The 62,347-nt window shown below is 44.9% G+C and overlaps 2 protein-coding genes and 1 pseudogene across 5 annotated transcripts; 2 read left to right on the forward strand and 1 right to left on the reverse strand.

Moving 5' to 3' along the window:
- Positions 1 to 8,521: 8,521 nt before the first annotated feature.
- On the reverse strand, positions 8,522 to 34,546 carry NSDHL (NAD(P) dependent 3-beta-hydroxysteroid dehydrogenase NSDHL). 2 transcript variants are annotated; one of them, XM_086385964.1, is made up of 8 exons: positions 34,444 to 34,546; positions 27,348 to 27,427; positions 23,580 to 23,738; positions 18,173 to 18,319; positions 13,772 to 13,900; positions 11,915 to 12,057; positions 10,607 to 10,709; positions 8,522 to 9,840 (listed from the first exon to the last, which is right to left on the reverse strand). In XM_086385964.1, the coding sequence occupies exons 2-8, from the start codon at positions 27,402 to 27,404 to the stop codon at positions 9,508 to 9,510; spliced, it is 1,071 nt and encodes a 356-aa protein (XP_086242090.1). In that variant the 5' UTR covers positions 27,405 to 27,427; positions 34,444 to 34,546; the 3' UTR covers positions 8,522 to 9,507. The 2 variants fall into 2 exon arrangements, with proteins under 2 accessions (XP_086242090.1, XP_086242089.1); XM_086385963.1 differs by having other exon boundaries at positions 27,348 to 27,447.
- LOC147341138 (small ribosomal subunit protein eS1 pseudogene) lies at positions 14,337 to 15,838 on the forward strand (annotated as a pseudogene).
- A 142-nt stretch (positions 34,547 to 34,688) lies between the features above and the next one.
- Positions 34,689 to 38,951, forward strand: CETN2 (centrin 2). 3 transcript variants are annotated; one of them, XM_086385965.1, is made up of 5 exons: positions 34,689 to 34,845; positions 35,766 to 35,924; positions 36,184 to 36,312; positions 37,771 to 37,908; positions 38,327 to 38,951. In XM_086385965.1, the coding sequence occupies exons 1-5, from the start codon at positions 34,747 to 34,749 to the stop codon at positions 38,414 to 38,416; spliced, it is 615 nt and encodes a 204-aa protein (XP_086242091.1). In that variant the 5' UTR covers positions 34,689 to 34,746; the 3' UTR covers positions 38,417 to 38,951. The 3 variants fall into 3 exon arrangements, with proteins under 3 accessions (XP_086242091.1, XP_086242094.1, XP_086242092.1); XM_086385968.1 differs by having other exon boundaries at positions 34,790 to 34,969; XM_086385966.1 differs by having other exon boundaries at positions 34,790 to 34,964.
- The last annotated feature ends 23,396 nt before the right edge of the window (positions 38,952 to 62,347 follow it).

The following is a 62,347-nucleotide window of genomic DNA, read 5'->3' on the forward strand; positions in this document are numbered from 1 at the left end:
ACCAGATTGGATCTTCAGCTTCAGCATCAGTCCTTCCTATGAATATTCAGGACTGATTTCCTTTAGGATTGATTGGTTGGATCTCCTAGATCTCATAGTTTTAAGTTGTGTTTCCTGAGAACTAATGAGACTGACCACCACACGAAACAACGGTGTGTCCTGATGAACAGAAGTTCTTCATTTGCATGTAGTTTTATCTTTAAAATTTTACAGAGTGTGAATGCAGTATTTGGTGAGAGGATCTTTACAGAAATAATTAAGGAAAAATGAGGTAGTTACAGAGGGTCCTAGTCCAATATGTCTTCTTAAAAGAAGAGGAGATGAGGACCAGACACACACAGAAGGAAGATCATGTGAGGACACAAGGAGAAGAGTGAGAGAAGCCAGACATGTAAGAGCACATACTGTGTGGTTTCATTTATGTCAAACATAAAAATGGGAAAACCTAATGTCTGCTACTAGATAGCAAGAGAGGGGTTCCCCTCAGGGAGGTAGTGACTAGGAGGGGACCTGGCAGACAGGCTTCTGGGGTGCTGGCCAGATTCTGTTTCTTGACCTGGGTGCTTTTGCGCAGATAATGTTCTCTATGTGAGCTGACATCAAGCTGCATATTTACGTATGATCTACACATTCATTTTAGGGTCTATTTCACTTCTATACAAAGTAAGAAAAACACAAGGGCACCAAACTTGGAGTTTTGGGTTTTCTTATTTTTTTTTTAAATAATCTGTAGGATTGGAAGATAATTAAGCAGGAATGGCCTTCCTTTCTTTGTTATTGGACAGCATCAGCTTTTTATTTTTTTTACACTGATGGTGTCACAGGGCACCCATTGGGATACACACGTGAGGGACTGGCAAGAGCAGACCCACCTGGTGCACAGAGCCCCTGGTTGTTGGGTGGGGAATGAAAGGGAGTCTGCATAGAGTCAAGGAGACCTGGTTAATCCATGGTAGAGTCCAAATTAGGACTCCAACCCTATCCTGGACTCCATGTATCATAGTATGCCCACCGTCTAGTCCTCGGGGCCCCCAGTGCAGTGGGGACAGTGCCAGCCCTACCACTCCTTGTGTCCAGTGGGCCTTGGTCTGAGTTTCTCCCCACTGTGACTTGGGATAGGCTCCTGACTCGCAGCCTCACAAGCAGCTACTTGCCCAGCTCAAGTACTGCTTGCCGCTGAGGTTGTGAATATAAAGGTCAGGGGAATTCTCTTTGGGCTCTAGAAGTCAGGAGGTGCATAGGCCCTGAGGGTCACAGAGGCCCACAGGGCCATCCTGTGGGATACTTGAAGGTACATGTGAGTGTCTGCAGAATGTAAGACAATTTCAGGGCTGTGTGGTTCTCTCTCTCTCTCCCTCACAGACACAGACACAGACACAGACACACACAGACACACACACACACACACACACACACACACACGCTTAATCACAGAAACCATTAAGGTCATCTGTGCTTGATTGGTTAAGCGTGCTCACGGCTGGCCATTTTCTGAAGCCCGTGGAGCTGAGTGGGGAATGGGGCCTCCCAGACTGCTGCTCTGGGGATGGTTGTGAAAGGCACAACATGTTACCACAAGATGAAGCTCATAGCTCAGCAGTCACCAGACTTCACTTGTGGCTAGATCTGGGCACACAATGGAGATGATGTCACTAGAGCTTCACGTTATTTCATCCAATTATCCGAGAGTTAATTAGTATGTCCGGAGTGCTTTGAAGCTGAAGAGCACTGTTTATTCACGACTGGGATGGAAGCAGTGAGCTGAGAGGCAGCACCAGGAGCATGGACACTGGAATGGGAAGATGGGCCAGGTTTCTGCCCCTGACTGGCTGTGAGGCTACTAGGATACAGGTGTCAAAGTGTTTGTATGAGTGTTCTGAAGCTGCCACAATAAAGTGCCACCATGGTGGGAGTAAGAGGGGAGCTTAAAACAACAGACATTTATCTTCTCAAAGTTCTGGAGGCTAGAAATCTGACATTAAGGTATGTGCTGGGCCATGCTCCTTCAGAAACCTCTTGGAGAGAATCCTTCCCACGTCTTCCAGCTTCTGGTGGCCCCAGGCTTTCCTTGACTTGTGGCTGCATCCCTCCCACCCTCTGCCTCCATATCCACATGGCAGTCTGTGTCTCTCCTCTCCTCATTAGGGCCTCATCTTATTGCATTAGGGTCCCCCTGAATGCCCTCATCTCAACCTGCTCTACCGAGACCCTATTGCCATGTCAGGTCATGTTCAGAGGTACTGGAGGTTAGGGAGGAACACAGTGGCCCTTGAGTGCTCCATTCTTGTGACTTTCCCTCCCTTGCTACTTCCCTCAGCACAGGCTTCTACAAGGAGCTGGACAGAAGACTCTACGAGGGGATTATCATTGTAATAGGTATTCTTTCATGAATAGGCTTTTCTTCTTAGACCAATCTCAGCCATCCCTGAGTGTTGGCCCCTTATCTGAGCAATGAAGGGGCTGACCTAGGTGCCCTCACTCAGTTACAGACCCTGGAGGAGAAACCTTGGCCAACTGGATGCTGGAGTTTGGCTCTGGCCCCAGAAGACTGCTACACAGAGCCTGGCTCTTCCCAGGCAGTCCTAGGCCAACTAGGATTCATGGAACATGGTCCTGGAGAATTCCCTCAGCCCTGGATCATGCCTGTTTTCTCATTACTGTGTTGCTCAGTTTTCATGCCAGTGGCCTCCTACAGCAGAGGCCTCCTCTGCCTGATACCCCAGGAAGTTTCTGCCTCCCCTTCAGTTCCATTTAGCTCAGCTCTATGGAGCACTCATGCTGAGGTGGGGAAAGGTAGGCTCCATGGGGCTGGCACGGCAGGGGTCACAGGGAGCTTCTGAGCAGGCCCTGACTTGGAGGACTCTTTAGTCTAGGGGGACACAGAGAGAAGAGCCAGGAATCTTGGGCTAGAGCCATTGGTGGAGGAAGCAGGCACAGGGCGAGCTTCAATTGGCCAGGCTGCTGGCCCAAAGAGACGTGTAGGAGTTTGCCAGCAAAGGGGACAGGAGGCATTCCAGGGAGAGTCCCTCTAATGATACCTGGCTGTAGATGTCAGAAGTTCTCTTGGGACCCCCACACTGAAAACAACCACTCAACATCCAGCGGTCTGAGCCAGAACTGGATTTGGAAAAGGGAGTAATCTGACAGTTGTGTTAACAGGACAGGGACCTCTGGAGCCCTTGAGCTGCAGTGGCACAGTGTGCCATCTCCCATCTCAGAGCCATAGGACCTTGGGGCTCGTCCCTGCCTCTCTTGCAGGGCCAAGTCTCTACAGGCTTGGTCTCGGTACCACCGGGGCTCATATTGGGAGCCCCTTCAGTTCACTGTGGCTAGATGGCCTTTGGCTGCATGGCCTTAGCTCAGCCTCTGAGCTTCTCTCTCCTGAATACTAATCCCAGCCCCCAAAAGGGCACAGAGAACATGTCCAAATCCCAGCCCCTCCCCTACTGGGACATGAGGCACAGCCCCAGGATCAGAGGCCTAGTCCTGGGCCTGGAGGCAGTGCTGAACAAAGACTTGTTCACCTGGGACATTGGATTCTCAGGCCTTTCTGAACCCACCCTACAGATCCACCCACATTTCCCAGCACCTTCTAAGCCGGTGCCATCATACTAGTGACCTCTGTACAGGTTTGACAACCATCACTTGGTGCAAAACCAGCCCAGTGAATGATCTGAATAGTATTTGGCATACAGGGCTCCAGGGATCTAGCAGTCTACTCAAAGCCCTTGGCCCATCAGAGGCAGGTTAGAGCATTAGGTAGGCAGCCCTTTGGCACTTTACCCAGGGCCTCGCCTCTCCAAGCTCTGTGGGAGCTGCCCCACCCTGGATTCATGGCTGCTGAGCCTGTCAGGACTTGTCTGCCCTTTGGCCCCCTCTTCCAGATGGAGGCCTGCCACATACCAGGGCCTGCCTCAGTGGCCTGCTCAGCACCCTCTGTGTGCATCTACCCACAGGGCTTCAACTCCCCCTGGCCACTGCTTAAGTGAGTTGTCTCACTGTCTTGTCCTTGCATTCAGATAGAACTTCACGCTTGACTGGTTTTGGCAAACCTTAGAGGACCAGGACACTCCTGCCCCAGTGACCATCAGGCCACAGTAATCCTTTTCAGAATCCCATGTACCTCATTAGCTACTGTGATATGTTGATTGATGGCTCCCAAAGATGTCTACATGTTGGGGAGAAAGAGATCGGCAATGGAAGCAGAGACCTCCACTTTGAAGATGGAGGAACCAGCTACAAGTCAAGGCTTACAGGCAGCCACTGGAAGCTGAAACAGGCAAGAGAATAGATTTTCCCCCTAGAGCCTCCAAAAGCAACCATCCTGTTGGCACTTCGACTTTGCTTCAGTGTAACTGATGTGGAACTTCTGACTTCTAGTCCCTAAGAGAATAAGTTTGCATTGTTTCAAGCCACAATATGTAAATGAATGAACGTAGCTGTGTACCAAGAAAACTGTATTGACCAAAGCAGACAACAAGCAAGACTTGACCCTGACTTCACAGTTTGCAGACCTCTGCTCTTGAGGAAAGGAGCATTTGAGTTCTTACTTTGTCTGTGGGACTCTGACTAAGGGCTGTCTTGGTCAATTGTGTATCCCTTTGGACTTAGCAGGGAGTCTGTTAATAGTTTCTGAATTGATGGTCCCCAACCCCTGCCACCCCACCCCCACCCCATGGAGAAGAAAGCCAATGGCTTTTGCATCTCCTAGTACCTGCTAGACAAGGTATCTTGCAAGAGTTGGGAGATATGCTGCAGTATAAGACAAAAGGAGGGACACTCTTCTCTCCTTTTCTCCCCTACTTAGGTCCCGCTAGAAAGTTCTCTGGGCTGAAGGAGCTAATGTGAAAACAACTCCTGGGGCTGAGTGAGAGTCAGGCCCAACAAAGGGAAGTCTAATTTGGAGTCTTCTGAGACCATCAACTAGGCAATGCTTGTGAAAAGAGGTGGATGCTGGTGATGGAAGGTTGTAGTGTCTCCATTCCTAAACATCTATTTATGTTCATTGGGCCCTTCACTTTGGAAAGCCTGAGATGAGAACCTCTGTCCCTTGATCTACGGTGTAACGTTGGGTGCGCTGGCCTGGCGAACTAGGAGCAGTGCTCAGTGCACTTGCCTGAGGCTCCCCCAGGTGGTCAATGTGGCTATTACCTAGCCTTTCTCCTCTCAATGCCCATGAGTCTAGTGACAATTACTGATCACATTCTCAGCTATGCTTCCCTCATAGCTCAGTTGGTAAAGAATCTGCCTGCAGTCAGGAGACCCCGGTTTGATTCCTGGGTCGGGAAGATTCCCTGGAGAAGGGACAGGCTACCCACTCCAGTATTCTGGCCTGGAGTATTCCACGGACTATACAAAGAGTCGGACTCGACTGAGTGACTTTCACTTTTCTCAGGAGTAAGCACTACCCAGGACTTCAGGGACAGAGAAATGCATCAAAAGCCCCTGGCCCCTGGCTCAGAAGAGAATGGGCAGCTAAGCCCATGAGTACTGTATGATTGAGGAAGGGCTTAGATGGCATGTAGGGCAGGCTCTGTGGGAAGCCAGAAGAGAGACATCTTCATGGGGGAGAAAACGATGTTGGAGGTGAGGGTTGAAAGCAGAGGCTGCAGGCCCAGTTCTGCAGGGGAGAGTGGTGATCAGGAGCACAAGGAGCTGCAAGCCTAACTTGCTGGAGTTGGTGGAGGGATGGAAGGTGAGGGAGGTCACAGAGAGAGGCATTTCAGTTCAGTAGAAGGGAGAGCTTCTAACACCAGGCTGTCTCACCCAGCAAGCAGAGAGGAGGCCGAGAGCTCCTGTCAGTGGGTAGAAATGCACACCATAGTTTGGAGGGTTGTGGTCAAAGGCCTGAACCATTGCTGCACTGTCTGCTGAGCCAGCCTCTGCCTTGGTTCCAGTCCTTCCCTGGTTTGGAGTCAGGGACCCCACAGACGGAGGAGCTGGCCATAGGCAGCCCCCATCCCAGGCACACACTCTGGCCTCTGCCCCCTTGGCTTGTCCCCTTTGGACCCTCCGTCCAAATCAGGCTTCTCTGCAGCTGCTGGCCCCCATCCCCACTGGCTTGAATTCTGTGTTGGGCCACAGTCATGCTTGAAAAGCTGATGATGGCTATGTGCCTCACCTGCCAAAAGACACACACTCACAGATGCCCCAAAGCCTGCTTCCAATTTATGGGGTTCACAAGACATGCCGAATCCACACAAGAATGCCAGGCCTGGAACCTCTGCTCCAACTAGGCCCACTGGCTGCCCTGTTCTCCATTCCTTGGGCTGCTTCCTTTGCTTGCAGCTGTTATTCTAGGATGCCAGGCCAGGCAGGTGGTGACCTGTCTCCTGAGCTCCGCTCTCCACTGTGGGGACAACTGGTTGGCTCTGCCTGCAAGGAGCTCCTGGCCTGGGTGGGGAGACCAGAGGAAAGACAATTTCCAGTCAGGAGAATCAGGGTAGCATGCATGACAGGGGCAGAGAAGGTTGGCTGGAGCATGGCAGGTGTCAACCAGGGGGAAAAGCTGGCAAGATGGGCTGGGCACAGGCTGTTATGGATAGGCCGCAGAATGGATTCAGGAGAAAACTGCTGCTGCTGCTAAGTCGCTTCAGTCGTGTCCGACTCTGTGCAACCCCGTAGACAGCAGCCCACCAGGCTCTCCCGTCCCTGGGATTCTCCAGGCAAGAATACTGGAGTGGGTTGCCATTTCCTCCTCCAATGCATGAAAGTGGAAAGTGAAAGTGAAATCGCTCAGTCGTGCCCGACTCTTAGCGACGCCATGGACTGCAGCCCACCAGGCTCCTCCATCCGTGGGATTTTCCAGGCAAGAGTACTGGAGTGGGGTGCCATTGCCTTCTCTGAAGGAGAAAACTGGGCCCCACTAAAGTGTTTTTGGCAGAAGAGAGGCAGAGTGTAGATCTGTTTTAGGGGAGGACACCTGGATGGGTGTAGAGTCTGGACCAAAGCAGGCAGACAGATCAGCTCAGCCGTCCCAGTATCTGACCCAGGTGTGGATGGGCCAGGGGCAGAACTAGGTCAGCCCAGCTGGGGAGGAGAGAAGGCCTGAAATGAGAGAGCTCCCCAATGGACATGCAGCACTGTGTCTGTAGCTGTTCCCAAGGTTGGAAACAAGGGCCTTCCCTCAGGCCTGATTCTGCAGACAGAGGTGCCAAGGGGGAGAGGCACAGACTGGGTCAGTTACTCAGGGGTCATTTTAGGGATGTGCGCTCCAAGGCTATGATGGCAGGAAACAAAACAGGATGGTGAGGTGGGCATGTTCAGCCTTACAGGGGCTGAGGTGAGGTTCTAGCTGGACTCACTGACCTGCTGGGAGACCACTTCAGTGGTTCAGAACCAAAGGCGGGGCTTGTGAAACAGAATCAGTTTTTTGGTGGACCCCCACTTTCTGACAAGTCCCCAGGGGTGTGCAGAGCCCATGGTTCCCTGGTGGTCACACTTTCCCCAAACAGGTGGGGGCCCAGAGCATTTTGGTCCTCGGTGCTCCTCAATGAGGTCCACCACCTTCAGTCTTCGCGGCCTGAGACCTTCCTTCCAGTGGCTCCAAAAGTGGAGTCTTCCATTCTGTGCGCTGGCCTTCTCCTCCCTCTCACCCAGCAGAGGAATCCTACAGCAAGCTGACTCCTTTTCAGGGCCTTCCACCAAGACTCCATTTCTAGTTCCATGGATGGCTGCATCACTGCTTGAAGTGTTACTTCCTATCTGGGCTCCCAGGCTCTTTTTAGGGTGGTTAGAATGTTGGTGGCTTTTTGCCCCATTGCTTGAACTGTCAATGATTTCCCAGGCTGATAAGATAAAGTTCACCCAACCTCTTTAGCTTGACCAAACTTCTACTAGGGCTTCCCTGATGGCTCAGTTGGTAAAGATCTGCCTACAATGCAGGGGACACCATTTTGATTCCTGAGTCAGGAAGATCCGCTGGAGAAAGGATAGTCTACCCATTCCAGTATTCTTGGGCTTCCCTGGTGGCTCAGCTGGTAAAGAATCTTTCTGCAATGCAGGAGACCTGGGTTCAATCCCTGGGTTGGGAAGATCCCCTGGAGAATACTACCCACTTCAGTATTCTGGTCTGGAGAATTCCATGGACTGTATAGTCCATGGAGTTGCAAAGAGTCAGACATGACTGAGCAACTTTCACTTTCAAACTCCTACTGCTCCATGTTCCTCCAAGTCACAGGACGCTTCCATACTTCAGAGACACAACACACTGCTAATGAAACTATGACAAATCAATACCCGTGAACCTGACCTTTTACCTTGAAACACCATCTAGGGGCCTGTACCCAGTGACTCTTCAACCTACACGGTCTTGGCTGGAAGCCATGTATCCCTCCTCAGAACTTACACCACCTGATCTTATTTCCTGCTTTGTATTACAGGGCCTTCTGAATGTATCTTAACTCCTCTATTCTAAGTGCCTTAGGCCAAAGATCTGTCTTATTTCTGTCTGTGTTCCCTCACCCTAGCAGTTCAGTTTCCCCCTAGGTTGAGATGAAGTTTGTATCACACACACTGCATGGCATGTACAATACCTTCAGTTTATTCCAATCTTCCCAGGTGCCTCCCCACCCTTGGACAGAGGTAGAGGAAAAAAAAAAAAAATAGACGTCTTTAAGATTACATTTAAATAAGACTAAGAAGAAACCAGGTTCTGTAAGAACAACAGAAAATAAAGAACACTGATTCACTATATGTGCTGATTTTTGGGAACTGCCCTAAAGGGTTCTGTGAGCATGAGCTGTGAGGAAATAGCCCTTTCTGTATCATCTCCAAGCAGATAAAGGAGAGGCTCTTCTCTCTGACCTTTCCCATGGCTTCCTGTCCACTGGACAAGTGTCCCACCTTGCCATTAAAAGGACAAGAGGGCTCTGTGGATGATAAGAAAGGTGTACACGAAAGAATGCTTTATGAAAAATAATGCAGGCAGGCACAGCAGCTGTACCTGAGAGAGAACTCGGGAGCGTGCAAGGAGGTGAACAACCAGCAGTCTTTTCCCCGTGGGGATTGGGGGTTTATAGTTGTTCAAGCTTTCTAAGCTTTTTCTCTCAACTCTGTGTCTATTTGAAATGTACATTTGATGCCTCACATAACTTCTGCTTTTCTCTAGAGTATTTGTCATCTGTGGCTCCTTGAACAGTCTGCATGGAAATAAATCTAGGACCCCCTCCTCAATCAGCAAATGGCTGTTTCTTCCCTACAGCTTCTTCGGTTGTGCACAGGGGACACTGGAATGATTAAGGAACCCAGGAGTGGAGAGAACACAAAACACTTAGAATAGGAAGCTGCTGCCCTGTTTTAAGAAATCAACATCCAGTCCCACGAAGAAGACGTGTCTGCTAATTTAACTGTCCTCTTGGTCATGGAAGGGTGGATGTGCTGTCATCAAACTGGCCGGGGGAGACCTAAGCTAAGAAGATGATCACTGGAAGGAGGTTAGTTTATTGGTCTCCAGGGGAGAGAGTTATCAGCTAGGGAATGCATCGAAGGGCCAGGGCTGGGGGCACCTCACATGACCTTGCGCAGGTGCTGAAAGCTCCTCACGGTCTTGTCCACAGCATCATCCATGGTGACCAGCGGCCGGTAGCCCATGAGTTTTTTGGCTTTCTCGCAGCTGTAGTAGTGGAAAGTGCCGGCCAGTGCGACCCGCATGGGCGTGAAAGTGGGCTGAAGCTGGATGACAGGACTGATCACCATCACCAGGAGGGACACAAGGAGGGCTAGATAGTAGGCCAGCCAGTAGGGGATGTGGTACTTGGGGGCTTCATAATTGAGGCCTGTCAGGATTCGGGACAGGAAAGTCCAGAAGGGGATGGGCTCGTCGTTGGTGATGTGAAAAGCCTGCAGAGAGAACCAGAAACTAGGAACCGCTTCCCAGCAGCATGGGGAGCGGGCCATGCTTGGAGCTCAGCTGCAGCCTGCTGGCTCAGCCAAGACCATTATTTTGAGAAGCCAGGGGCCGCTCCCTACCTGCCCACCCCAGTTCCTTCGCAGGGCAGCTCAAAAATAAGGTGGAGATTAAGCCCACACAGAGTGCAGCATTTCTCGTGGTCCTCAAGTCTGCAAATGTCAGCCAGTGAGTGACAGGCCTTTTGGGTTTGCAGCTACAGGCAACTTTCCAGTGTAGTGGGGAAGGTGATGAAAGTTTAGCTGTGGGCCAGGGTTTCAAGTGAAGCTTAGACTGTACTTGGGAAGGTACGTTGGTTGTTTTAATAACTGTGTTAATCATGGTAAAGGATCTTATCTTCAGATGCTATGAATGGGTCGTATGACCTTTCTCAAATGTGCTCCCTCCCCCCTCCACATTGAGAGTTCTGGGTCAGAAAAGGGCTGAAATCCAGGAAAGAAAAATGAGACCCCAATGGGGAGGGGATTCCAAAATTGGGAGTGAGAAACAAGGAAGGGGGACCTAGGAGTGTGGTCTCCCATCTCTGTGTAAGAGCTGACCGTCCCTTGTCAGAGGGCTTGACCATGGCCCAGTGGGATCCTAAGGTAGGTCTGCCAGGAAGCAGGGTCAGAGAAGCAGTGTGCCAGCAGATGGCATCATAGGGACACACAGGGGCAGGAGGCCCAGCCACTGTTGAGCAGGTGGAAGCAGGTGCCTTACCTTCCCACCCAAGGCGGTGTCCTGGGAGAGGTGCTCTGCAGCCAGGATGTGTCCGTGGACCACGTTCTCCACAAAGGTAAAGTCTACCAAGTTCTTTCCGTTCCTGCAGGTGCACAAGGAATGAGTCCCCTGTGCCTGGAGTACTCAGCTGCACACCTGGCAGAGTCCCTAGGCGTGGACCCAGGGCTGCGACCCACCTTGGCAATGCCAGCCCAGGTACACCTGGGCATCCATGAAGATGTGCTGGAGGCCAGGGCTCCTGGGCCTTCAGGGCCAGAGGGATATTTAGGGGCCGACCCATGAATCTGAAAGCCCCTAGCCCTGCCTGCCCCATCCTGGCATAGCCTATGCTAGTGGTGTCTTCTCTGGGCTCCAGTTTGGACAGCAGCTCTCAACTCCCTCCAGGGCACTGTGGGCTAATCCATTGCTCTGGCCTCAAGAGTTCTCTACTATCTCTTTCTAGTCCTGTGGCAGGGAGGCTGAGCGAGAGGCAGGGAGGCAAGGTGGCAAAGCACAAGAATAAGGGGGGAAAGAAAGGAAGAAAAGAGAATGAAGGAAGGATGGATGGATGGATGAATAGAAGGAAGGAGGGAAGGAAAGCTGTACTGGGGACACAGAACCACTCTCATCACCTGCAGAGGCCCAGAGGAGGAATGTTAACACCTCCCCTTGCCTTCCTAGATGCAAGGAAAGTGGAGGGCCTAGCCCTTGACCCTGGGACAATTGTTTCCCCTCTGAGTCAGTTTCCTGAATTTCCAAACATGGACACAAATATTTTTCCAGCCTGCCTGAGAGGGTTCATGGGGCAGAAATCCACGTCTCCCTGGAACCTGTGACAATGACCTTATCTGGAGATGAGGTCTTTGAATACATAATTAGTTAAGACGAGGTTGTGCTAGAGTAGGGTGGGCCTTAAACCTAATGACTGGTGTCCTTATAAGAGGAGGGATCTTTTGGAAAAGACACACAGAGAAAAGCATGTCATGTGAAGATTAGGCTGAGATTGAAGTGACATGTCTACAAGCCAAGGGTTGCTGACAGCCATGTGAGGCTGGGAGCAAGGCCTGGAACAGACCCCCTCAGAGCCTCCACAGGGAGCCAACCCCACCAACACCTGGATTTTGGAGTCCTGGACTCCAGCACAGAGAGTGAATCCATTTTTATTATTCTCCGCCTCATTTCTTGTGGCAGCCACAGGAAACAGACCACAGGCAGAAGACAAGGCCACAGGAGAAAAGGGCCAATGGTGACTGACCCTTGTTTCAGGGGCTGGGGGGCATGGAGGGGGGCAGTCAGGGGCCAACTTACCCAATCATGAACTTCATCTTGCCTTTCTTGGCTGCCTCAATGAGAATGGGGACTAACTGGGGGTCCCTTGGGCCAAAAATGCCATGAGGGCGGATGGCTGTGGTCAGGAAATTCTTCTCGGGATCATGGGCACCCAGGACTGCCTTTAGGAGAGCAAAGGGAGTGTATGGGTTGCAGACACTGAAGAATTCTAGACTACTTTTCTGTCCCTTTCTCCACCCCAACACCCACATCTGAAGACACAGGACAGAGAGCTGTGTCAAAGCCGGTAAGATCCAATAGAAAGGACTGGCCTTAAAGTACAGAGAAACAGGGTTTGTCTCAAAAGGAACAAAACTTCCCAAAGATCTGCTAGGTTGTTGCTAAAAATGGAGATCGTGATAAACGAGATGGCCCATGTCAACTCATTCTACCACCTCACTGAGGGTTTCTACTCTACTGTGGCAAAATCCTTGCTCATGTTTTAGTCCGAGCGAGTTCAAGTTACCTGCCGACTGTTCAAAATGATCGGAGTTACCCAAAGGGGTCTCACTTGTGTTGACTTGTTGGATACTCTGCTGGAAATAAGGTAAGCCTGTAAACGCCTCTGGGAGGCTCTCTGTGCTCCAAGGAGCAAGGGGACAGACCCAGGATTGGAGCTTGCAAATGGCGAGGCCTCCACCCCTGCACTGAAAAGCCCTTGGGTTTCCCAGCAGATGAGCTCTTCTGGGACATTCCAAATTGGAGTAATAGCAAACAGACGGGGGGCAGCTGGTGCTCAGACCATGCAGGGAGACTCAGGCCAATTCAGTGTTAAGCTTTGCTTCCATATGTACTGGCTATGAAAGGAAACCTCAGTGGGTGCAGTCCACTACTAACACCTGGGAGGGTCACTCACAGCTGCCCAGCTAAGGTAAGCTGCCTGTGGCTGATGAACACCCATGGTCCGCGGTATAGGGTGTCCACCTGGTAATATTCTCCTGGACATTAGTCCTGGAGCTGGCAACTGTCAGAGTCCCCGTTATGTGGCCCAGACCACTGCTAAAATCAGGAGCTCCCTAGTGAAGCTGAGTTGCCAAGTGAAAAACCACTTTCCCTTAAAATAAAGCAAGATCCTTCCATTGTTTGCTTTTTTTTTAAAGAGTAGGGGGTGCAAGAGTACTAGGAAGGCGTATTCAAATGAAAACACACTTGAGTGTTTAGCTGAATTTTGCCTGCCACTTTGGATTATCATCAATTGTCTGATTTCTGAAGCAGAGGTTGAGTGCAGGCTCCAGAGCTGCATGGCCTCAGGAAGCTTAGAACCTCTATGTATCAGCTGTCCTCAACTGTCTTCTGTAACCTGGTGAAGATCATAGTACCTGCCTTAAGGGGTCACCATGAAGCTTGCCTGGAAAATCCCATGGACGGAGAAGCCTGGTAGGCTGCAGTCCATGGGGTTGCTAAGAGTCAGACATGACTGAGCGACTTCACTTTCACTTTTCACTTTCATGCACTGGAGAAGGAAATGGCAACCCACTCCAGTGTTCTTGCCTGGAGAATCCCAGGGACGGGGGAGCCTGGTGGGCTGCCGTCTCTGGGGTCGCACAGAGTTGGACACGAATGAAGGGACTTGGCAGCAGCATGAAGCTTAAATGAAGCAATCCCCCGTAAAACACACAGGGTAGCATCTGGCCACATTAGGATATTCTGTTACTATTTTTTCTGTTATCATCTTTAGAACTGAATTTCATCCACAAATTTTAGTTCACAAGTTATGTAGTTAGGCTTCAGAATACTAACATTCTATGTTCATAAACATTCTTCTTAAGAATCTAAATCCTGCAGATGTTCATGGAACTCGTTTGTCACTGACTCAACCAGTTGTCAGGTACGTACTCTCTCTTGTAAGATCTTTGTCTCCGTGTAGTAGTCAATGGGTTTCGTGGCATAAGGGAGGTCTTCAGTTCCATTCTTGATGTCAACACCCTCAAAGATGACACTGGCACTGCTGGTTAAAATGAGTTTCTGGCAGAGGAGAAAATTAGATGTAAAAAAATGAGTCGGGAATGATCACTATATAAACACCATGAAGGTCACACAGGAAAGGAAATCAAACGGCACGTGTTCACTTTCTTTACTACGATGCCTTCCCTTTTCAGGCCTTCTTAAAACAATGCAAAGATCACTATCTTTTGCAGGTATGAGGATTTGAGACACATTATGGTATAACATTCTAAAAGAGTAGATTTTACATTTTCCCTCGTCTTATCACAACTGAGGGACAGAAGACACTTCTGCTCCCAACCTTGGCACATCAGTATACACACACAGGCGTGCATGGTGAAATGCTATTTGACAGGAAGGTGCTTTCTTATGAGGGTCCCCAGCTTTCAGCTATCTGGTTAAGGGCAGCCCATCCTAAACTGAACAGCATTAGCTCAATCTATCACTTTTATTCAACATGGTCCTGCAAGTCCTAGCCAGCATGGTAGGATAAGGCACATAAGAAACTATTAAATATAATGATTTGAAAAGAAGAAACAAAACTATCACCATTTTCAAGTGTTGGAAGTGTCTATATACAAAACACTACAAACATACAGAAAAAGTTAGACTTCAGCAAATTGCAGAGTACAAAATTGATACACAAAAATTAACTGTGTTTCTATGCAGTAGCAGTGGAAAATGAAAGATATTTCAATTACCAGAAGTGAGGCATATGGAATAAATTTAACAAAAGATGTACAGAACCTTTATGAAGTAAAGTAAAATGTCTACTGAAAGGCATTAAAGAGAGAGAGAAATACATAGCAAGACTCCATATTGGAAAAGATGTCCATTCTCTACCAAATTAGTTTTAGGTTTGATGCAATTACACTAACATTTCCAACAGGCTTTATCAAGAACTTGACAAGCTGGTTCTAAAATGTGTATGAATGAGCAAAGGGCTAGGAATAGTCAAGCAGAACAGAGTTGGGGAGTAACTTGTCCTACACTAGATACTGAGGTTCATCCTAGGGCAGGGCACAAGGGCCTGGGCACAGACAGGGCCACAAAGCACGAGAGCCGGAAACAGGCCCGCAGAGACAAGCTGCATAGGGCTCTAAATATCAGGGAAGGGGCGATGGTACAGTACATGCTGCTGAGCACCCAAACATCCTCTGCTTACGTCAGAACATATACAGACAGAAATTCCTAGTGGATTAGAGATGTAAATGTGGGAAGTAACACTTTAAGCCTTTGAGAAGAAAAGCAGTCAACGATCGTTTCATCTCTGTTGAGAGAGATTCCCTAAATACCACACAAAACCCCCATTTCCTGCACTGCTACCCACTGAGCTATCCTGCCACTTCAGTGATTATACCAGACTGTACTGTATTTCAAGAAAAAGAAATCTCAAAAACATAATGCTGCGGCAAGAACAAGTGCTTTATGAAAGAAGGCAAAAAAGGAATCAAGAAGAAAGTGGTTGACCCATTTTTCTAAAAAAGACTGGTGTGATGTGAAAGCATCAGCTATGTTCAATATAAGGAATATTGCAAAAACACTGGTCATGAGGACTCAAGGAACCAAAATCACATCTGATGGCCTCAAAGGTCGTGTTTTTGAAGTGAGTTTTGCTGATCTGCAGAATGACAAAGTAGCATTTAAAAAATTCAAGCTAATTACTGAGGATGTTAAGGGCAAAACTGCCTAATTTCCATGCTATGGATCTTACTTGTGACAAAACATGCTCCATGGTCAAAAAATGGCAGACCATGACTGAAGCTCACGTTGATGTCAAGACTACTGATGGTTACTTGCTTCGTCTGTTCTGTGTGGGTTCTACTAAAAAACGCAACAATCAGATTCAGAAGACCTCTTAAGCCCAGCACCAGCAGGGTGCTTACCTTAGCTGGGCAGCTGTGAGTGGCTCTCCCAGGTGTTGGTAGTGGACCGCACCCACTGAGGTTTCCTTTCATAGCCAGTACATATGGAAGCAAAGCTCAACACTGAATTGGCCTGAGTCTCCCTGCATGGCCTGAGCACCAGCTGCCCCCCATCTGTTTGCTATTACTCCATCAACAAGAAGATGATAGAAATCATGACCTGAGAGGCGCAAACAAATGACTTGAAAGAGGTGGTCAATAAATTGATTCCAGATAGCACTGGAAAAGACATAGAAAAGGCTTGCCCATCTATTTATCCACTCCATGATGTCTTTGTTAGAAAAGTAAAAATGTTGAAGAAGCCCAAATTTGAACTGGGAAAACTCATGGAGCTACATGGTAAAGGTAGTAGTTCTGGAAAAGCTACTGGGGACAAGACAGGTGCTAAAGTTGAATAAGCTGTTGGATACGAGCCACCGATTCAAGAATCTGTTTAAAATGCAGATTTTTAATGGTGACAAATAAAAGATCTAATTTGTGGTAAAAACAAAAACATAATGTTGAGGGGAAAAAAAGCAAGTTGCAGGAAGATATATTCAGTATATTATTTTTACAAAGTTTTAGAATTTCTGTTTTGGCTGTAGTACCACATAGCATGCAGAAGGACAGCAGTGACACTGAGGATGGGTAAGGGCAGGGCTGCAGCATCACTAGTAATACTGTCACCTCAACGTTGTGATGAGTGTATGGGTGCTATATTATTCTCAGATCTTTTCTGCACGCCTGGGATGGTTGAATGAAAAAACAGCAGAGTGTAATTCACAGAGCTCCAGTTAATACAGGCACAGTACAAAGTAGTAAGGAGTGTGAGATTTACAACTGTCACTTGATTTGCTCCTCCACAAGTAACCAGGGGCTACTAATGTGGCTTAATAGGTGAGGAACCAGATTTGGAGAACCAAGTGATGCCTCTCTGCTAGTAACTCAGACCAGAGAAGGTACAATTTCCACCATAATGTAGCTTGCTGCATTGTTATAAACCCTGGTTCTCTGGATCATCGTAATGGGGTACCAGCCACTAGCAAAACAGCGCCCCTATCAGCCAAGCCCTTGATGCTTGGGGCAGTGACAGTGACATATGCCACAGATGCCTTGCGAACAAGAGAAGAAAGCTGTTGACCAGCCTCTGGCATCACCAGTTGGGACAATAAGAACAGGCAACGTCTGGAAAAATATATGACAGCTCCTTCAGACAGTAACGATGATCCTATATATAAGGTAGCAAAAGAGACACAGATGTAAAGAACAGACTTTTGGACTCTGTGGGAAAAGGCGAGGGGGATGATTTGAGAGAATAGCACTGAAACATGTATATTACCATAAGTAAAATAAATGACCAATATAAGTTTGATGCATGAAGCAGGGCACTCAAAGCCACTGCTCTGGGACAACTCAGAGGGATGAGGTGGGGAGGGAGGGGGGTTCAGGATGGGGGACACATGTGCACCCGTGGCTGATTCATGTCGATGTATGGCAAAAACCATCACAATATTGTAAAATACCTATCCTCCAATTAAAATAAATAAATTAATTTAAAACAATAAAAGCTTAAACACAGAATTACTATATGATCCAGGAATTTCACTCCTGGATATTCACCCCAAAGAAGTGAAAGCAGAAAGTGGAGCAGATTACTTGCGTACCCATGCTCACAGCAGCATGATTCACAATAGTCAAAACAGCCCAGGAATCCACCAAAGGATGAATGAAGAAACAAAATGCAGCATAGCCCTCCAATAGGCTGTTATTCAGGCTTAAAAAAGAAGGAAATTTTGATCCCATTATAGCATGGATAAACCTGGAAGGTGTTATGCCAAGTAAAGTAAGTAGGACACAAAAGGGCATGTGTTGTATGATTGCACTTGTGTGGAGTCCTTAGAGGAATCATAGTCATAGAGACAGACAGAAGGATGATGGGTGCCAGGGGCAGGGAGAGGGGGAGTTAGTATTTAATTGGTACAGATTTCAGCCTCCTTAGGAAGATGAAAAAGTTCTGGAGATGGATGATGGTGGTGGTTGACAGCAGTGTGAATGTGCTTAATGCCACTGAACTGTACACTTAAAAATGGTTAAAATGGTAAATTTTATGTTTGATATATATTATTTATGTTAAAAACATGCTTTTTAAAGCATAACAAAAAACACAAGCAATTTCTAAATTTTGTCACTCTTTAACCAAAGACTAATAAGACTTAGGGTCTTCATATGGTTTGCTCAGCAGCTCCCAGGGCCGAAATTTTAGGCTCTTTGCAACACTTTAGGAAGCAGGCCTGGCTAGCCCAGGAAGTGAACAAAAGCCTTGGCCCCCATGCACTTGGGAAAAGCCATCACACGTTCTTGACAGCACTCATTCCAGCTTTCCCCTTACCTGAACCCCAGCCTCTTTGCAGGTTTCAATGACATTCTTGGTGCCAATGTAATTCACTCTATAAAAGAGTTCCTTGTTGTTATTGAATGGTGGGGGCGATGCGCAGTGGAAAACTGTGCTTACACCTTTCAGAGCTGGGTACAGGTCCTGGAAAGCAAACAAAGACAAAAAAAAAAAAATCACTCCTGCTTTATACAAGTAAACACCCTCCTTACATTCCCAGTGTCCAACCTGGGGCATGAAGGTGTCTTGCCCTTTTATAAATCTCCAATCAACACAGAAATACATTCTCACTGTAAAAGATTCAAAGACACAGAAGTATATGAGGTAGAAACCATAATGTCCCTTTAACCACCTCCCTCCCCACTACCGTTGCCCCAATAAAAATTGGTTTGGGGCATGAGAAGCCTGTGGGATCCAGAAAAAAATCAACATCTGTGCCTTTGTGCCTCATGGGTGGTGGATGGTGGGTGCCAGGTGGGTGGGAAAATCCAGGGCACCTGGAGTTAAGATTCTTAGGGAAAATGAGCCCAAAGATATAGATTATGCATCATATGAAAGTCCCATACTTCAACAGACAGTGTAAATATCCTATACACAGGAGTAATCCTCTCTGTGAAACTAGACATACAACAAAGAGTAACCAGAGATGGATTGCTACAGGGAAGCAGAGCTCCTGAGAGAAATGGTTGATTGCAGATCTGGGGTTGGAAACAGACAAGAATGAAAAGGACTCCAGAGCCAACCTGAAGACATGCCCACTGACAAAAGAAAGATGGGACAATCTGATCAGCAATAGTCATGGACGGATGTGAGAGTTGGAGTACAAAGAAAGCTGAGCACCAAAGAATTGATGCTTTTGAACTGTGGTGTTGGAGAAGACTCTTGAGAGTCCCTTGGACAGTAAGGAGATCCAACCAGTCAATCCTAAAGGAAATCAGTCCTGAACATTGATTGGAAGGACTGATGCTGAAGCTGAAACTCCAATACTTTGGCCACCTGATGCAAAGAACTGACTCATTTGAAAAGACCTTGATGCTGGGTAAGACTGAAAGCAGGAGGAAAAGGGGACGACAGAGGATGAGATGGTTGGATGCCATTACCCATCAGTGGACATGCTGCTGCTGCTGCTAAGTCGCTTCAGTTGTGTCTGACTCTGTGCGACCTCATAGACAGCAGCCCACCAGGCTCCGCCGTCCCTGGGATTCTCCAGGCAAGAACACTGGAGTGGGTTGCCATTTCCTTCTCCAGTGCATGAAAGTGAAAAGTGAAAGTGAAGTCACTCAGTCGTGTCCAATTCTTTGCGACCCCATGGACTTCAGCCTACCAGGCTCCTCCGTCCATGGGATTTTCCAGGCAACAAGGGACATGAGTTTGAGTAAACTCCAGGAGTTGGTGATGGACAGGGAGGCCTGGCATGCTGCAGTCCATGGGGTCGCAAAGAGTCAGACATGACTGAGCGACTGAACTGAACTGTACTAAAGAATAAGAATTCCTTTTGCAAAGTGGCAAACAGAGTCAAGCATTGAAAAAAGGTGCTGGAGTGGCAGCTGTGTGGTGGTAGAGTGGCTGTGAGGAGATAATCCACATCCAAGGGCAAAGGAGAAGCCCTAGCAAAATGATAGGAGGGGCAAAACTGCATTTAGAATCAAACACCATACCTGCCAGGGACACTCAGAGGGGCTCAAACAAACCTTGTATGCACCAGGACCCAGAGGCTCCACAGAAACTGAGACAGAACTGTGTTTGAACGTGTCCTGTGGAGGTATGGGTCAGCAGTGGACTTCCACAGAATAGGGGCTCTGGGTGCAGCAGACCTGGGTATGGCATAAGCCCTCTTGGAGGAGGTTGCCATTAACCCACCATAGAGCTGCCAGAACTTACACAGGACTGGGGAAACTGACTCTGGGAAGGCACAAACAGAACCTTGTGCACCAGGAGAAAGGAGCAGTGACCCACAAGGGACTGACCCAGACTTTCCTGTGTGTCTAGGAGTCTCTGGTGGAAGCCAGTTTTAGCAGTGGCCTGCTGCACGTTTGGGGGCACTGAGTGTAGCAGTGCTTGCATGGGACCTTTTGAAGGAGGTCGCCATTATCTTCATTACCTCCACCATAGTTTTAGTTCAGTTCAGTTCAGTTACTCAGTTGTGTCCGACTCCTTGCGACCACATGAACCGCAGCACACCAGGCCTCCCTGTCCATCACCAACTCCAGGACTTTACTCAAACTCATGTCCATTGAGTTGGTGATGCCAACCAACCATCTCATCCTCTGTCATCCCCTTCTCCTCCTGCCCTCAATCTTGCCCAGCATCAGGGTCTTTTCAAATGAGTCAGCTCTTCGCATCAGGTGGCCAAAGTATTGGAATTTCAGCTTCAACATCAGTCCTTCCAATGAACACCCAGGACTGATCTCCTTTAGGATGGACTGGTTGGATGTTCTTGCAATCCAAGGACTCTCAAGAGTCTTCTCCAACACCACAGTTCAAAAGCATCAGTTCTTCGGCACTCAGCTTTCTTCACAGTCCAACTCTCACATCCATACATGACCACTGGAAAGACCATAGCCTTGACTAGATGGACCTTTGTTGGCAAACTAATATCTCTGCTTTTCAATATGCTATCTAGGTTGGTCATAACTTTACTTCCAAGGAGTGAGTGTCTTTTAATTTCATGGCTGCAATCACCATCTGCAGTGATTTTGGAGCCCCAGAAAATAAAGTCTGACACTGTTTCCACTGTTTCCCCATCTATTTCCATTAAGTGAAATAGAAGGCTAAGGCATAAAGAGAGAATAATAGCATGTTACCATTTTGTGACGTTTTGTGAAGCTTTCCTGTAGCTTAGATAGTAAAGAATCTGTCTGCAATGCAGGAGACCTGGTTTTCATCCCTAGGTCAGAAAGATCCCCTGGAGAAGGGAATGACAATCCACTACATTATTCTTGCCTGGAGAATTCCATGGACAGAGGAATCTGGTGGGGTACAGTCCGTAGGGTTAAAAGAGTTGGACACAACTGAGTGACTAACACTACTACTACCATTTTGTGAAATCTTAACTATTAATAATAAAATCTAGGAATGATCAATAGATACTAACATCGCCAAAAGAAAACCATGAATTATGTCCCTAGATACACTGATTATTAGCATTTTGCCACAACTTTCTCTATGTAGACATGATTTTTTCTTTGAAACCATTTGAGAGTAAGCTGCACATAGCATGCCACTCTGCCTCTCAAGTCTACCCCAGGCCTGTTCTAAGAACTGGTAATCTTCTTCATGATTAGATTAAGTCTTAATACTTTTGGCGAGAACATCACACCAGTGACATCATGCCTTCTCAGGGCATCACCCTAGGAGGATCAAGATGGCAGTTTGTCACATTGTTGCTAATGTTGATCCAGTCATTTGGTTAAGGTGATGGCTGCCAGATTTGGGCCATCAAAAAAGTTATCTTTCTCTCTGAGCAATCAAAATGTAATCTATGGGGTGATCATTAGAGATCCTGTGAATATCTTACTCCCCAGCAACTTTCCACCAATTGATTTCAGCATTCATTCGTGATCCTTGCTTGGAACAACTTATTAACATGTTACTTGCAAATTGGTAAAATGTTTTTAAGTTTTATTTTTTAATTGGAATGAATTGCTTTACAATGTTGTGTTGGTTTCTGTCATACAACAATGTGAATCAGCCATAATTATATCTATATCTATATCTATATATATATCTCCCCCCTCTTAAGCCTTTCCCTAACCCCACCCCCACCCCACAGCGGGCTACAATTCTTGGGGTTGCAAGAGTTGGACACAGATTAGTGACTAAACAAAAAATGGTGAACTTTTAATTTTAGCTTTCATTTTTACTTCTTTACTTGGCATTCCTCTGTAATCTTTTTTCAGTAATTCTATGGATGCAGGGATTCTTGTTCAATTCATTACAATCCACTACTATTATCTTTTGAGGCTCAAAATGTCCCAAATTTGGCCAGCAGAGGCTCTTGAAATTGGTTCCTGTGTCCTTTTAACATGTTCTAAATTAGTTTTTGAGTACTTTGTTAGTTTCATCCTAAGAAAAATGTCCCAGGCTCACCTTGTACTACCTACCTCTCCCCCAGATTCCTGAATAGGATATTTTCCCAAGGACCCCTGGTTTGTTTTATGGGCAATGGTTATAGAAAGTAAAATCTGAGTACTACAAGTGCTTATTGCTATTGGGGTATCAATCTATGATGCCCCAAAGGAAAAAAACCAAACCAGAATCAGATCCAACTTTTACCCCTTTATTCCACTAGAAATATGATACAAAGCATAGACATGACTTTTAAGTTTGTAGTACCCACATTAAAAAAGTAAAAAGAGGCAATTCCCTGCTGGTCCAGTGGTTGGGACTGTGTGCTTCCAGTGTAGGGAACCTGGGTTCAATCCCTGGTCTAAGAACGAGGATTCTGTGACCCTTGCAAAGCAACCAAAAAAAAAATAAAATGCTCAGATTGAGCAATGGGGGAGGAGGTGGGGGAGGAGGATTATAACCCTAGAATGCCACTCGCAGCAAAACTAACATTTGTGAGTGAGGGGAAAATAGCAACGATAGCATGGGAGTTGGGGGGAGTGGTTTGAAGGGGAGCTGCCTTCATGGAGCGCATGTTCTCTGGGTGGGGGGACAAATACCTAAGTTGACACAGAATATATCAGCTATGCCAAGTGTTATGCAGAAAGACAAATTCCAGGGAGTACCAGGTGGCTCAATGGCAAAGAATCCACTTGCCAGTGTTGGAGATACAGGTTCGAGCCCTGGTTGGGCGAATATTCCACATACCTGTGGAGCAACTAAGCCCGTGGGCCTCAGCTACTGAAGCCTGCACCCTAGAGCCCCTGTTCCACAAGCCAGTGCAATGAGAAGTATGTGCACCACAATGAGGAGTAACTCCCACTCACCAAAACTAGAGAAAAGCCCGAGCAGCAACGAAGATCCAGCACAGCCATAAATAAATAAATAAATAACCACACTAACAAACAAAAATTATTAAAAAAAAAAAAAAGAAACACAAAGCCCAGCAATTTCACTTTTGGATGTATACTCTGGAGTAGCAGTCAGCACACTACAGCCTGTGGACCTTTTGTCAATAAAGTTTTATTGGTACGCAGCTGCCACCACTCATTTATGTATTGGCCATGGTTGCTTTTGAACTATCTGTGTAGAGTGCAGTAGTAGCAACAGAAATAACAGTTACTGATTCTCACTAGTAACAATAGGTGTGTGTGTTAAATTCTTTCGTATAACTTCACAATTTTTCAAAAAAAAATTTCTCTTTTGGAAACAACTGGGCTGGCCTCTGAGCAAGGGAAGTCTGGTGGTCTCCCTTCAAGGGGCCTGGCATAATCAGAAAGGCTAAATGGTCTGTTACCTGTTGGCTGCAAAGGTCACCCAGGAAAAACTGCACACGAGGATTGTCAAACCCTTGCCGAATGTCAAATACATTGACAGCATAGCCTCTTGCAAGCAACTGCTCCACCATGTGCTGACCCAGGAACCCACAGCCTCCAATCACCGTGCACCTCTTGGCCTGCAGAAAGAGAGGGATGGCAGGGGGTAAGGGTGTGCTGAGAATTGGAAGCTCTAAGAGCCTGGATTCACGCACCATGAGCCATTGAAATAGCAGGTCCATCTCTTAGTTTGAAAGTTTTCTTGAATCAAGTTGGAAGTTTCAAATAATTCTGGTGTTTTATCGCCCATGGCAATCTTCACTCCTGGGATTAGTAAGGAGGGAAGAGATAGCAAATTATACTGAGGCAGACTTTGGTCACACTGGATGACCTGAGGCAAGTTCCCTGGCTGTCCAGTGGGTAGGACTTGATACTTTCGCTGTGGTGGCCTGAGTTCAATCCCTGATCTGGGAACCAGGATTTTACAAACCATGGTGCAACCAGCCCCCCACCCCCACCAAAGTGATACTTTCTTGCTCCCGATAGCTGATCCCTGGGCACTTTTAAAGCAAAAAACAAACCACACACACACACACAAATCCAAACATGCCATCTGCTCAACTGACAGTGTGCACTTAGAACATCAGAAAAAAGAAAGTAGTTTCCATACTTGCAGGGGAAAGTAAGGCCCCTTTGCTCTCCAACCACTACAGGGCTGGGCTCTGTGGCTTTGGACTCATCACCTAAACCCTTCTCCCCTTAGCACATCCATCTAAGACTATGCTGTTGCCCGATGGGATCTCCTGGTGGGGATGCAGGGACGATCAGTGAGCTGTTCACCAGCCAGGCCCAGGGCTTTGCTTTCCCTTCTCTGAGCTCTGAGGAAGTTGACATATCAGGTGAAAGCTATGATGCTTGCATTTCAGCTCTGCAACACAGGTACATCATGCAAAATGTCTTCAGACTGTGGTGTTGGAGAAGACTCTCAAGAATCCCTTGGACTGCAAGGAGATCCAACCAGTCAATCCTAAAGGAAATCAGTCCTGAATATTCATTGGAAGGACTGATGTTGAAGCTGAAACTCCAATACTTTGGCCACCTGATGCGAAGAACTGACTCATCTGAAAAGACCCCGATGCTGGGAAAAACTGAAGGTGGGAGGAGAACGAGACAACAGAGGATGAGATGGCTGGATGGCATCAGTGACTCAGTGCACACGAGTTTGAGCAAACTCTGGGTGATAGTGAAGGACAGGGAAGCCTAGCGTGCTGCAGTCCATGGGGTTACAAAGAGTTGGGCATGACTGAGCGACTGAACAACAACAACCCATGTACTCTCTTGGCTAAATTCCAACTCTGTTAACTGGCGATAATGGAAGGACAGAGCACCACATGCGGGACTTAAATATTCTGACTCCAGGGAGCTGATGCAAAACTGTAGCTGGTGCACGCTGATGAAGCTGGGTACAAGGGGCCCCAGGGGAGGACTTGTTATACCTTTCCTCCTTGGGGTCTTTCTAAAACCATATCTGGGCTTCCTTAAGATGACAAACCCCCATTTTCTCTGAACTTATGTATAGTACAGTTGGGGATAGAAAGTAGAGATTTTAAAGAAATTCTGCTGATTAAAAAACCAACCAACCAACCTGCTATGTATTCCTTAAATACCTATATAATTGGGATATACAGGAGACTGTAGGGGAGCCAGAGTCTCTTCTATAGATCTGCCCCTCTCAACCTGGCATCCCACCTGCAATGGAGATGGCTCTGAAGCTTCAGCATCATTTGTTCAGGCATTCATAATCTCCTGACAGAGTCAGCCTCACTATGCTACCCTCTCCAGCAAAGTATCTTTTAAGCCCACTGTTGTCTACGCTTAGACGACTGCCATATATCATAGCATGCTACATTATTTACACCTTTACTAAAATTTCTAACACACGCCCAGTGCACAGGCAAATGAAATCCACAAATTCCACTCAATCTCCCTGTTGGCAATTCCTTCTCTTCCTGCTCTCCCCAAGACAGCTGCACAGGGAAAGCCAGCTTTTTAGAATAACTCCAAAGGAGTTCAGAGTCTCTTGTTTATAGTATTTGGAGTCAAAAGTTACAAATTGCTTCAAAAGGTTGACAGTCTAATTTAAGAAAAATCAAATAACCCTGCTATCATATCTAGTGTAATTTCTTTTTAAAAAACATTTATTGGAGTACAGTTGCTTTACAATGCTGTGTTTATCCAGTACAATTTCATTTCATGATTTTAAAGTAATTCTCTCTTTGACAGAGTGATGTGGATTCTTATATTGAAATGTTGCACCCATATTGCCTGGGAAGCATGGGTCAGTGGCTATGCCAGAGAGTTTTATAACGATGAGAACAGAGCTGGCATTTACCCCAGAGAAGTCAGATTGTGATGGGGCCATGGTCCTCGGTTACAGGAGATTATGTGAAATCATCACTTACTTTTCATGGCCACGAAAGATGATGCAGTTCAAGTGGGTCTAACAGACAAGAAGGAATATGTACTAATAAATAAGAATGAAATTACAGATTGGAAACAGGTAGTGAGACTCAAGAACGGGTTATTGCGGGGAGTTAAACACTCAACACCTTGGAGACAGTTTTAAGAATAGGGAAGAAAGCCATCTAGAAAAACTATTTCATTGCAAAATGATCTGGAGATAACAGAATATTGTAGGTCCCTGGGTTTCTTCCAATCTTTTCTGTTTTCCCTTGTTATTAGCAGTGGGCCCTTTACTCAGAGAAGTCTTACACAGAATGTATGTATAAGTTAGGATGAAACTGTTCTTTTTCTTATAGTAGTTTAAATGTGTAACTTTTACTTTATACTATAAAGTCAATTGATGAGAAAAAAAACCACCATCCTAATCAAGACTGTTTTTAGTTGCTGAGTATCAGTAAAACCCTGATGCACACAAATGAACTACAGATTGCAAGGACCTCTGGTGGTTTGTCTGAGCAGTAGAATCTCAGATTAATCCTCAATTACAGAGGCACACAGAAGGCCTTCTGTGTACTCTGAGCTGTACACTAAAACCAATGTGATCTGGTGACCTGCGGCAACCTCTTGGGAAGCTTTGATTAAGTAACATCTGATATGAACACATTTTACCTCAGTGTGATTTCATGTCTGAAGTGTTAGTTCATTGCAAGTGTAATGAATCCTCCCTTCATAGATCTCTGTAAAGCATCTCTAGGAGGCCTGACAATTCCTTCAAGTCCCTTCTGACATTGGCAAGGTTAGAGTTTAGGAGGCCTTGCTAGTGCCCTTGCTGGCCCTGGGAAGGCTTCTGCGATTATATCCAGAAGCACAGTCTAACCTGCTGGAGGCCACCTAGGTGACAGGCAGTAGTTACTGCCACCTGTGTGAGTGAGGCTGCCTGGAACATATACCTCAGGGACCCCATGACTGCAACTGTGTGTGCGAGCCCAGGGCAGACCAGTGGAGGAACCCCCACTCCTCACCACAAGCTGGGCCCAGCCCAACCTGCAGAATTGTGAACAAAGAAATGGGTGTTGTTTTAAACTGCTAAGTTCTGATAGGGTTTGTTACAGAGCAGTACTTGATGCCTTAAATAAGGACATATCTTCTATAAAGAAACACTTACTCAATACTAATTACTTTAATATGGGTAACCGAGAGCTATGTTTCAATGGCGTGCTGTTATGTATGTGCTAGACTTTCCCCTTATCTGGTTTTGGTTAACCTTTTTTTGTGTCAATACTCACTTTTGGAATGTCTTCTGTCAAACATGTCCTTGTTGGCTCACCAGCTGCTTGTTCCATTTTTGCTCCAAATGTGGCCCTGTCTGCAATCAACGTTTGTCTCCTTAAAAACATATTTAGAGGCAGACATTTATGTTGTATAAACTGAAACATCTTTAAGCTGTTAGTGTGTTGTGTAGATAACATCCCCCACCCCCCGCTCCCGCCCCCGACCCCTGAGTTTTCACAGAGTGCTCAACTGTAGCTGCAGCTGCTGGAAGAAGCACTCAGGGAACATTCCTGGGATGCAGACTGTCCTCTGAGATGGGCCTGGGTGGCCCCATAACTCACTACCATATACTTGGACTAGAGGCAGAATGGGAAGCCACTTAAATAACCCCATTCATCAGTTACAATGAAAAGACTATCTCTGGCATCACAGCTTTTCCCACGGCACTCATGCGCTTCAAATACTCTCTATTTCTCTAGTGTCGATCAGTAGAGAAATGAACAAAATGGAGGCTCAGATTTCAGTCCTGGCACTGCCAGAAAGTGTATCAATCTGCTCAAGCCATTTCTCTTTGCTGCAGCTCAGTGAAACAGACTCACTGCTCATCCCCATGATGCCAGGGCATGGGATGCTGGGAGAAAGAAGAATAAGAGGAGATAGAGCTCTCTTCCTTGGTGGAATTAAAGCCATCCTGACCACATATAGAACTCAGAGTGTCTGGGGCCATCAGAAACCCCCTGGGAAGTGGTCAGAGTATGGTGACGACCATCCAGTTACAAAATGAGCTAAGGACTTGAATAGACACCTCTCCAAAGAAGACACATAGATGGCCAACAGGTACATGAAAAAAATGCTCCATGGCATTAATCATCAGGGAAACGTAAATCAAAACTACAACGAGATACTACTTCACCGCTGTCAGGATGGCTATTATCAAAAAGTCAAAAGATAAGTGTTGGCGCAGATGTGAAGAAATTTGAACTTCTGTACACTGAATGCAAAAACAATGCAGCTGCTGTAGAAAACAGTATGGAGGTTCCTTAAAAAATTAAAATAGAACCACCGAAGTACATAGGATCTAGCAACTCCAATTCTGGGTATATATTAAAAAGAACTGAAGCTAGAATCTTGAAGCGATATGAGTACTCCTAAACTCTTTGCAGCACTATTCACAATAGCCAGGATGGAAACAATCTAAGTCTTCATTGATGGATGAATGGATAAAGAAAATGTGGTATATAAATACAACAGAATACTATGAAGCTTTAACAAAGGTGGAAATTCCACAATATGAGATGCAGATGAACTTTGAGAACATTATACCAAGTGAAATAAGCCAGTAACAGAAAGACAAATACTGCGATTCCACTCATATGAAGTATCTAAAGTAGTCAAATTCACAGAATCAAAGAGTAGAATGGTGGTTGCCAGGGGCTGGCTGGGGGAAGGGAAGAGGGGCAGCTACTGATCAGTGGGTAGAAAGTTTCAGTTAAGCAAGATGAGTAAGCTCTAGTCTGCTGTACATTGTACCTACAATCAACAATCTATTGTACATTCAAACATTTGTTAATATGGTGGATCTCATCTTACCTGTTTTTGTAAGTGAAAGTCACTCAGTTGTGTCTGATTCTTTGTGACCCCATGGACTATACAGTCCATGGAATTCTCCAGGTCAGAATACTGGAGTGGGTAGCCTTTCCCTTCTCCAGGGGATCTTCCCAACCCAGGGATCGAACCCAGGTCTCCTGCATTGCAGGCAGATTCTTTACCAGCTAAGCCACAACGGAAGCCCAAGAATACTGGAGTGGGTAGCCTATCCCTTCTCCAGGGGATCTTCCCAACCCAGGAATCAAACCAGGGTCTCCTGCATTGCAGGCAGATTCTTTACCAACTGAACCATCAAGGAAGCCCTGTTCTTACAACAATAAAATAACAATTAAAAAAAGAGACATTCTGATATAGGTTACAACACAGATGAATTTATGCTAAGTGAAATAAGAACTTTGGACACATTATACTAAGTGAAAGAAGCCAGACACAAAAGGACAAATACAATAGGAGTCTACTTGTATGATGTCCCTAGAGTAGTCAAATTCTTAGACACAGAAAGTACAGTGGTGGGTGCCAGGGCCTGGAAGGAAGCAGGGAATTGGGGAGTAATGCTAAGTCGGTATAGAGTTTCAGTTCTACAAGATGAATAGAGGTTTGGAGAAGAATGGCTGGGATGGTTGCATGACAATGTGAACCTACTTAATGCCACTGAACTGTATACTCAAAAATGTTTAAAATGGCAAATTTTCAGTTCTGTCTATTTTATTATAAATATATTCACAAGAATACTGCGAATGGGAAAATAAGACCCTAAAGAGCAACATTCTAGGAGCTGGGATTGTTACAGATCACACAGAAGCCTCAAGTCTTTTTCCTTTAAAATTGCAGGTCTCTGAATTAAAACCATCCTTTAAAATTGCAGATCTCAGAATTAAAACCAGTATGTATGTCTTTATTCCTCTAGACACACTCGGACAAGGTTTTAGGCTAAAAGGCATCTAGGAAAACAGACTCACCTTTTAAGAGTGAAACCCGAGCACCTGGCTCTACTTCTAGGATTAAATACAGAGAGAAGGAAGTGAGCCCATGGCTGCCTTCCTGCTGGGGCCAGTCCCCAGTGCCACCGAGTCCTGGAGACAAAAGGACAGGAGAGTCTGTCCATTTCCAACCAGGAAGAGAGACAAGTGCTCTCTCCTTCACAAACATGAGAGACCAGGCTCTTTGTAAAGGGGAAACCCAGAGCAGCTCAGAGGAGAGTGCTGGGGTAGTCAGGGCCTGGCCTGCTCCTGTGCTTGGTCAGTGCAGGAGGCTCCAACGTGGGTGCCATAAACTCGATACCCTCCTCTGTGGCAAGAAGACGCCTGTCTGCACAAGAAAAAGGCCAACAGGATTGAGGGCTTCCCCTTACTTCTCCAAAGGACTCAATCAGCTCCATCTTGTCCTTTCTGTCACTCATTGATCTCTCCACTAGTCTGTTGACTTTTAGGACAGAAAGGCCCTGGCTTTGAATCTGCTGACAAAATCAGCAGCCTGTCTGAGAGCTTCAGCTTATGCTGTTCCTCCACCTGGAGGTGCTGCTCCCTGTCCTCTCCATGGTGAGCAGCTCTGCAGCCTTCAAGGCCTTGCTCAGTTGTCACCTCTAGGAAACTTCCTCCTCCTCTCCAGGCCAGACTAGCAGCTTCCTCAGCACCTCAGCATTGGTTTCTGTTTTCATTCTAACACTGTACACAGCTGTAGGCTCCCCACTCCCCCCAGCCCCCGCCCCATGTCCATCTTGGCTTGCTGGAGTTGAGCCCCTGGAGGGCCAGCAAGGAGTCCAGAATGGAGTATGGGTGGAATTGTGCTGCAGCAGCTGGTCTGAGAGGCCTCAACCATAGAGCAAGAATCCTTCTGCTGACCTCAGTGGATGTATGTACACGCCCCAAGGATAAAAAGGGAGCTGCAAATTGTAAAAAAAAGTTGTAGAAAAGCACTCTGGTGCCAGCTCACTCCTCCACCTTTACAAGGCCACTGCCAAATAGAACCTGCAGAAGGCACAGCACCAACCTTCAGGGAGCCCAGCATCTGGGGTGGGACACAGGCTTAGCAGAACATTGCAGAAGTGACTGTGAGTTCTGATGAGAGAAAGCCCAGGCAGGGAGACGATCCCTGAGTCAAGTTCTAGAGCCCTGGAGGCGTGAGTCAAAGAAGAGGTGGGTGTCCTGAGAGATATTCCAAGGCCAGGGGTGGGACGCATGAAGCGTTGGCACGGCCAGCCTGTTCTGCGACAAGTTGTGACAAAGTGAGATCAAAGTCAGATCGGGAGCAAAGTTCAGAAGGTGCAGGTGCTGTGTCAGGCTAAGGAGTCACCCTATGGGAGATGCAGGAGGCTTTGGAAGTTAAAATCAAGGGTGAGTGTAAGATCACTCTGGCTACAGCATGGAGAAGACTTAACACAGGGTCTGAGGCTCTGCATGTGTCATATAAGGGGAATGACAAGAGTGAATCAGAGAAAAGAATTAACAATGCCTGAAAACTGGATAAATTTCAGAACCTTTTACAGATGAGCACAACAGTTCCTCATTATCCATGGGGCCCTGGTTCCAGGAGCCCCCGCAGACACCGAAATCCAAGGAAACTCAATGTCTCTTAGATAAAATGACACAGTATTTGCATATAACCTATGCACATTCTCTCATATAGTTCAAACAATCTCTAGATTACTCCTAATACCTAATACAATGTCAATGCTATGTAAATAGCTGTAAATACTATGTTAATGCCATATAAATTGTTGCCTATGAAGCAAATTTGATTTTTGCTTTTGAACCTTTCTGAAATTTTTCTTTTCAATATTTTAAATCCATGGATGGTTGTGAAGGAGGAAACAGAATAGGCTCCATCTTGAAAGCAGGACTCCATCTTGGCCCAGACTGTGGACTTTGAGCTATATGCCCAGTATCTATGGAAATGGCATACCAACTGGAAAACCAGACCCCCCGGATGGAAGAGTCCCAGGGCTCGTACCTAGACTTTCCATCGCCTGAAAGAATACCCTAATTATCTGTGTAACCAAATAGAAAAAAATTCTATTATGCTTATTGGGGTATGACCACAGGCTTATTGATAATTGTCCACTGTTAACTACCTAGGCTTAAGGCATACGAATCACGGGTTTAAGGCACAGGCATATGAATCATGGGTTAACTTTGATTGTATCTTTCTTTTCCTTTGTTCAGACTAGTTTCAGAGAATTTGGGGAGGTGGGTTTGAGCACGTACAATTAGGGTATATAAGGTTTTCACAAAAACTGGTCGGGGTCCTTGGCTAAGAGGAGACTCTGCCTTGGGCCAGCCGGTGTAATAAACTGCACTCCACTATCTGCATTGTCCGTCTGAGTGGGTTTGTTTCCTGGAACACATGGCTATAACAATTGAACCCATGGATATGGAACCTGCAGATACGAAGGACTAACTGTGTATTATACCACCAAGATCCCAAAAGCAGCCAGTTGGGAACACAGTACTGGTCTCATTCAACAGATAAGAAACTGAGGCTTGGAGAGGTCAAGTGACTTGCCCAAAGTCACAATGCTGGTACAAGGCCAAGGCAGAACTTGTGGTTGCTCCTACACTGCCAGGTTGTCACCCTGCAGACCCACTGGGAAACAGGCTGTGGAATGACACAAAGTTGGAAGGTCCAGGAGGGGCAAAACTTGGCAGGAGGCTCAGATGCCAGGCTGAGTCTGGACTTCAGTCTGCAGTCACGGGAAACCTCTGAGGGTTTAAGAGCATGGGGGTGACCTGACCAGAACTGTTCAGTCAGGTTAACCTGGTGAAGCAGAGTGGACTAGACAGGTGAGAAGCAGGAAACAGGGAGACCACTCACCACTTGTTCAACCAAGATTTACTGAGTACCTAATGTGGGTCCCCTCACTGTTCCACGTCCTGGAGTGTCAGCAGTGAACAAAACAGAGATGCCTGCACTCACAGATTCTCTTCTAGTGGATGGGCAGTAAAGAGCAAAATAAACAAGTAAAATACACAATGACAAGCAGTATGAGATTGTGGACTTAAAAATACTCACAACCTAAAAGTTGAGAGTTATGTTTTATTTGGTGGGAATATTTAGGACTTCAAGCCTCGGGACAGCACCTCAAGTAACACTGAGAGAACCGGTCCTAGGAGGTGAGAAGGGTAGCCAGGTTATATAAAAGTTCTGCAACAAAGGGCAGGTAGTCTGAATATCAAAAGATTATTGTTAATTAAAGAAAACTAGACATCTCAAGTTAAGGAATTTAGCGCTTTTCTGTGTATGGGAATATGCAAGACATGAAAGAGGCTGGGCTCACTGAAATCATTCTTTCGATTTGCATCTCAACATATCTGTGGCTGGTTTCCTGTTTCCTCAAGGCTCACCATAGGGTGGCTGCAGTCTGATGGCTGCTTGATGGCAGGTATTCTTTCTTTCCTAAATTCCCTCATGGTTCACCAACCCATGACATCCTTTGTTTATTGATATGGCAGGAAATATTTCATTTTTCAGGAGAGCAAGATGCAGAGTTTGGGTGTCCTTGGGGATGCAATGCTAAAGAAGGCGCTCAGTGGGGGTTCACTGAGAAAGGTGATAGTAGAGCAAAGACCTACAGGAGGAAAAGAAGTGGAGGAAGCACGCAGAAGGGGCAGCTAGAGCAAAAGTTCGAAGGCAGGAGTGAGTCTGCACATTTGAATCCATTCAGGGGCTGAAGGGAGCCAGGGAAGAGGAAGCCCATAAGGAAGGGCCTTGCAGATCACGGTCAGAACTCTGCCCTGCACTCATAGGGTGGTTGCTGCTGAAGGCCTTAAGTGGGAGAGGAGCAGCAGAGGTGGAAAAATGGATAGAACTTGAAGGCTGCTAAATGGAAAAGGGACAGAAAAAGAGTCAAATATGACCGAAAGGTTGTGAACCTGGTTTATGCTCCAAGAGGGTACAGGGCAGAAGGTCAGAGAACACTTTCGTTTAATAAATGTCAATAAACCTCAGGCTTTTTTTCAGCCTGAGAAACGTCTGCTCTGGTTCGCTGTCTCCCTAAATATACTGTGCCAACGCCCAGAGGGGAAGCAGGTTAAGTGCTGAGAGATCTGCCCCCTCACGTGCACTCATGCTTCCTTCACTCCCTTCAAAGTCCGTTCTCAGGCCCCCAGGTCACCTTCCTAGGCTGCTTTTAGTCAGGTAAGAACTAAAGTGATCCTGTCTTGGAACCTACTTTGGGGGTGGGGAGTGCTCTTGAACGCACACTCTCAAAGAAAGAGCCTCGGCTGGATTAGGCTTCTAAGTCCCAGACGTTCGAACCTCTGCGACAAGGCTCGGCACGTCCCTTCCCTTTTTTGGATCTCAGATGCCCCGTGGGTACAGCGTCTGCTCCAACACGAAAGCTTAGGTCTTCTCTGGCCCCTCGGACCCTAACTCATCGGACCCTAACCCATCGGACCCTAACTCAAGTCTCAGGTCAGACCAGGAAGTCCCCGTCCTGGATAGTCCCACCCAACCCCTTGCCTTCTAGTCCTGTCGCCGACACAAGGGTGAGGTCGCAAACCTTACCGGTCCGTAGGCGCCCCGCTGGTTGGCCCCAGCGTGTCCACAGCCTGCACCCTTAGAGCTCGAGCTGACGGTAGCCACCTTTTTCTCCCCGCCCGCGTGAGGCGAGGATCTGCCGAGGCTCCTCCACCAAGAGGATTGGCTTGGTTTGGCGCGGGCTCCACTAATCTGCGCTCGCGGTGTAATCCTGCCCAATGAGGCCGGGCCGCGAGGATACTGCCCCCCGCCCTGTGCCGGGTGTTCGTCGGATTAGCCCCACCCACCCCAGCCCTGAGCCAATGGGGAGCGGCGGCTAGCGGTCCGCCAATGGGGAGCGAGGCCACGCGCGCGGGGCGGTGGGAACGGCGCCGAGTCGGTGTGTACGTCGGTTGCCGTAACAACGGGAAGTGGAATCCGTCCGGGATGGTGAGTGCTTGCTTCGGCCTCGAGCCCCGCATTCAGAGGCTGAGCCCTTCTCAGGCCTGGCAGGGCCCCGCCGCCTCTCCTGCGCGGTTCTTGGCTTCTCTGAGAGCTTTCGCCGAAGGGTAGGGTAGGGATGCCTGCCGTCCTGCTGGGCCTGTGATTCGCCACCGCCTCCCCTTCAGCCACAGCCGCTCCCTTCCCGCCCCCACGGGTTCCCCTGGCCTTCTCCATCCCCTTTGGAGACCGTCCCTGGGCAAAAAAGACTCGGATTCTCCCGAGGCCGCGACCAGTCTCAGACTGTGGCCTCCTGGCCGCCTCTACAAAAGTTTCCGCACGGAGATGGGGCTGTGGGCGGGGGTAGTTTATTATGTTTGGTTGTTAATGTGTATTTAAAATGTTAAATATAGGGACTTAGGGAAACGCTTTGAGCTTCTTGGAGAAGGCTCAGGTGTACTAAGAGAATTGAATTTTATTTTTCTATATTGACAATATACATCTTACCTTAGTAATATTTGGCCAAATCTAGAAGTAATCAGAAAATTGGAGAAATTAGAGCAAAGCGGAGCAGCGTTCTAGGACCTTTTTAAAATTAAGGATCCCCAAATTGAGAGAACTGATTATCCGTACAGTTGTCCCCAGTCAGCTCTTTGGCTAGCTCTCTTTGGGGTTGATTTTCAATAAGAGGTCCAAAAGAACAAGGGATCTCCTTGCTTATACAAACAATAGTAAAGAAGTAGGGACAGACCGTGCATAGAAAGATTTATTGCTTTTTCCAGCAAACCGTGATATCTCTCCTGTTAAGTAAAGTTTTGAAATCCGTTGGTATAAACTATTTTAAACACATGTGATTGTAACTGTTTTCTTTGTAAAATGTGGGCTCTATTACATAATATTTTGCTTCTGTGTTTGTAAAACTTATAAAGGCCTCTAACTTTAAGAAGGCAAACATGGCTTCAACTACCCAGCGAAAAAGGATGAGTCCTAAACCTGAGCTTACCGAAGAGCAGAAACAGGAAATTCGAGAAGCCTTTGATCTGTTTGATGCTGATGGAACTGGGACAATTGATGTTAAGGAACTTAAGGCAAGCTCTGTATATTCCTGCTCTGCTGCCTCGAATTTCCTCTGCCTCTTTGTCTTCTGTGCTGTGTTTTCCTGTCTTTATCTACCTCAAGAATTATTAAATAAAATTAAGTGCACATATCAATTTGCTTAATGTTATAGTGATTCCTATTCATTTTAACAGGATTGTAGCAGAGGCTGGCTTACTGCTGTCTGCACTGTCATTGGTTCTGCTCCTGGGTTTAGATGGGCATGTTAAGATGATCCTATTTTCATTGTAGGTGGCAATGAGGGCGCTGGGCTTTGAACCGAAAAAAGAAGAGATCAAGAAAATGATAAGTGAAATTGATAAAGAAGGGACAGGAAAAATGAACTTTAGTGACTTTTTAACTGTGATGACTCAGAAAATGGTAAGTTAGCTAAGATGATCAGCATATTTTCCACCAATAATGGTGGACAAATTTGAATCTAGATATGAAAATGTCTTCACTGAAGAAAAGTTAATGCAGACTGGAGAGTTCAACTGATAAAAGAGAGTATCTGTGACTGAGGACTAGGATGTTTAGGTTCTACTTGGCTTTTTTCAAGGCCACAAAGTCAAAGTCATTTTACCCTCTGCAAAGAAGTAAAAGTGTGATCTGTGACCCAGTACCTGTAGTCATGGAGGCTGTCATCAAGACCATGTGACATCCAGGCAGGGCAGGGCAGAGGGGATGGACTGTCACTTTTTTTGCTCTTTCTCCAACCAGTATGTCAGTGTGATAAGCACAAGCAGTAAAACCTTTAATAGTACAAGTAATATTACAGTCTCTCACATTTTGACAAGGCAAAGTCCCTGTACTTTAAAGTTTGAAATTCTTTCCTCTCCCATTTGTTTGTATTCTGGATAGCCTCAGCCTGAGGCTATGTTTTTTACTGCAGAGAGGATTTGGTATTTCACCACTTCCAAGGTTAAATTCACCCATTCTCTAGTCTCCAAATGGTCTAGAGAGATGCTAAGATGTCACCTCACCTGTCACCCTCAGTCCCTTGAGTGTCCCACATAAGAAGGGTGTTCCCTTTGGTCCATTTCTCTTTGGCCTCCTGGCTCCTCCTTAGTTTGGCTCATCTACATTCTACTGGCCTGTGGAAAAGTAGCTCCATCAGTGTGTCAGGTGAGCCTCCCAATGCATAGGCCTGTTCCTCCTCTAATAATCCTGTTGCTTTGAAATCATCTAATCACATCTATATTTTTCTTCAGGGACTGATTTAAGAGTTCAGGAAGTTTAACATTCTGTAATAACCTAGTAAAGCTGTCCTGCATTCAGAGTTGGTTCCCAAATTGCTCTTATTAGTAGCTCTCACTATCTTTAGCTACCTTTCAGGAATATTTGAAGTTGGAGCTCTTGAAATTTTACTCTTTTCCTCTGTTAGAGTACTGGGGATCCCAATAACACTTTGTGATCTCATAACAAGTGAAATAGCCTTTTCTTTCCTTCCTTCCCCTCCATCCCCACCAAGAAGATCCCTCTTCTAGCAGCTTAAACAGTGTATTTCCCCTAAGTCTAACTCCACCTTCTGTTCCCATAATTTAAAAACAAATCTACTTTCTCTTTGGTTTGTACAGAAAATGTTCTAAATGCAAACCTTTATATTTCCTTTTTAACCTCTGGGTTTGTAATAATTTCATTGTTTATCTTCTTTTTCTGCCCTGGTTGCTGTGTGATCTTCTGTGACCCAGCGCCTGTAGTCATGGAGGCTGTCACCAAGATCCATGTGACATCCGGGCAGGGCAGAGGGGATGGGCAGTGGTGGGGCTGCAGGACACAAGTCAATATGAATCACGAGTGTCTCCCTGTTGTCATGTGTTTTATGTTCTGCTTGTTAAGTCTGAGAAGGATACCAAAGAAGAAATCCTGAAAGCCTTCAAGCTCTTTGATGATGATGAGACTGGGAAGATATCGTTCAAAAACCTCAAACGTGTGGCCAAGGAGTTGGGTGAGAACCTCTCTGACGAGGAGCTGCAGGTTTGTGATGCTCAGCCTGGAGTCCCGTGTGACTTTTTTGAGTTCCATTTTCTCAGGTTACATTTGAAGAAAAATGAGTGTTCTCTTGTCACTCTGCTGACTACTTAATTTCTCTTTTCCTAGTGAGACAAGCCTATGGATGCTGCTCCCAGAAAAATATACCCGTGGATAGTTTTAGGTTTTAAGAATCTCCCTAGTCAGGGCGGCTTTTGAGCTGCTTTCTAGGCGATGCACATGTGGCATAGCATGACTTGGTTTTCAAATGACTTTTCAGGAACCAACCTTATTATAAAAGTCAGCCCATTTGCAGCAGGTGGACCACATTGTCTATTCGTGCATCATTATGAAAGCTGATTACTTAGTCATACTTTTGTTACATTTATGAATTGCTCTAAGTGGAATCTTTCCTGTCCTGCAGGAAATGATTGATGAAGCTGATCGAGATGGAGACGGAGAAGTCAATGAGCAGGAGTTCCTGCGCATCATGAAGAAGACGAGCCTTTATTAAGATCAGTCTCAGCTTTTCTACCATGAGCACAGGGAACTCGGTTTAGTGCCTGCCATTGTGTGAAGCCTGGTTTTTGAAAATGTAAATTATTTTTCCCCACTGACATCTCAGTATAACTTTAGTAACAACTCTAAATCTATTTTCAACTTTTGAAAGTGTTCTTTGAAATTGAGGTTCTTTGTAAGGTGACCGGGTGACTGCTTTAATTCCCCAGGGCAGAAAAAAAGCATATTAGAATGGAGAAAAGGGTCTTTGAGCTTTTGCCCACCTGCCATTCTGCCTTGTATTGCTTAACTCTTGTCCTGCATTCCCACATTTATGCCACCGCCAAACAACTTCTTCTCAAGCACACATTGTACCCATGTCACCACAAGCAGGGAGCATCTCTTCAATGGTTCCAATTTTAATTGACATCTGAGTGCAGCTTTCTCTTTTATAAAACCCAGTGAACTCTTACTTGCATTTGGATGTGTGTGTGTGTGTGTGTGTGTATGGGCTATTTGTTTTATTTTCAAATAAAGCCTTTCTTATTTGAGCTCTTATTCTCTAAGGATGAGTTCTTTAGCCTTGACTATGAGTTCAGCTTCTAAATCATTTTGTTGAAGGTAGCCTGGTAGATCCCAAACTCCTTGCCAGCCTGAGAACAGAAAACAAAATAACCCTTTCCTACTAACATGAATTGGTTTTTGCCTTGGGAACCTGTCAGTTTGTGAAATTAGTTGATCATTTTGCATCAGCCTAAATGATGCCCTAAAAATAGTTTTGGCAAAGTGTACAGCTGGAAAAGGGTCTTACTGGTAATTTGTGCTTAGGAAAAATTGGTGAGAGCCAGGTGATTATGACAGTAGGTAGAGCTTAGCCAACCTCTTGTTAGTTGATTTGCTGGATGGTGTCTCAGAATCTCAGTGTGGGTTGGGTCCAGTGACCTTGTCCAGCTCCCTCTTGGCCCTATGGAGATGAATTACAAGAGAAATCCTGGCAGATGCCATTAAAGTCTCTGCCCCAGACTGAAGGTGGGGAGCAAGAAGGGATGAGGATGAATGAAAAATGACCAACATTCACCCGCATGTGGGTTTCAGGCTTCTGATAGGGCATCCTAATCCTGGAGAGGGTTGCCTGATTTAACCAATAAAAAGAGGACACCTAGGTCAGTTTGAATTTCCGATCAATTTTTTTTTTTTAGTATAAGTATATCCCATTTGGCCATTTTGTTGTTTCTTCATCATTGATCTGAAATTCAGATCAATTTACCTGGGTGTCCTATATTTGAACTAGTAGCCCTATGTGTGCTGCATGTAAAGAGGAGTGACCCCAGGCCTTGTCTCTGGACAGCATCCTGGAGGGACTGCTCCTTGAGAAACAGTGAGATGTGGGGGGAGCCTTGGAGCAGGGTTCTCACGTGGGCTTCACCTCTTCCTGGCTGTGTAATTTGCTGCAGGCGACTTCTCTGGGCACCCCAGGCCTCTTGTCTGTAGGGAGAAGAGTTCTGCTTAACTCAAAATCATTGGGGGGGTTCAATGAAAACTTAACAACAAAGGCCTGGATTTACAGTGTCTGGGAAGGAGGCATTTCAAAAGTATTCATTCTCACTCATTCCTTTGTTGTGTTTGTCACAAGGTTTTTGTTAAATGTGGGTCCGTGAAGCTTTTTTAATTACTGTCCCCACAGTTGAGTTGACAGCATTTCCTGTGAGGATTTGACCTTCGTCATATTGATGTTTTTTAATAAGAGGCATATGATCTGATAAAAGACATACAGTATTGGAAAGGAGTGAAAAAAGTAGGCCCCACTTGCCATTTCACTGTTAACTGTCACCCTGGAAACATTCTTATCTCCTTCTGCCTAATGTTCTCCTAAATGAAATAAAAGTCAGAATTTCTTGGAGGAAGGTAGAGTGGCAAGTAACATGTTATCCCAAAGGGTAGTGAAAGTGAAAGTGAAGTTGCTCAGTCATTTCTGACTCTTTGCGACTCCATGGATTGTAGCCCACAGAATTTTCCAGGCAAGAGTACTAGAATGGGTTGCCATTTCCTTCTCCAGGGGATCTTCCTGACTCAGGGATCAAACCCGGGTCTCCTGCATTGCAGGCAGAGGCTTTACCTCTGAGCCACCAGGGAAGCCCTAAGGATAAGGACACACAATGTTCTTACCAAATCTGTGCAGTTGCTCAGTGGAGAGTCAGAAAGATGGGGATGGTGAAGGATCTGGGGCCAGTTCACGGCAGAAGAGAGCTGCAAGGGGGTAGGGAGCTGTGAACAGAGAGGAGGCTGGGGTCAGTTAGCTGAAGGGGATGGTAGGTGAGGGTAGTGAAAAGAGAAGGGAGTAGAGGTTAGTTCATACGAGGCTGGCCCAAGAGGTGTAGGGGGAGTGGTTCGGTAAATTCTGGGCAGTGTAGGGGTGGATAGGAAGGGAGGGGCAAGGTAGCTCAGTTCCTGAGGATGGTCTGCAGAGCTGGAGGGGGATGGTGGGGATGGGCAGAGAAAGAGAGGGAACAGGGGTCTGTCCTGTGAGTGGACCAGAGAGATGAAGGGGCAGTAGGACAGAGTGGACTGGGAGGGGTAGCAGAGGTCAAATCAACGGGGGATGGGTCAGAAAGATATTGGGGACTACAAGGAGACTGGGAAGTAAGGGACTGCGGTCCATCCATGTGAGTAGGATAAAGTGATGGGAGGGGAAAGGAGAGGGACGGGGAGCAAGGGTTGGTTTCTGTGCACATGGATCAGGGCTGTAGGAGCTTGGGGGTGCTGAGGGGAAGGTATGAGATCATGTTCAGTTGGAACAGAGAACTAGAGTGTGATCAGAGGTGATGGGAAGGGATAGGGTACAGAGTTCGGTCCATGTTGGACCAGAGAGCTGTGGGAGAGTGGGTGTGGAATTTTCATGATACAAGATTTTGACAGAGACCAGTTCACAGGAGGATGGACTAGAGAGCTGTATGAGAGTTGTGGGGAGGGGGAAAGAGGGAAGAGGAGGGAGCAGGGATTCCTACATTGGTGCTTTCAAACTGTGCTGCTGAAGAAGACTCTTGAGAGTCCCTTGGACTTCAAGGAGATCCAACCAGTCAATCCTAAAGGAAATCAGCCCTGAATATTCATTGGAAGGACAGATACTGAAGTTCCAATACTTTGGCCACCTAATGCAAAGAGCTGACTCATTGGAAGAGACCCTGATGCTGGGAAAGATGGAAGGCAGGATAAGGGGGCGACAGGAAAGCCTGGTGTGCTGCAGTCCATGGGGTCGCAAAGAGTCGGACACAACTGAGCGACTGAAGTGAACTGAACTGAGGAGGACTCGTGGGCTGCTTCCTAGATAAAACTTAGACAACAGCCTTGCAGATATGTCTCTTGCCACTAGGTGGAGTCCCAGGACAGAGAGGCTCCAAGGAACGTTATTATGTGGAGCTCAGTGATTTAAGCTGGATCTTCTCAGGTGCCTTGAGAGGGCTGTGGTTCCACCCAGCCTTGGAGTGTGACGGAGAGGATGCCACAGTGTCTAGAATCCTGGCAGGGCTGTGGACCTCTCAGAAAAGCTACCAGGTGTGAACACTGATGGAATGATAGCTTGTCTAGTTGGATACTTGAGTAAATCTAATTAAAAGATAATAAAATGACATGTTTGCATTTTTGAGTGTTTGCAGGGCAAAATTGTTTATCTCCTACATGGCCTTATTGAGATTTCCCAGCTACACTGAACATTTCTCAAGGGAAGGGTACAAACGTGCTTTTGACTTCTTCATAGCCATGCTTTGTGCCCAGTAAGATGCTCTATTCACAATCAGTCCTCCTCATTTGCCAGCACTGTTGATCCTGTAGCAAGGGTTTATTAACTGATTGAGGATTCTAACATTCTGTGGTTTTTTTCTGTTCATTGTGCCTTCTTATGGCCTGAATTGTCTTTCCTTAAAAGATATGTTGCAGTCCTAGCCCTCAGGACCTTAGGGCTGAATATGACTGAATATGAATATGACTGAATATAGAATGTGACTGTATTTGGAGATATAATGAGTTCACTAAGGTGGGCCCCCATCCAATCTGACTGGAAAAGGTAAATTTGGAAATCCGTATGCAGGCATGCATAGAGGGAAGCCAATGAGGAGACAGAGACAATTATCTGTAAGCTAATGAGAGAAGCCTGGACTAGATCCTTTCCTCACAGCCTTAGACAGAACCAGTTCTGCCAATGCTTTGAATTTGCACTTCTAGGTTCCAGAACTGGGAGACAAAAAATGTCTGTTGTTTAAGGCCCTGAATCTGTGGGACTTTGTTGTTTCCACCCCAGCAAACTCATACGTGTCTCTCTCACTGAAAAACTTCCTTTATTCCTCCAAGTGTATGGATGTGAGAGTTGGACTGTAAAGAAAGCTGAGCACCGAAGAATTGATGCTTTTGAACTGTGGTGTTGGAGAAGACTCTTGAGAGTCCCTTGGACTGCAAGGAGATCCAACCACTCCATTCTAAAGGAGATGAGTCCTGGGTGTTCTTTGGAAGGAATGATGCTAAAGCTGAAACTCCAGTACTTTGGCCACCTCATGTGAAGAGTTGACTCATTGGAAACGACTCTGATGCTGGGAGGGATTGAGGGCAGGAGGAGAAGGGGACGACAGAGGATGAGATAACTGGATGGCATCACTGACTCGATGGACGTGAGTCTGAGTGAACTCCAGGAGTTGGTGATGGACAGGGAGGCCTGGCGTGCTGTGATTCATGGGGTCGCAAAGAGTTGGACACGGCTAAGCGACTGAACTGAACTGAACTGAACTGAGTGTGTATATGTCAGTCTCAAATTCCTGATTTACCCTTTGCTCCATGTTTCCCCTTTGGTAACCATAAGTTTATTTTCAAAATCTGTGAGTCTGTTTCTGTTTTGTAAATAAGTTCATTTATATTATTTTTTAAAAATTAGAATCCCTGTGTGAGTGATATTGTATGATGTTTATCTTTCTCTTTCTGACTTCAGTCTGTATGACAGTCTGTAGCTCCATCCATGTCTCTACAAATGACACAATTTTGTTCCTTTTTATTGGCTGAGTAATATTCCATATACGTATATCACATCTTCTTTATTCATTCCTCTGTTGATGGGCATTTAGGTTGCTTCCACGTCCTGGCTGTTGTAAATAGTGCTGCCATGAACACTGGGGTGCAAGTACCTTTTCAAATTATACTTTTCTCCAGATATATGCCCAGTAATGGGATTACTGAATCACATGGTAGTTCCATTTTTAGTTCTTTAGTGGACCTCTATACTATTCTCCATAGTGGCTGCATCAATTTACACTCCCAAAAACAGTGTAGGAGGGTTCAAAGAGGGTTTATTAATAGAATCTACCTCAAGGGCACTTGTAAGGATTAAATAATCCAATATATCTAAAGAGGTTAGAACAATACATTGCACATAGTAGGCATTCAAAAATATTTGGTGAACAAGGAAATTCAGAATTTGGCTAAAATCCTCAACTATAGGGTTTGGTAGTTACACCATTTATCCCCGTGGTACGATTTAGGGAGATACCTTTAGAACAAGAATTCCTAACCTGGGACACTTTTGCTTCAGAGGTCCATGAATTACCCCAAGGAGGTTCTTAAACCTCTTAAATAGCATGCATGATTTGTAGGTACAGGCAGATGGGAAACTTTTATCAGAACTAAAGAGATTCTGACACACTGCCTCAGAATTGGGCATTGCCATTTGGGAAATACAGGGAAATACATAAACCTGTAACATTATGTTGAATTTCTTCATTCACCAAATGTTTTTTGAATCCATACCATGTGCTATACACTGTTCTAAGCTCTTTATATATATTGGAATATTTAATCCTTACTTGTGTAGTAGTAATAATAGTCATAGTGTGTGAGACCTGGTTTGTGGTCCTCTGTCCACACAGGTATTCCCTGAAATCTGCCTGTTTCTTGGCTCTGCCCTGGTATTTACATGGGTGAGCCCCAGCATCATTTCCATGCAGAGCCTGAGACTGATGCTTTCTTGCCACCCTGGGGTCTGGGAATCTCTACCACGAGGTCTCTGTCCCTGTCTAGACCTCCTCTCCCAACCCTTTTAGCCTTTATTAGCTTGAAAGTCAATCTTCTTGAGGGAAAATACTAACAAAAGATTATCTATTTTCTTTAAGAAGTTTTTCTTTCTCCATACTGATTAAAAGGCCTTTTACTTATTTGTCTTCAGCAATTTTTGAAAGCTTCAATCCATTTTCAGGTCTAGCCTTCCTGAAATGGTTCTTTGGGATTCATACCATTGCTTTTATTAAAAAAAAAAATCAAGCAGTATCTCTTATCTTTCATTCTATCTTTTCAATTTATTTATCATTTTCCCCTTCCCTGGTAGCTGCTGGAGAAGGGATAGGCTACTCACTCCAGTGTTCTTGGACTTTCCTGGTGGCTCAGTCAGTAAAGAATCTGCATGCAGTGTGGGAGACCTGGGTTCGATCTCTGGGTTGGAAAGGTCCTGGAGGAGGGCATGGCAACCCACTCCAGTATTCCTGCCTGGAGAATCCCCATAAACAGAGGAGCCTGGTGGGCTCCATGGGGGTTGCAAAGAGTCAGACACAACTGAGCGATTAAGCACAGCACAGCACAGCATGTCATTTATTCAGCAATAATGAGCATCTATTTTGACTCAGGCCCTTAAGTAAACAAAATACATACTCACGGGATTTACATTCTGATGAAGGAGATGGAAAAATGATCTCAATAAAATAAAGCGAGAAAAGAAGATAGAAAAGGATGAAGGGTTGCTATTTTAGACAGGATGGTCAGGGAAGGACTCTCTGTGGGGATGTTGTTGTTCAGTTGCTCAATTGTGTCTGACTCTTTGCAACCCCATGGACTACAGCACACCAGGCTACCCTGTCCTTCACCATCTCCCTGAGCTTGTTCAAACTCAGGTCCATCGAGTGGGTGATGCCATCCAAGCATCTCATCCTCTGTCATCCCCTTCTCCTCCTGCCTTCAGTCTTTCCCAGCATCAAGGTCTTTTCCAATGAGTCAGCTCCTTGCATCAGGTGGCCAAAAGTATTGGAGCTTCAGCTTCAGCATCAGTCCCTCCAATTCAGGGTGATTTCCTGTAGGATTGACTGTGGGGATGACATTCAAGCAAAGACCTGAAGCCATGAGAAGATCTGGGGAAAGAGTACTGCAGTAGAGAGAACGCCAAGTATAAAGGCCTGTGGAACAGTGAGGAGGTCTATGTGGCTGTAGCAAAGTGAACAAAGCGAAAAATGTCAGGTTGCAGAAGGCAGGGGTTGGATAAGGTAAGGCCTCATAAACCCCATAAGTAAGGGTTATATTTTGCAGACAGTGGATTATCATCACTGAGAACTGAGCAGGAAGATAACCTGCATTGTACTGAAAAGTATCACACTGGTAGCTGTGTTGAGAATTGCGTATAGGAGCAAGGGTGGAAGTATATATCTTTCTGTAATATGAGCTCATTTCCCTGCATAGCCACATGGCTGACTTTTAAAAGTCATATTTGCATTATCTGGGATTGGGAAATTTCTGGGATAGTATTTGCTGTGGAATTTGAAGTAATGAAAGCAGATTTCCCCTTTTTACAATCTTCCTTTTTCAGAGTCCTCTTCCCTTCTAGAGTCTTTAGCAGTAGTGCTGCAAATTGTGTTGTGTGCTATTTTGCTTTCTTCCTTTTTCTTCCTGGAGTCTGCTTTCTCAGGTCCTCTAATCTAAGTTCATGTTTGATGTCCACCCACGCTTGGCTGTCATTGTTGTAAACCTCAAAATGTCATTATTATTTTTTTCTCCCAAATTCTGGTCGTTTCCTCATCCATAGTCAGAATTAATCAATCATTCTACAGACAGTGGTCTATAACACCCAGACCCACGATATCCCAAACTCTTAGTCCTTTATAAATCATAAAGAATTGGGGCAATCTTGATCCTTGAATCATCAGCATTGGGCAGGAACTATTATTACCCCATATTACAGATAAAATACCTGAGGCTCAGAAAGGTTAAGCACAGCAGCCAAGACTCAAGCTCAGAGTTTCTGGCTCTAGAGTTCATGATATTTCTACTCTATCACTCTGCTGTCTAAGACAACGTGCTCCTTGTTTCAATTAGCTTAAATACTTTTAAGTGAAAACTAGATGATTGAGCTTATTCTTTTTCTCTCTGGGTTGATTAACATGTTTTTCTATTCTTAATTTCTTACTTAGAATTTTGATTGCTTATAACACCTATCAAGGAAATTGCTTAAATACACCACAGCTTTCTGCTATGGGTTTGGTCTCCAAAGCAGTTCATATGACCAGTCCAATTATTAATTTTTTGTGTCAACTTGACTGAATCATGGAGTGTCAAACGTTATTTTGGGTGTTTCTATGATGATGTTTTTGGATGAGATTAACATTTACATCTATGAACTAAGAAAAGCAGATTGCTCTCCTTAACATGGTTGGGTCTCATTCAATCAGTGGAAGGCATGAGTAGAGCAAAAAAGGCTGACAATTCCACTGAGTCACAGAGAAAGAATCTCTTCTTTGAACTGGGACTCTGGCTCTTCCTGGGTCTTGAGTCTGCCAGTTTTCAGACTGGAACCACACCACTGGCTGTCCTCATTTCTAGATCTTCACCCTCAGACTAAAACGTATGCCATCAGCTCTCCTGAGTCTCAAGCTTGCTGACTCACCCTGCAGATCTTGAGACAAGTCAGCTTCTATAATCCTTCCAGCTAATCTGTCCCTGTCTGTCTTTTTATCTCTCTCTCTCTCTCTCTCTACATATATATATATATATATATATATATATATATATATATATGTGTGTGTGTGTGTGTGTGTATGTATTGTATATATATGTAAAACAAAACCAATAAGTGATGATTTATATATATAAAACCTTCTATTCTGGAGAACCTCAACTAATACAGCCAGCAGACGGCAATGTCTTCTCAAATACTACCTGCTACTCATTTGAAACTGTTGGACATTTGTTTTAAGAGGGAGAAAATCTTTCTTTTTTCTTTTTTTTCCCTAGATGAAGCAATTTCAAAGAAGGAAAGGAGCATAAAGAATTGTTAGTATATGTGATAGGGAAATATACCCAAGACTTCCTAGGTGATATTTTCTGCATGAAAGTGAAAGTGAAGTCACTCAGTCATGTCCAACTCTTTGTGACCCCAAGGACTGTAGCCTACCAGGCTCCTCCGTCCATGGGATTTTCCAGGCAAGAATACTGGAATGCGTTGCCATTTCCTTCTCCATGAGAAAGATACTAAAATTCTGCTGCTAGTGATAAAACTAGTCAACACAGCTTGTTCTTACAGGACATCAATGACCACATTATAACCAGTGGGGTAAGCTATAGGGTAAGATTTCAGGGGTGGAATTTCTCTAACAGAAAGAACAGTGGAAGGGGTGGAAAGAAGGATGGAAATTGATATTAACTACATAATGTATATATACATTATGTATAATTTTACATTCATGCCTATATAAGAATATAAATACAGAGAACAGGTTTTGAAAGGATGCACACCAAACTTTTAACAGTGATTTTCTCTGGGGAGCAGAAGGAGGGGGCTTTAGTGAAATGGACTTCTTCCTTTTAACATGCTTTGGGCTTGAATTTCTTAAAACAAGATTGTATAAATCTTATATGACTTTTCTGTTTAAAAATATTAGTAAACAACGCTTCACACGCACTAGGATAGCCAGAAAAAATGGAAAATAAGTATTGGGAAGGATGTGAAAACATTGGAACCCTGGTTCATTGCTGGTAGGAGTATAAAATGGTGCAGATATTTTGGAAAATAATTTGGTGATTTATCAGAAGATTAGACATTAAACTACCATATGACTCAACAATTCCACTCTTAGATGTATCACAAAAAGAACTGAAAGTACAGACCTAAAAAGAGTTTGCACATTCGTGTTCATAGAAACATTATTTACAGTAACCAAAAGGTGGAAACTCAAGTGTCCATCAACAGATGAATGGATAAACAAAACATGTTTTATATAATACAATGGAATATTATTCATCAGTAAAAAGGAATGAAAATTTGATACATGCTATAATATGGATGGACTCTGAAAACATTTTGCTTAGGGAGAAAAGTCAGACACAGAAAGACAAATATTGTATTTTTCCACTTGTATCATGTACCTAGATTAGACAAATACATAGAGATAGAAAGTAGAATGGGCTTCCTTGGTGGCTCAGTGGTAAAGAATCCACCTGCAATACAGGAGATGCAGCTTTGATCCCTGTGTCAGAAAGATTCACTGGAGGAGGGCGTGGCAACCCACTCTAGTATTCTTGCCTGGAGAATCTCACGGACAGAGGAGGCTGCCGCACTACAGTCCATAGGGTTGCAAAGAGTCAGTCAGACATGACTGATGTGACTGAGCACAAGCATGAAAAAATAGAATACAAGTTACCAGGGGCTGAGGGGAGAGGAGGGAGAGATATTATTTAATGGAGACAGAGTTTTCACTTGTGATGATGAAGTTTTTGAGTATAGATAGTTGCAATGGTAACTCGGAGAAGGCGATGGCACCCCACTCCAGTACTCTTGCCTGGAAAATCCCATAGACGGAGGAGCCTGGTAGGCTGCAGTCCATGGGGTCACTAGGAGTCGGACACGACTGAGCGACTTCACTTTCACTTTTCACTTTCATACATTGGAAAAGGAAATGGCAACCCACTCCAGTGTTCTTGCCTGGAGAATCCCAGGGATGGGGGAGCCTGGGCTGCCGACTATGGGGTCACACAGAGTCGGACATGACTGAAGCAACTTAGCAGCAGCAGCAATGGTAACTATTTATGTCATGAAATTATACACTTATAAACAGTTTAAATGACAAATATTATGTTATGTATATTTCACTGCAGTAAAGCAACCTGAACAATTCTTAAGAGCAAGGCCTGGACCTGTGTTTGTTCATCATTGCAAATGTAGAGCCTAGTACAGTGCCTGGTGCACAGTAGGTACTCAATAGATACTTGTTGCATGAAAAATAAATGACTGATAAACTTAAAAAATTGTCTTCTCATTTGGACAACCATTGTCAATTGTCACTTATTTGATGCACAATAAGAAGTATCAATACAAGCCTGAAATTCATATATTTGGTTGTTGTTAGCATAAAGATGGTATATCAGTTAGTGAGAGTTAACTGCTGTATCAAACAATCTTTGTGTCTCAGTAAGCTAACTCAAGAAAGTATTATTTTTCACTCATGTCATAGTTCAAATCACTGGAGATGGCTTGGGGTGCTGCCTAGGCTTGACTCCGTACTGGATATCAGGGACCAAGCTTCCTTCTGTCCAGTAGCTCCAAAGTCCCCTAGGAGCTTCAAAATCTCCACTGACTTCTTTGTACATGGCTGAAAGATGAGTAAAGAGACAAATCTTGGAGGACCACATGTGAGATTTGAGTGGCCAGACCTGCAAGTTTCATAGTCTCTTTCCCCTACATTCATTTGGTGAGAAATCAGTCACATGTCTACACTGAATCAGAAGGGATTCTGGGAAATGTATCCTAGCCACAAGTAAAGTAGGAAAAAGAAATGGTGTTTGATGAACATGTAGAATCGTCTGTGTCACAGATAATATAGCTGTGGGGAGCCCTCCTAGGGTGACTGTGTAGTGTGCATACTAAGAGAAGGCTACCCAGGACCAAAGTCCTGGGAGCTTCGGTGTTTAAGAAATGGAAAGAGGAGGAGAGGCAAAGTAAAGAGACTGAAAATAAGGAAAGTGACTGCAGAAAATTTAAGGGAATGAAAATGTCATAAAAGCAAGGGGAGAGTGTGTCAGGAGACAGACCTTAGCAAGAAGATTTCTGTGGAAACCAAAATGTGGGGTCCTAGGGTGATGGTAAGTAGAGGAATGTATGTAGAACATTTTTGAGAAAGTTGACTATAAAAGGGTAAGAAGAGAAGGATAGTACCAGTGGTCATGTGGAAGTGTCATGGGGATGAACTTTTATTATTTTGTTTTTAATGGGAGAGAGTTGAGAATGTTTGGAAGTTTAAAGGGAAATAACCATAGTAAATAAAACCAGTGCGGTATAAAACCAGGAAAAACATTGATTATTGGAACAGAAGTAATGGTCTTGAAACAGACTTGAGTGTATATAACAGTTAGGTTTATGTCAGGGATGCTGGAAAAGGATGGACTGTTTCTGATGTACATATGTATGTGGCTATTTAGGTGTTAATTTTTCTTTTTTTTTCAGAAAGGATTTAAGGACACTTGGAAATATATGTTCTGGTGACAAAATAAAACAAATGATTAAAGAAGGAGAAAATGATATGCTGGGACAATGAGGTGAAACATGCGTTTAGGTTTGTTGAGTTTAAACATCTTTGACCATTTTAAACATCACTGCTGAGCTGATTTTAGATACCTTGATCAATTTGTGCTGTGATCGATTAGATGAGTAATTCCATTTATATAACTTGCTCTGCAATATCACTTGTCAGGCAGAGACTCACATTTATTCTGAATGTTGCTGTGAGAATCCTGCAGTCCCTGCTCTTTGCCCTGTGTATTGTGTAACAGCCTTTGACCACAGCAATAAAATCTGACATGAACATTAGGCACTAACTGTTCTGACTTCAGAAACAGCTTCTAAGTCACACAAGAACCTTGCTTTCATTTCTCTATAATTATATCTTGTTTCTGACCCCAAGTGAGCCATCCTATGCTGTATTTACCCTGAAGTCTTTCTCCTAAACTGTTTGATACCCTTAAGCCTCCACACACTCTTATGTCTACAATATCCACTTATTTCTTCTCTTCCCCAGCAGACTCATTCTTATCCTACATGATCCAGCTTATCTGTCACATACTCAAAGGGAATCTTTCATGATGGCTTGACTTGGATCTATGCTCCTCTCTGTGTTTCCCTATCCCCTGATCTCTGTCATCGCTCTGCTTCTACTAGGTTAGCAAGGTCATCTACTCCACTGACCTTCAACTCTGCATCCTTGGGGCTCAATACCTCGCACAATCAGAGTTGTCACACTATGCATGGAAATTTTGTTGTAGAGAGGTGGGGATTTCCACTTAGCAACCACAATTATCATTTTGATCTACATGATGATCACAGATTTCTCAAGTGTTACACTTCTGATTTGTGCAATTTTTTGTTCTCCTTATTTTTAAAAACTTGAATGGATTCAGCCATGCATATACATGTATCTGTTCTCCCCCATACTCCCCTCCCATCCAGGCTGCCATATCTGTGCAATTTTTTCCCTGTGGTTTTGTATGTACATTGTACCTTGATAAAGCACTGTTAACAAAAACATCCATCCTCTTAACCAACTGCAGTTGCTTTTTCTTTCCAGGGGAGAGCCATGGTTTTCTCTGGGTAGGTAGTTCTTTGCTTAGGGAGATACTTGGCTGTCTTGGGGATGAAAGGGGAGAGTCACAGAGAGCTGAATTTCACTCCACCCCCACCCCCGCATGAAGGCAGCAGAATTTTCATTTTCCTGGTACAGTCACTTTAACACTAAAGAAAAGTATCTTCTAGTGTTGAAGGGCTTAGGGACCCCATGCAACTGCTACTTTTCTACTGACACTTTTCAAATGCCTTTTATGTCCACTCTTTTGTTTTGTATTCTGGACAGAAAATGTCAATATGGCCTTGTTGTCCTTCTGTGAAAGGTGTCCTTCTATCCAGGGGGATCATCTCAGCCTGGAGCACAGGTGCCAATGACCAGGAAGCTTTGAGAAACTGGAATCTTGGGCAGAAATGTGCTGGTCATGGGCCCTGGGACAGGAGAGTCATGTCAGACGTCCCTTAGCCTACAGGACAGCAGAGAGAAACAGATCCAGATGTTCTGAATTGGATAAGCTTCAGTGCAACCCACTCAGGCTGCCTGAGATATCAACACAGCCTTGAGTGTCAGACTAAGCTGAATTTGAGTCCTGGTTTGGGCTGCTTGGTAGCTTGCATGAGCCCAAGCAAGGTACTTAATCTCTCCGAGTTGCAGGTACTGCTCTGTGAGATACTTGTGGTCTGTACCTCACACAAGTGGGAGCACTGAAGGACACATTAGTCTGTTGTGTGTGTGTTAGTCACTCAGTCATGTCTGACTTGTTGTGACCCCATGGACTGGAGCCCGCCAGGCTCCTCTGTCCATGGAATTCTCCAGGCAAGAATACTGGAGTGGGTTGCCATTTCCTTCTCAGGGGGATCTTCCTGAACCAGGGCTCAAACCTGGGTCTCCTGCATTGCTGGCAGGTTCTTTACCATCTGAGCTACCAGGGAAGCCCCCTATTATCTGTTGGGGCCGCCATAATGAAATACCAACCACTGAGGGGCTTAAACCTATTGTCTCCCACTTCTGGAGGCTGGAAGTCTGAGATCAAGGGTCAATACAGCTGTTCCTTCTGAGGCCTCTCTCCTTGGCATGTAGATGGCAACCTTTGCCCTGTGTCCTCATGTGGTCTTCCCTCTGCCTGTCTGTGTTCTAATCTCTTCTTCTCATAAGGACACCAGTCATATTGAGTTAGGGCCCATCCTAAAGACCTCATTTAACTTTAATAACCCCTTTAAAGATCTTATCTGAAAATCCAGTCACATTCTGAGGTACTAGTGTTGGGACTTCAACATAGGAATTTTGGGGGACTGAAATTCAGCCTTGAGCACATATATCCCAGGGTCTGGCAAACAGGTTGTTGTTGTTATTCAGTTGCTCATTCATGTCCAACTCTTTACATCCTCATGGACTGCAGCATGCCAGGCTTCCCTGTCCTTCAGTATTTCCCTGAGTTTTCTCAAATGTATGCTGCTGCTGCTAAGTCGCTTCAATCGTGTCTGACTCTTAGCGACCCCATGGACTGCAGCCTACCAGGTTCCTCTGCCCATGGGATTTTCCAGGCAAGAGTACTGGAGTGGGTTGCCATTGCCTTCTCTGGCTCAAATGTATAGTGTAGGATAAAAGAAATGAGCTAGTATGTTATAATCTAATTCAATATGTGTATGTGTGTGTGCATAAAAAAGTGTTAAATAAACTTACTCTGTAATCTTGAATATGAATGGAAATTATCACTATGAACTATGAGATATTTTATTTTTAACCTTTGTGTGTATATAATTCCTAGCACCAAACATTGATGCGATCTAGAAATCAGCCCAGCAGCAACGAGCCTTCTTGAAATTCCATTTCCCACTTAAAATAAAACAACAGCAAAAACAAAAACCTCCATTTCTTTGAGAAAATAGCTTGTTCCAAGTGTGAGGCAAGGAACATAACAGATAAGCATGAAACAGCTTGTTATACTGCAAAATGATGATTAGTAGGGTGGTGTTCAAAAGTCTTAGGATCCCAACTACCTGAAAGGGACTCATACTGGTCACAGAGGAGACCACTTCATGATCAGTAAGAATGAAACTGTAATTGATTAAGATAGATAAAATTTGTCTAAATATACAAGCTCAAAATGATATTTTAAAATGACAATTTTGGGAGGATGCTAGAAGATTAATACTTTCTTTTGGAAATTGGGAAATAAAGGGAAAGATTCAAGCATTTGTCAGTCCTTTCTTATACAAACTGTAGATGAGGGAAAGAGTGTCTTTATAATAGTATTCCGACAAAGAAATGAAGGAGTACGATAGCCTTGGATTATTACTATTTGCGTCCTCTAATAAATTAAAGATGTAAGCATTAAGAATCAGTGGGTACTGACAATACAAAAACAGACAAGATACAATGTGCCTCTTGATGAAGAATGCTGTCCCACCTACAATGTAGTCTTCCCCACAAAATATCAAACTTGAGTCTGATTATACCTCTAAATCCAACTGCCAATGTGCAACACATGTTGAGGATACTTTGGCCTGTTAAACTATGACATGAGCATGCAATTGATGGAATGCTGCTAAGGGAAACTCTTCAGGGCAAAGGATTTGGTTCCTTTGACAAACAAATTATGGAAGGGAATAAAAGAGAGAGGGAACATCTATAGATTAAAAGACTGAAAATATGTTTATGTATGTGTGTGTATGTGAGGGGCTTCCCAGGTGGTGCTAGTGGTAAAGAACCTGCCTGCTGATGAAGGAGATGTAAGAAATGTGGGTTTGATCCCTGGGTCAGGAAGATTCCCTGGAGGAGGGAATGGCAACCCACTCCAGTATTCTTGTGCAGAGAATCCCATGGACAGAGGAGCCTGGTGGGCTGCTGTCCATGGGATCACACAGAGTTGGACATGACTAAAGTGACTTAGCATGCACACACACATTGCAAAATAAAAATTCAGGGCTGCTTGTTTAAAAATTAAATTTCAAAATGGTGAGAACAGAGCATTATAACAAGCATGCAGAGCACTTCTAAGCGTAGGGCCCTTTGGGACCACCTACATTGTATACTCTCATCCATGAGACTAGCTTAGTTCTAACCTTGGGCCTGCTCCTTAACCCAAGCAGGTGTGTACTATGTGATCACCTTGGGGAAACTGCTTTACAAACTGCCAAGTTCTGGGCTTGAAGACTGAAGAACCTCCTGAAGCCCAGCATGATCTAGTTCTTGGTATCTTTGGGGCTCATTTTGGACTTTTCTCATTAGTTTGTGTACTCTACTGCACTCCTTCCTCATCATCCTCTCAAGACCTCTTGCCCAGTATGCAGCCCCCTTTCACTTGGCTATTGGCCAGGTCCTTCAATCTGAAAGGATCAGAGTGAAGGGGTACATATCATCCATTCCTGAGGCTCAGATTCACAGCTGTGCTCACGCCTCTGCCTTTGGGCTAGAGCAGTCTTGTTCTTGTGGCAGCCTGGGAAATCCCAGTGTTCCCTAGCAACAAGGCTGAACCAGAGCTGTTGCTAGGGAAACCCTGGGATTTCCATAGTTACTGAGAGCTCAGTGAGCATCTCCATTTCCATAGCTGAATATATTTGGTGTCAGCAGAAGAGGAGAAAGGAGAGCAGATGTTTTGCTGTCAAGGGGGGCTGGGCTGGTTCTTCTGAATCTCATTACCTGCACAAAGAGGAGCGAAAACATCATCAGCAGGGATAGAATCACTCCTCAAGACTGACAAATGGCTGAACTCTCTTTTTACACAGACCTCCAAAAAATGATGCTCAACTTGGTGTTAAGTAGTCTGCTGGGATCCCACCATAATATGTTGCATCTACACATCTGTGTGCCCTCCCACTCCTAGTGGCTGGATCCTACTGAGACTGTGTCCCCAGGGCCCTACATAGGGCAGGGCATATTAACCTCTTTGCTCATCTAGGGAAGCCTGTAGTGCCTGTCTCAGAATAATGTCTCTGAATGTATTAAACAAAATAAGAAGGGTTACAAAGGAAAGCAATTTTATTGAAATACAGTTATCAAAATATTAAAAAACACAATTGTGATACTGTAAAATATAAATACATCTTCATTGATGCATTAAATAATATGATTGAATGATAGGTCTAGTAATTATTGTAATTAGGAAGTGGTGACAAGTGTAAAGAATGTTTGGAGAGAGCTGCTGCCATGGAGACATGATATGAAAATACCAGGTATTTTTCTTGGTGACAAAGTTGCTAATCTTCCTGTAGTTGGTTGCATGCACTAGTGAAAATAAAGAATATTCTTTTACCCATCTAATATCACAGAACTTCCTAAATTTTACTAGGCTGTGGGATCTAATTTTTGACACTGCATGCGGTATGAATGAATGAATGCATGAACAGGTGATAAAAAAATAGCTGAGTAAATTTTCCAGGTTCCTTGAGCAAGTGAGTAGCACAGTGACCCACTTACCTTCAGACACCCTGCTTCCTTTAAGAGCTAAGGAATATCAACAAATGGCTTGGAATAAAACAGTAGGGTAACTACATGCAAAAGAATGTTGGACCCTCATCTTAACCATATAAAAAATTAACTCAAGATTGATCAAAAACCCTAACATAAGTGCTAAAACTAAAACTCTTAGAAAACATAGAGGAGAAACTTTATGAAATCAGATACGGTAGTGGTTTTTTGGATATGACACTAAAAGCACAGACAACAAAAAGACAAATAGATAAATTGGACTACATAAAAAATTAAAACTTCTGTGCAACAAAGGAAGCAACCAACAGAGTGAAAAGGCAACCCATGGAATGGGAGAAAATATTTGCAAATCATATATGTGGTACAGGGTTACTCTCTAGAATATATAAAGAACTTTACAACTGAATATTAACAAAACAAACAACCCAATTTGAAAATAGGCAATGGACTTGAATAGAAATTTCTCCAAACAAGGTGTACAAAGGGCAAATAAATGCATGAAAAGATGTTGAACATCACTAGTCATTAGAGAAATGCAAATCAAAACCACAATGAGATACCACCTCATATCCATTAGGATGGCAACTATTAAAAAAACAACAGAAAATAACAAGTGTTGGCAAGAATGTGGAAAACTATCATACTGATCCAGCAATTTCTCTTTGGGTACATATCCCAAAGAATTGGAAGCAGGGTCTTAAAAAGATATTTGCACACTCATATTCTTAGCAGAACCATTCATAATTAACCAAGAGGTGAAAGTAACTCAAGTGTCTATCAATGGATAACTGGATAAACAAAATGTAATATATAAATACAATGAAATAGTACTCAGTCTTAAAAGGAAGGAAACTCTAACATCTGCTACAACATGGATGAAATTTGAGGACATTATACTCATTGAAAGAAGCCAAGCCCAAAAGGACAGATGCAATATAATTTTACTTATATGAGGTCCCTACAGTACTCAAGTTAATTGAGACAGAAAAGTAGAATGGTGTTTGCAGGGGCTGGGGGAGGGGGTGGGAAATTAGTGTTTAATGGGAACAGAATTTCAATTTTGCAGATGAAGAGTTCTAGAAGTGGATGGTGGTAATGGCTGAACAATAATGTGAATGTGCTTAATGCCACTAAACTGGGCACTTAACAACAGTCATGACAGCAAATTTTATGTTATATATATTTTACCACAATTGGAAACATTGGAGGGAAAGGAGGAGGCACCCTCTTGATTTAAGAATGCCTTGTCAGGGAAAAAGGTGCCCATGAATCCTGGCAGGGGACCAACAGGAAATCAACAGCGTCTCTTCATTGTCTTGCACCCTGGTAATGAGTGAGCCAGTATTTGGGACAGACGAACTGTACAACACAACTGCCTCATGTGACATCAGAGAAGGATGCCTGCTACAAGGAAGTCTTTGGAGGGCCCTGAGGGATCTGTCAATAGCTTGCTGCTCTCGGGTTTTCTACACTTCTCACTCTCAGCTCCTCAAGTCCTGCAGACTGGGCTGAGACCCACGCAGCCTTATTGGCTTCTTAGGCAAACACTTGGGGAAGTGAAGCTACAGGAGGCATTACCCCCAAATTCCACAACTGAGTCATCAGAAGGGTGGAGTGCCTGCACCAGGTTGCTCTCACAAGCCACAGAAGCTCAAGGGCACAAACGCTGTGTCCCTAGAGGGCCCCCAGCATGGCAGGTAAGAGTCTTGCTTGAGGGGTGAGAGGACCCTTGGCCTCAGACTGTAAACAAATGGGGAGAGTGGCAAGATGCAAGGCTGGCTATGGGGCCAACATCCTCAGTGTGCAGGACTCTGTGAGCCAGGGAAAGGGATTTGGAACTTACTCTGAGGAAAGCAGGGAGTCACTGGAAGGTTTAAGCAGGAGAGAAATGTTATCTAATTTATTTTTTAGTTAAAATCTGTCTAATGACTGTATAGAGAGCAAAAATGATACAGGCTGTGGGTGTGAGGCTCTTGCACAGCCCTCCCCACTAGGGGCAGCTCAGAGAACTGAGGCCCTGGCCCCATGGGCTTACCTGGAACCATCTGAGACACAGTGGGCAGAGATCCTAGCCTGCCGTCCTCTTCCAGGTGGGCTTGTGCTCCTGACTTGGAAGTGGGAGTCAGGGTTCAGGCATCAGTTGCAAACTAGTAACTGTAGGGAGGGCAGGGGGCTTCCAGTGGGCTTGAACAAGTAGGGGCTGCTGAGACAGCCAGTTGGGAAAGCAGAGGAGTCCCTCCTTGGACAGACTTCTGTAGGGCAGGGGTGCTGGCCGGCAAGTGCCTTAGTGGCAGAGGCAATCAGGTGACTAAAAGTGAGGAGGTGCCAGGGAGATATAAATGTTGCCACTTCTCTCCCCTAAGGTGGCCTTACCCTCAGGAAGAGGCTCCCTCTTATCGAGACGGTTGCCTCACGTGTCTTTCCGGGCTCTCCTGCAGAAACTTTGCTTCCTACCTCCAGCACTGTGGGCTCAGTTTACAGTGCAAATCATGCATTTCTAGGGATACCATCTGCCAAGTTTTGTGATTTTGATTTCTGGCCATCACTGTCATATTCTGCAGAATTATCCAATGAAGAAAGGACTGCAAACTTTCCACTTTATTTGGCAAAATAAAGACAGTGGAGGCTGAAGTTACATTCATTCATCCATCTGTTTAACTAAAATGTATTGAAAATCTGCTACTTGACACAGGAAAAATCATAAGAACAGGTAAGGAGCCAGGCTTCAAACAAAGTATAAAGTCCATGACTAAATCTGTGTCCCTTCTGCCCTCTAAATTCTTGAAAGGTGCCCTGACAACCATGAGGCATACCAGCGGGCCTATATAACCCAGTTCATCTGCCTTCTCGTGAGCAGGCTTGCCCAGGTGGCAGAACCCTGGGAGATCATGGGCTCAAGTAGGCTGAGCGCAGAGCAGGGAACAGAGATGTTCTTCTACCCCTTCTGCTGGTGGGAGTCAGAATAAGGTATGAGGCAAGTTTCGGGGATCAGGGCCCACAGCCTGGCCTTCATAGGTCTACCACAGGCACCTGCAAAGCATGCAGCAGTGTCCAGGGACATCGATTTAGGACTTAGCACACTACTGAACGACAGACCAGGGCTGGAGTGGCACGGCTTTTGCCGAGGGAGAAACCGCTGCTCTCTGCCCTTCTTCTGTTTCCATTTATTGTAATTATTGGTATATCTGGATTTCTTTCTACCATCCTATTTATTTTGGGCTTGCTCTTTCTATGCCTCTTTGTACTTCTTTCCTGTCATCTATTCTAAGTTCTTTTTTAAAAAATTTTAATTCCTCCCCCCTCCTACTAGTTTGGAAGCTAGACATTCTTTTTTTTTTTTTTTAGTGGTTTATTCTAAATATTTGGAAATTGAAATAAACAACAATGCAATTTAAAATAGCTTTAGAAAATATGAAATGTTTAGAGATAAATCCAAAAAATATGTAGATCTATACCCTGAATACTACAAAACATTGCAGACATTGCAGACATAGGTTAATTAAACTAATATACAATTTAAACTAATAAACTAAATATACTTTTTTTTCTTGGCTGCACCAGGAATCCCACCCACACCCATTGCAGTGGAAGTATGGAGTCTTAACAACCGGACCACCAGGGAAGTCCAGGTAGATGTCTTGTACAAAGATTAGAATATTTATATAGTTAATATATAAATTCTTTCCAAATTCATTGCTGCTGCTGCTACTGCTGCTAAGTCACTTCAGTCGTGTCTGACTCTGTGCGACCCCATAGACGGCAGTCCACCAGGCTCCCCCATCCCTGGGACTCTCCAGGCAAGAACACTGGAGTGGGTTGCCATTTCCTTCTCCAATGCATAAAAGTGAAAAGTGAAAGTGAAGTCGCTCAGTCGTGTCCGACGTTTATCAACCCCATGGACTGGAGCCCACTAGGCTCCTCCGTCCATGGGATTTTCCAGGCAAGAGTACTGGAGTGGGCTGCCATTCATTGCTAGCTTAATGCAATTCCCAACTAAAAATCAAAAAAATTATAAGTAGAAATTGGCAGTTTGATTCTAACTTTCATATGGAAATGGATAGAACCTCCATAGCTAAAAAACTAAAAGAGGGAAGAAATATGGATGAAATTACACTACCTGATTTTGAGGCTTTTTATGAAGTGAGGCTTATTATGAGTTTTAGAACAGGCAGAGGAACCAGAGATCAAATTGCCAACATCCATTGAATTATTGAAAAAGCAAATAGAGTTCCAGAAAAACATCAAAACATCTACTTCTGCTTTATTGACTATGCCAAGGCCTTTGACTGTGTGGATCACAATAAACTGTGGAAAATTTTTAAAGAGTTGAGAATACCAGACCACTTGACCTGCCTCTTGAGAAATATGTATGCAGGTCAGGAAGCAACAGTTAGAACTGGACATGGAACAACACAGTGGTTACAAATCAGGAAAGGAGTACATCAAGGCTGTATATTGTCACCCTGCTTATTTAACTTATATGCAGAGTATATCATGAGAAACGCTGGGCTGCATGAAGCACAAGCTGGAATCAAGATTGTCGGGAGAAGTATCAATAACCTCAGATATGCTGATGACACCACCCTTATGTCAGAAAGTGAAGAAGAACTAAAGAGCCTCTTGATGAAAGTGAAAGTGGAGAGTGAAAAAGTTGGCTTAAAGCTCAACATTCAGAAAACTAAGATCACGGCATCTGGTCCCATCACTTCATGATAAATAGATGGGGAAACAGAGGAAACAGTGTCAGACTTTATTTTGGGGGGCTCCAAAATCACTGCATATGGTAATTGCAGCCATGAAATTAAAAGACGCTTACTCCTTGGAAGGAAAGTTATGACCAATCTAGATAGCATATTAAAAAGCAGAGACATTACTTCGTCAACAAAGGTCTGTCTAGTCAAGGCTATGGTTTTTCCAGTGGTCATGTATGGATGTGAAAGTTGGACTGTGAAGAAAGCTGAGCACCAAAGAATTGATGCTTTTGAACTGTTTTGTTGAAGAAGACTCTTGAGAGTCCCTTGGACTGCAAGGAGATCCAACCAGTCCATCCTAAAGGAGATCAGTCCTGGGTGTTCATTGGAAGGACTGATGTTGAAGCTGAAATTCCAATACTTTGGCCACCTGATGCAAAGAGCTGACTCATTTGAAAAGACCCTGATGCTGGGAAAGATTGAGGGCAGGAGGAGAAGGGGGCAACAGAAGATAAGACGGTTGGATGGCATCACCAACTCAATGGACATGGGTTTGGGTGGACTCCGGGAGTTGGTGATGGACAGGGAGGCTTGGTGTGCTGTGGTTCATGGGGTTGCAAAGAGTTGGACACGACTGAGTGACTGAACTGAACTGATTCTGGCCGGTGTGAGAGGATACCTCATTGTGGTTTTGATTTGCATTTCTCCGATAATGAGTGATGCTGAGCATCTTTTCACGTGTTTATTAGCCATCTGTATGTCTTCTTTAGAGAAATATCTCTTCAGTTCTTTTGCCCATTTTTTGATTGGGTTGTTTGTTTTTCTGATATTGAGCTGCATGAGCTGAATTAATTCTTTGACGCTAAGCCTTCTTTATGGGCCAACTCTCACATCCGTACATGACTACTGGAAAAATCATAGCTTTGACTAGATGGACTTTTGTTGGCAAAGTCAAGTATCTGCTTTTTAATATGCTGTCTAGGTTTGTCATGGACTTCCCTGGTGGCTCAGATGGTAAAAAATCTGCCTGCAATGTGGTAGACCTGGGTTCAATCCCTGGGTTGGGAAGATCTCCTGGAGATTGAAATGGCAACCCACTCCAGTAGTCTCACCTGGAGAATCCCATGGAGAGAGGAGCCTGATGGGCTACAGTCCATGGGGTCACCAAGAGGTAGACACAACTGAGCAACTAACACTTTCACTTTCACAGGTTTGTCATAGCTTTTCTTCCAAGGGACAGGTGTCTTTTAATTTTATGACTGCAGTCACTGTCCTCAGTGATTTTGAAGCCCAAGGAAATAAAGTTTGTCACTGTTCACACTGTTTTCCCATCTATTTGCCATGAAGTGATGGGACTGGATGCCATGATCTTCATTTTTTGAATATTGAGTTTTAAGCCAACTTTTTCACTCTCCTCTTTTACCTTCATCAAGAGGCTCTTTTGGTGGGCTGCTGTCTATGGGGTCACACAGAGTCAGACATGAC

This window comes from Bos grunniens, chromosome X, assembly GCF_055505025.1.
Source record: "Bos grunniens cultivar Pamir isolate PY7600 chromosome X, Bosgru_T2T1.0, whole genome shotgun sequence".
Classification (NCBI taxonomy): Eukaryota; Metazoa; Chordata; class Mammalia; order Artiodactyla; family Bovidae; genus Bos; species Bos grunniens.

Bases quoted from the DNA above. Each gene is read 5' to 3' on its own strand.
- NSDHL (XM_086385964.1), bottom strand. From the start codon at position 27,404: ATGGAACAAGCAGCTGGTGAGCCAACAAGGACATGTTTGACAGAAGAC. The intron at 23,739-27,347 runs GTGAGTATTGAC...CTCTTTCTGCAG, and splicing joins TGACAGAAGACATTCCAAAA to GCCAAGAGGTGCACGGTGAT. The intron at 9,841-10,606 runs GTAAGGCACCTG...TTCTCTCTGCAG, and splicing joins ACACCGCCTTGGGTGGGAAG to GCTTTTCACATCACCAACGA.
- CETN2 (XM_086385965.1), top strand. From the start codon at position 34,747: ATGGGGAGCGAGGCCACGCGCGCGGGGCGGTGGGAACGGCGCCGAGTC. The intron at 36,313-37,770 runs GTAAGTTAGCTA...CTGCTTGTTAAG, and splicing joins CTGTGATGACTCAGAAAATG to TCTGAGAAGGATACCAAAGA. The intron at 37,909-38,326 runs GTTTGTGATGCT...CCTGTCCTGCAG, and splicing joins TCTCTGACGAGGAGCTGCAG to GAAATGATTGATGAAGCTGA.